Source organism: Cynocephalus volans, chromosome 1 (assembly GCF_027409185.1).
Source record: "Cynocephalus volans isolate mCynVol1 chromosome 1, mCynVol1.pri, whole genome shotgun sequence".
NCBI classification, from domain to species: domain Eukaryota; kingdom Metazoa; phylum Chordata; class Mammalia; order Dermoptera; family Cynocephalidae; genus Cynocephalus; species Cynocephalus volans.
In genome coordinates, this window is record NC_084460.1 from 167,715,074 (window position 1) to 167,787,162 (window position 72,089).

Consider the following 72,089-nt stretch of genomic DNA (forward strand, 5'->3'; position numbering starts at 1 on the left):
CACCACTTGCTTTTGGTTTTATTCCTTCCTCTCTCATTGCTGCCTCTTAGTTTCTTGGTTGCTTTTTCCTCTTCTTTCTGATTTTTTAAGATCAGATGCCCTGTTTGCTTTTTGCAGATATACTCACACCCTTATTGACTTTATTCTGCCTCATCAATAAAAGTACTAACAATACCTCTCCAAAATGTGTCTGTCAAACTGGAACCTTCCTCCTATACTCTGGATTTATATATTTGACTATGTACACACTTTATCCATCCAGGTGGCCTAGAGATGCCTCAGGTTAGACATGGCTTGGGTTACATTCCTAACTGCTTCTCCCCAATCTTTTGTACCCACTGGGTCCTCCACCACTGAGGAAGCATAATCTACCGTTTCATCTGGCAGCAGATCCCATGAGATTGGGTCTGGGATTTGTCCATTGGCTTTAGCAGTATGAAACTCACGGCTGAATTTGACAAGAAGCAGTTTTCTTATGAAAATGTGTCTGTTACAAAATCGCTGAGTTTTCATAAGTGAGTATAGAAAGATATTTAAAAGTGCTCTTAACCTCATTACCTCCACTCCTCACATACACCCTGGTCAAAGCCAATCGTCTCTCACCTAGATTCTTGCAGTGAACTTTTTCTTCTTTGTTTAGTATCCCTAGTTCCATTTTTGTCCCTCCTCTACCTACACTATTTACAATACAGTAGCTCTTGTAATCTTTTAAAATGTAAATCAGATAATCTCTCTCTTCTTGGAAAAACCCTCCAGTGGCCTGATTTTACTCAGACTCAAGATGCTACACGACCCCACCTTGTAACTCTGTGATGTCATCTCCTACAACTCTCCCTTCCTCACTCTGCTGAAGTCACACTGGCCTCTATGCTGTTCTAGAAACACACAACAGCTGCACACCCATCTCAAGTCTTTGGTACTGCCTATTTCTCTCAAGAAAATTCATCTCTGGCCATATCTTTTTTTTTTGACATCTCTCTTCTCCTTTGCTCACTTGTTGCTGTTCTCACTGGACCCTACTCTGGAATTTCTGTCTCCTTTTTTCTAGTTTTACTTTTTGTCCATATGCCTGAGATATTCCAATATACTTGATCATTTATTTATTTATCTGTTCATTTATTGGCTTTCACCCCTCCAGTATAATATGAGTTCTAAGAAAACACAGATTTTTGTCTGTTTAGTACAATGTTGCAATCCAATGCCCTATAGCAACACCTGATACAGTAGGTGAATGAATAAGTGATAAGTGCGGAAGTGGTTATATGAAAAGAAGCAGAATAATAGAGTAAAGAAGGAAAAACTAGATATTTTGTTTGGCAACTAAGCCAAACATACTGTGATGTCAAAAATAGGACAGAAGCAGATAAGAAAATTATTTGTTCATCAGTTATGTGCAGTTTTATGGACAGAGGGTGTGATAAGATGCTGGAATAAGCTACACATAATAAATAAAAGTTAAAGGCAGTGACTAAGTGAACATTAGATAAAAATTGGCATATGCATAAAAGGAAGGAGCAATGTGTTGTATTATAGTGAACTAAATGATACAATAAGTTAAAATGACAGCTTAAGAATCTAAGAAACAAAAAAAAAGTACAGATAAAAAGATAATGCGCAAATGTGCTTATTAGTGGGTATTATAATATGTGAATTTGTAATTAGTAGAGACAGACTGTCAAGCAAATGAACTGCATAACAGATAAAGATTAATAATTAAGAACAAAATATCATAAACAAGTAAACAGGTAAAAAAATAATATTTAAGAAGGCAGAAAATAGAAATGGTTATTTCATAGTTTCTTTTAAAAGAGAAAAACTAAAATTTTGTATCTGAAACTTAGAGAAGTATAATCTGAATGGGAAAGATGTCTCTGCCTATGAAGTTAATTAAAAGACACCCAAAAGACCTACAGTGCCAACAAGTACATATATTAACAATGCACCCAAAGATTATGTGAATGAATACTCTATTAAACATGACAAAAAGGCAGTGGATACAGTATACAAAGCCTTGAGGGAAAAAAGAAGTAGAATTAGAGAACATATTTAATTACCTTGGAATAAGTATTTTGTTAATAAGTAAGAATAGAGTCAAAAAGTTTATGTATCATAGGGATTGTCTGGAGGCAGTTATTGGGAGCAGAGTAAAGTGGCCTTCCTCTCACGGAGATCCTTTAAATGTCTATTTAATGATTATTTTTCTTTAAGGATAAGAAAAGTTAAGCAAATGTAGAAGCTCATAAATGGAAATTTAAGTACTAGAAATTGTTATGACTTTATTTCAAAGACCAACAGATATTAAGAATGCTTTGGCTTAAATTCACCGTAAATTATTTGATTATTGTGCATATTTTGAGACATACCTGGAAAATATTCTCAGACTTATCTTGTAAAGTAAGTGCCAAAAAATACTCATCTATCTGGGTCTTAGAAGGGAACAAGCGAATCAATGTGATAACTTCTGGTCTGTGCAAAAAGGACCAGGAAATATAACCTTGACATCATAAAGAGAAAATTAAGAAAATTCCACTATAAAATATCTGAGTGATGGTCTCAGATGGGTCCTCTGTCAATTAGCCTCGTTCATTGCTTTCTTATTTGAGTAATATCTAAAGTTTGAACAGTAACAACCTGTCTCCCATGGGAACCTTGGCAGGGATTTAGCTCAACTGTATCAAGGGCCATAAACGGCTTAAACAAAATAACATTCTTAGTAAAAGTGTGAGAAGCAGAAGACAGGGTTGGAACTTGGATGAATGTTGTTCATCATATCCATATATATTTACTTATTTTTCTCCATTTTTAGTGTTTAATATAAAAGGGTACAATTGTACAATATATTCCTAATATAAAATTGGATTAGGAAAAACTAAAATGTATTATCTCTAATTTGCTTATTTTTTAAAAAATCCACCTGAAAAATCTCCTAAAATTTGAAATAAAAATATCCCCACAGCAGTGGGTTGAATAGCGCACCTCAAAAATTTATGTCTACCAGGAACCTTAGAATGTGATCATATTTGGTAATAAGGTCTTTGCGGATGCAATTAGTTAAGATGAAGTCATACTGAATTAGGAAGGTATCTAAATCCAATGACTGACATCCTTATAAGAAGAGAAAGGGACACATACACGCAGGGAAAAAGGTCATGTGAAGATGAATACTGAGATGAAATTATGCTGCTACAAACCAAAGAACAGCAAGGAACATCGGGAGCCCTCAGAGCTGGAAGGGGCAAGGAAGGATTCTTCCCCCAAGCCTTCAGAGGAAGCATAGCCCTGCCAATACCTTGATTTCTGACTTCTAGCCTTCATAATTGTAGAGAATAAATTCCTGTTGTTTTAAGCCACCGAGTTTGTGGTAATTTGTTACAGCAGCCGTAAGAAATTAGCACACATGCAATAAATAAAATGAGGATGTATAATAGGTATAATCAGCCATCTGTAACAGTTATCTCACCAAAGGAATAATTTGTAGATAGATAGTTAAGGATATTTTGAAACATCCAATTTTTATTCTGTATGATCTAGAAGCAGAACATAATAAATAAACTCATACCTAAGCAATTACATTGTCCTGGGCTGGAAGAAAGAACAATATATAAAAAAAAGGTGATAATCAACAGAGCTTAGCAAAGCAGGGACCGAAGAGCAAATTTTTATTGGGAAATTCTCTAATTTCAAAGAGAGAAGACATACTGACTAGTTAATTTTAGCATGTATTTGACATATATTTGATAAGCTGTCAAAAACATGCCATTTTAGAGTTATGATTTTGTTGTAAATAAATTAAAGCCTGTTGGACACTAATGTATTGGGAATGTGATTAAAATAAGGTATTAGTCATTTCTGCATACATTGACTATTTCAAACTAAAAACTAGAAACTGGGGACTGGAAAATGTAGTGAAGTTACTAAGTCATCATCATGTACTTCATTAATTTTACTTAGTTATCAGCCAGACAGGCAAGTGTTTATTAAGCAGCTTCTATATTAGTCAGTGAAAGACTCTAACACTATTTCTCTGGTTTCTACAGTGACTTTCCCAAAAATTATCTCCATGTTTACTCTGTCAAATTGCATTAAACACGGATTCATTGTAGTTGCCTCCAATTCTCTTTATCTCCCATTTTTATTTGATCCTCCTTGTATCAGTCAGTGTCTAATCAAGAGACAGATACCATATTTACCTTGAACAGAAGTTTAATGTAAATACTGTTTACCATAAAACAAAGCAACTATAAAGATGTGAAGACAATTTTAAAGTACATGAGGAGGAAAGGACAAAGTTGAGAAAGGGTACCCATCCCTAAGGTTTGGATAAGGTCTCCTTTGAAGAACTGTAGTAGCAGCCCATCAGATGGCAGAAAAGTTCACTGGGATGCCCCAGCCAGAGTTGGTCCACAATTTTCGCCCAAGCTGGAAACACCTCATCCAGTGTGCTGGTGGGTGAGGCTGGCAGAAAGATGCGCAGAAAGAAGTAGGGGTTTCGGGAGACTGGGTGTCTGGTGTATTGTTGTTCAGGCTGCATAAAGCTATCCTCTTACCTTCGGAGATGCAAGCTGACTGGTGCTGGCAAGTAAGGGTATAGAGCAAGTTGGAGATTTGGGAAACTGCTGGCTTACACAGCACTGTGAGGTCTGGAGTGCACAGTACTTGTTTCAGGAGGGCTGAAAAAAGGTGGTCACCAATCCAGAGCTAGGGCTGAAAGCTTGCTGAGAAACTGTATGCTTTGGGCTTTAGCAGAGTCCCATACACAGCTGTTCACCAGCAGCAAAAAACAAAAATGGCAACAGGACAGAACTAGAAGGACCTTGCTACTGCAACGTCTCTCCATCTCCCTCTGCTGGTAAAGATTTATATTGTGTTATAAAGCTCCATTGCTGCTGAGCAGGTAAAATAAAAAAATAAATAAATAATAAATGGTGTGTTTGGAAGCAAGAGCAATCCATCGATAACTACAACGTTCTTCTGTGGTTCTCTAATTCAAATATTTCTAAAACAACTATCTCAAATTCCCATAGGAATAAACCTTTGTGTATAGGTCTTGTTTCGCACTGCCATTGCTGTTTTGAGACATCCCTTACTCTGCAAATAGTTTTTTTCAGAGGCACCATTTTGCACATTCTAGAGGCTGTCATTTGTATTGGAGCTTATATGAATGACACACACCTCTTCGAGTTGTTCATTAAACAGTTTGTGTGAATGTGCACAACGTTCTTAAATATCCATATATATTTTATCTTAGGCCATATAATTTAATTGCTTGTAGATATTCATCACTTTCCTTAAGAGCAAAGTTCTTAATATTTTATGCTAATCCTTCTCTGATCAATATTCAAGTGATATTTCAAGCCTCTTCTTTCACTACCTACCTTATGCTACAGGTACTCTAAATGCCACTTGTGCCATTTTGCCATTGGGTTTTGATATACTCTCCCAATATGAGATTGTTCTTATTATTTTGTGTTTCTGCTTATAGATATTCTACTGTATAGCCTCATGATTTGGCTCAAATAGCATCTGTTTTTTTGATCTTCTGAAATGGAAACACTCACTCCTGATGTGGACCACAACACCTTAACCGTACCTTTTTGTTAATAAATGCTTGAATTGCTATGTAATATCAACATTAAAACCTCTATCTTCACATTTATTCTTTGAGGTCAGGGACTGTGTGCATCATTTACATAATATTTTGGAAAATGTGGATGCCAATTTATTTATTTTAATCTGAATTTCTAATAAACTTAAATAGTACATTTTAAAAATATCACTCTATTTTTCATTTATTTTAAATGAAAATGGGAGGGAAAATATATTAAACATTTAAGAACTCCTCAAATATACATATATGCATTTTTATTTTTCTCAGGTGTATATTTATTGACATAATCCACCTCAACCAATATACTGTTTGGTTAGAAGCACCTTAAAAAAAATCTCACTCACTCTAAAGAATAATTTCTGAAAAGACATATCTGACATGGCAGGGAACTGCTTGGTTGGCTCAAAAGTAAAATCAGCCTCCTGAAACTTGAAAGCCACAATGGGCAGGTGGAAGTGATGGTTCAGACCCAATGTGATGTGCCCCAATGCCCCAGCACACAAACACACACTCTCACCATGTGAGTGTCTGATTTTTCCAACTACCCTCTTACTCAGAATTGAGGTGCTGGCTCAGGAAATGATGGCAGGAACATGACTTTAGTGAGATTCTATTTGTCGGACACAGAATGAAGACTTTAATGAAATCCCAGTTATAGACAAAGAACATTTGTTTTTACATATGCATTTGTGACTTGATATTTATACATCCTACATCTCCAGACTAATACTGTCTTATCATACATGTTTGATGGATGAGGAAAGCAAGGCCCAGTGTGACTTATTACCCTTCCAAGGCCACATAGCTGGAAAGTGCTGTAGCCAGAACTGAAATGCTTGTTGGCCGATTCTGGGCCCACACTTTTAAAAGATATGTCTTTTCCAGAAGAAGTACCTATCAGAGATTCATCAGTGACTATGTTCTTTTTGTTTCCCTCTTCATCTTCCTCCCATTTCCAAAATCAAATGAAGTGTGTGGGGGGGCGGGAGGTAAGTGTATGGGGGGGGTAGTGTATGGGGTATGAGAAAATACACAGGGGTGATAGAAAAATGTTTTTGTGATAAATTAGCATCTTCCAAATTTAATAATTATGCCCTCAGTTTTAATTTTTTAACACCAAAGCTAAGAACGTGATTCTTTTTGGTCAGCCTTGTCTTAGTCTGTGAATTTGGAAAGCTCAACTCCTCAAATGAGGAAAAGAAAAGGAGTGAAAAGAAACGATGAAAAGTACAATTAGGGAGCAATGGTTAATGCATAAATGGTTGTTTTCTCACTTAACATAAAATTAAAATAGAAGATGGATATAAAGCACAACAGACAGTGCCCAAAACATTGAAATGGCTTAATAAATATTAGATATTACAAACACGTAATCTTACCTCATAGAGCAAAGAATGGGGCTGCAAAATGTAACTGAACAGTACAGAAAAGTACAATTTTCTTCACACTCGTGTCTTCATTTTTTGGAATCAAAGTTCAAAACGTGAGAAATGACTACATTCTCCAATTTAAATAAAAGGTATACTTTGCATAATTACAATTAAATGTAGTAGAAATGAAACATCAAATGAAATACTGTGAAACTATAAAATAAAATAGAAAAACAGATAAAGTTGAAACTGTGGAGCTGGGGGAAGCTGAACCCAGCCGCAACCACGTAAATAGCACACCAAAAACACAATTTCCACGTGGTAGCCCACCCTAGCCACTGCAATAGCTATGGCTGCCACAAAAGTGGCTAGTCTCTATAGCAGCAGTCACCCACTGTGCAGATGGCACGCCAGATTCTCAACTGCACTGGCACAAGGAGAGGCACCAGTGGAGACCAAAAAAAAAAATAAAATAAAATAAAGAAGAGGTTCTCATTCTCCACAAAGCACACTCTAGAGTAATAGAAGAAGCACCTGATTTATGATAATAGGGAAGGACTTGATCACACCTGTCTCAGTACTGGACAGATCATCTAGGCAACAAACCAACAGAGGAACAGTTAATCTATCAAATGGAGAGAAATAATCTATGGTTATTAGAGGGAGAAGGTGGGAGGGAGAGGGGGAAGTGGAGAGATTGGATAAGGTGCATAAAGAATAAGTATGACTGGTAACAATGAATGTGCTAATACAAATAACAAAAATTCAAAAATGTGAATTTAATAGATGCTAAACTATAAGATAGAAATGAACAAAATTAAGTTGAAGGAAATTTAAAACAAGATAAAAATAAAGCCTATAAGTAGGAATGGGGAAATGTTTTTGATCAAAGAATTACCCTATTCATTAAATTATAAAATTAGAAAAAATCTCTCATTTATAAGGCATTATAGTTGTAGAAAATTCATAGTATACTATTTTAGTTTTGTAGTTAGATATGGTCACCTCCTTTGTGCTGCACTAATATTAGATTTCACTCATTGTCTAACTTTAGTATAGTTATGCAGATGAAAGCAGTTTTATTCATTATCAGTAAAATAAAAGACAGAAGAATTTTTAAACTGAAGTAGTTAACTTCAATGTTTTCAATCAGTTAAGAATCTATTTTCTTTCACTTTCTATTTTTGTTCATAAAATATTTCTCAAATGTAATGTAGTAACTAGAAGGATAAAAAAAACTGTGTGGGGGGAGGGGTGTGGCTGAGTGTGAATTTGAACATTTGGGGAACTCAAACTCTTCAGCATAAGCATTAATGCTGTCAAAAGGATTTAATTAGATTATTTATTCTTCATTCTGCTTGATAGGACTACATTTAATTGTATTGAAAGAATTCAGAAATTTATCTTATGTCTTGTTCTAAGTATTAGATAACGTGTAATTAATAAACAGCAAAATGAATCAGTTGTTTAAAAATTGAAGTCCAATAGATTATTTTAGCAAACAAATTATTTGCAGATTTTACTAATGGAAAATAGCAGACAATCAAAATATTCAAATATTATTCACTTCCTCTCTTCCTCTCTTTATAAAGCCACCAGTATACTTCCATGATAACCCACTAATTCATTAACCCATTAATCCATGAGTGAATTAATCCATTCCTAAGGACAATATCCTCACAATCCAATGACCTCTTAAAGGCCCACATTTCAAATACCATAGTCAGATTTCTCTCTCAATACTGTTACAATGGAGATTAAGTTTCAACACGTGTTTTGGAGAGGACAAACATTCAAACCACAGCACGTGAAAAAATCCCTTTCTTGCCAATTCAGACAAGATCATTTATTTCATGTGATTTTACAACTCTAAAATGATGCTAACTGGCATTAACCAATGAAAAGAAGCATAAAATTGGAGAATATATTTCCATCTTTTACGAAGACAATAGATAAAAGCCTATCATCCCTTCCCCTTTATTTTTCTGATTTCCTTCTTAGTCTTTTAAAAATAGATCATGTTTTTTTAGAGTGGTGTTAGTTAGATTCAAAACAAAACTGAGCAGAAGGTACAGAGATTTCCTGTATACCCGCCTCCCCTAAACATGCACAGCCACCCCCATTATCAACATCCCCCACTAAAGTGGTACATTTTTTACAATCCATAGACCTACACTGAGGCACAACATAATCTCCCAAAGTCCATAGTTTGCACTGAGGTTCATTCTTGTTATTGTATAATTTCCTATTTTCTTCACAGCCAAAAAATCTGAAAAGAGTTGTCCACTCATAGTATTCCTTTTTGACCTCCCATTCACTATTTTTTTGGTGATATTTCTTGATATAAATAATATTAATTAGTATTTTTATTTATAAAAGTAAGATTTTTTTGTAGAATTATATTTTTAAATAGAGGAAATTTTTTAAAAACTTTGTAAATCTGCCACTTATATATGAGCACTTCTAATATGCTGCTGTTACTTTGTTTATATGTTTTTCTGTGTAATTGGGATTGTGGTGGTCATATTGTCATGTGACATTTCAATTTTTTAATTTTTTTGTTTAATAATATAATATGACCATTTTCTACATCATTAAGTATGCTTTGTCAAATAATAGACTCTATTCTGTTCCAGTGGCCTGTGCGTGTATTACTATGTCCATGCCAGAGAGTTTTAATTATTACAGTTTTAATATGAGCTTTAATATATGGCCAGACAAGAACCACAAATTGTTTATTTTCCTCATTACATAGGTGGTCTTTAAATTACTTCAATAAAGCTTTACAACATTCTGTACTGAGTTCTTGAACATCCTTTTCAGATTTATTCTAAAATTAATTATATTTGGTGCTATTGAAAATGCCATATATTAACTATTATTTCTTAATATGTCTTACTGAAAAAAAAGAAATTTTACTAAATTTTTTCTAATCTTTAATACAACAACATGATTGCATTCATTAATTCTAAAAGTTTTCTGTAAATATCATCTACCAGTATGATATTTCTTAAATAACCTCTTCTATTTCTTAACTATTTTGCTTCATTTAAAAAAAAATTCATCTCTTTATCTTTTAACTTTATTTTGAATATTTAAACTATTTTTAATAGAGGCTTTCCTTATTACTAATAATTTTTTTACAGTAAAGTTAATTTTGTTTGATATTTGTATTTCTGCACTATATTTCACCTGGTTAGTATTTGCTAGTTGATTTTTTATTTTTTGGTATACTATTATTCTTCCTGTTCTCTTTTATGTCTGTCCTTTATAGATATTACTAGATTTTTTTAAGCCCAATCTGATAATTTTTGTATTTAATCAAAGAGTTTAATCCATTCATATTCGTTGTGATTACTAAAATGTGTGTGTGTATCCATTCTCTCATTATGCACATTCTAATTTACTTGCTTTTTATTTCCTTTTTATTTCTTCTTTCTGGTCTCCTTTTGTATTGATTGCCTTTATTGATCATATGTTTCCACTTGACTTCTTGGAAAAATATACCCTAACTTCCAATATTTTAGTTTTAATATTGAAACTTTTAACATCTGTACTGGAATTAACAGGTTATTATTTTTAGTTATACATGTTTTTAATTCTCAGTTTAGATCTGATTCTTATATTTTTGACTACTCTTCCTCCTGGCAATGTCTTCCTCTCATGACTTGTTGTATAGAAATAATTTTACCTCAGGCTCTTTACATCTTTCTGATGTCTACTAGTAATTCTGGTCATGTGTCTTAAGTATTGCTGTTCTCAGTTTTATCATTTTATTCTACATACTCTACATTTAATAGATTTAATAGCTTCCATTACTATTCTTCTTCTTGACCAAAGCCAGTCTATTTTCAGTCCCTGAGGTAATGCCTCATATTTCTCATATATTGAAGCACTCCATTTTCTGATCCTGGCCTTCAAATCCCTTGGTGTGTAGTGAAGTTTTTTGCATTTCTTGTCTGGCATTGAATGTTGAATAAGGAGGCACAGTTTGTGCTTTCTTTTCACTCCAATCTGTGTTTTAGACCCCTCCAAAGAATATGCTTTTTCATGTATTAACTAGATGAACAATCTAGTTAATATATCATATATAATCATATACTATCGTGTTACATATGTATTCATATATACATATATATATATAAAATATATATAATAATGTTACTCAATCTGGTGGAAGATTTTCTGTCTACAACTCTCTTGGCAGCAGTAGATATATTTTAACACTTTTTCTTTTTCTAAACATCTTTCACTAGTGGTTTCAGTGATACAACACTTTGATAGTTTACTTTGAACTCCCAGAATATGTTACAATCTCCCAGGGCCAACAATTTACTTTCCACGAGAATCCTGGGCTTTCCCTTTTGGCTGTCTCTGCAGAGATGGTCAAACAGCAAAATCATGGAATTTCTGACTTTTCACCCACCTGATAACGTTTGAATGAAACACTACACCATATGGCATGGGATGTGTTTCCTTGAAGGGATGCCCAAGGCACTATTTGTATTGCATTCCAAAAGTGGGGGTAAGATATTTCCTTATGGGATAAAGTTTGACCAGTAAGAAGCAGGAAATAGGAAGGAGATTGACACATAACTTCCCTTCTACTTTTCTCCAATTGACCACTTTGAGGCCTTGCAGCCTGTGCAGAGATGTTTTTTCTGTTGGCCAAACAGCGCACCTGCCGAGCCAACTGCAGAAGTGAGTCAGTTCTGGGTTCTTTGTCAAATCGTAGCCAGCAAAGTAATGCATCAATATTCATTTGTTTGCATTTTTCTTTACCTCACTTTTTCTTTGTCACAAAATGTCCTAAATTCTTATCCCCTAGAGAAATCATTAACATTTTTATTTGCCTGAGGGTCTGTTTTGTAGAGGATCCAGGCCAGGACAGTCTTTTTGTAGATCGTAGTATATCAAGTATCTAGATATGGTGTCTGGCACATAGCAAATAGTATGTCAACTTTTGTTGAATGATGACTAAATATGTGTTTGGGAGGTTATAGGAATTGGAGAAAAGTAAAAAAGAGCACCTAACTTGCCCAGGGGGTGCTTTTATGTGCTGGGAGCTAACAAGTATATTAAAATATTGTTGTAGTTAATCTTTATAACACCTCTATAAATGGGATTTTTTAAATCTCCATTTTATAGATGAGTGGTAGCTTAGAGAGGTTAGTGTGACCTATATAAGGTTACACAACTCATGATTGATAGAGTTGGGAATTGTGCACAAGAAATTTCATGTTCTTTTGCTATTTTGTGCTATTTTAGAGGCTTATCTTTATTCCTTTTGACTCTGGATTGGAAATGTATGACTGAAAATTTTTCATAGACAGTGACACAAAATACTCCCATGGCTTGGAAAAAAAATCATTTCTCCCCTTTTGCTGTTCTATACTAGTTAATATGATATATTATAAGAAGAGTCTTTGTAGAAGGGGAGAAATTGCTTGCCACTTACTTACTGTGTGACCTTGGGCAAGTAACTGAGACAACCACAGCCACTGTTTGCTTAAATCTAACAAGAAGAGAATAAAAACTACCTCAGGAATTTATTGCCAAAATTTTAATATACATTATAAATCTTCAGTAAGTGTTTCTACCCTGTTCCTTTGTAGTGCATTTCTTGGCTTTTCTGAAATAAAGGAAAATATAATTTTGCTCAATGTGAGATAATGTTAGAGCAAGTTAGAGTGTAACTTAAAAGAGTGAATATTTCAAAGGCTATCTATAAATGGCTTTAGAATTCGCCACATGATATTTTTGCTCCCAAATGTATCCTCCTAGTGAGGTTTTAATTTATTTAAAATGTCCTTGCATTCCCTAAATGAATGCATTCATTAAAATCAAATTAGGAAATTTAAGAACTACAGCGTTAAGAACTGACAATTCCAAGCTGACTAAGGTAATCCTTATTTTGTGAAGCTCAGATATGTGCTAAAAAGCTTTGCAGTAAAGTGGAAAGTTATCAGGTCAGAGAGAAATAGGAAGAGGTGCAGGTGAAGAAAATGAATCCCAAGTAGCAAATCTAACTCCTCTCAGGAATTCCTTCCTACCTTTCTCTACCTTGTTTTCTTCCCATTTTCAGTAGAACTTAAAATAAGCTGATTATGAAATACACCTGCCACTTGAGACACAATCTGCAATGTTTTTTACTACTAGGATCTTCTGTAATATACATTATTTCTTCCACTCTTCTATGTTATTTTTGGCATATTTTTAATGTATTGTTTTGCTCTTTCACTCTTAAGCTTTGATGTCTGTGTATTGTGTGCACAAAGAAATATTATGATTTAAATCAATTGTCATCACAAAACATGTATCCATTCCTTATATTACCTATACTTTCTAGTGTTCAAAAATGCATCTGATGAAATAAACACACAATTCTTTAGTTGTATGATTGGGTATGTACATTTTTTCCTTTTTTCCTTACATTTAAATCCTACTGAAAACACTGTTTTATTCTGTGATATATAGAACACATAGGAGGGTTTCAACAATGTGGCTACTAATTACTCAAAATACTTTGTTGCTTTGATGAGTAAACAAGTGTGGGAGACTTTGCAACTTATTAGGAGCTGGGAAGAGGATCATTTTTAACCCAGAGCATATACATGATTCTTATCATGAAACATGAAAACTGTGCCCCTTTTAGCTGGTAGGGATTACTTTTGAGGTACTGCAACACATTTACTCCTATTCTCTGGTCCATGTGGTCCAAATTTCTTTCAGTTCCATATGACCCAATGTTGTCTACTGTGACTTTCATCATAACATTGCAACCATGTGTGGCCTATCTTGTTCTCTCTTCTGCTTCTCTCCAAGACTTACAAATAATTTGAAACCTAGGCCTAATTCATCCTCCTTTATGAACAGTCTTAAATTTGTACCCATTGTGAACTTTAATTTTTTTTTTCCACATCAATTAATGTATCCAGTCGCATACAATGCAGCTATCAAGTTCTAGGCAATGTACATGCCCTGGAAATATAGCATTTAACAAACTAATCAAAAAATATCTGTCCTGAAGAAAATTATATTCGAATAAGGGTAGGCAAAAGATAAAATATACTATAGGTAAAATAGTAGTTTGTGCTATAGACAAAAATACAGTCAAAAAAGGGTGGTTGAAAAATTCCTGACATTGGGGAGATGTGATTTTAAATAGGGTAATCAGGGATGGCTTTATTAAGTTCTTATTGTTTACTCTGTAAAATTCACTATATCACTTAATTTTTTAATTATAATATATTTTCTCTAGCTATTGTGAGTTAACTTTAAATATAATTCATTGATCGAGCGGGCAAACATTTTCAAAAGACGACCATAAGCAGATAACTTGGAAATGTAATCCTTTTTTGTGGGGTGGAGGCAATGGTAATTTTTATTTTTACTTAATAGACCTTAAGTTTTAGAGCACTTTTAGGTTAACAGAAATGTTGAACGGGAAGTACAAAGTGTTCTCATATATTTCCTTCCTCCCTGTCCTCAGTGTTCCCTATAAACATCTTACATTGGTGTGGTACATTGTTATCACTGATTAACCGGCACCGATACGTCATTTTTGACTGAATTCCATGATTTATCTTAGGGTTCTACTCTTTCTGTTGTACGGTCATATGCATAATGTCATGTGTCCACCGTTGTAGTATCACACAGAATAGAATGATCCTATACTGTCTTAAAACACCCTGAACTCCACCTACTCATCCTTCCCCCCATCTCCAGCCCCTGCAAATTACTGACTACTGATTTTTTCACTCTCCTTATAGTTGTGCCATTTCCAGAATGTCACTTGGTTAAAATCACACAGATTTTCAGACCTAGCTTGTTTCACTTAGCAGTACATATTTAAGATTCTCATATCTTTTTCTTTTCATGTCTAGATAGATTTTTTTTTGTCATGAATAGTATTCTATTGTTGGCTGTAACACAGTTTGTTTATTCATTCCCCTATGGAAGAACATCTTAGTTACTTCCAATTTTTGGCATTTATGATAAAAACTGCTCATAAATATATATATATATATTTTTGTTTTTAAGCTAAGATTATGGTTAGTTTTGTAAAGAACTGCCAACTGTCTTCCATAGTGGCTGTATTATTTTGCAGTTCCACCAGCAATAAATGAGAATTCCTGGTGCTCCACATTCTCACGAGCACTTGGACTGCTAATGTGTTGGAGTTTTGCTGTTCTAATCAGTGTGTCATGATACTCACTGTTGCAATTCCCCTAATGACATACAATGTAGAGCATCTTTTCATGTGCTTATATGCCGCTGGTGTACCTTAGTTGAATAGGTGTCTGTTCAGACTGTTGCCCACTTATCAAACTTTTCAGTTGGGTTGTTTGTTTTCATATTGTTGAATTATGAGTTTTTTCTTTCTTTCTTTCTTTCTTTCTTTTTTTTTTTTGATATATTTTGGATACAAGTCCTTCACCTGATACATGACTTACAAACATTTTCCTCCAATCTATGGCTTCAGTTTTCATTCTTTTAACAGTGTTTTCTCAGTGCAGAAGTTTTTGGTTTTAATGAAGTTCAACCTATCGATTTGTTCTTTTATGGATTATGCTTTTGGTGTTGTATCTAAAAATTAATGGTCAAACTCAGATTCACCTAGATTTTCTCCTATGTTATTTCCTGCAAGTTTTGGAGTTTTGCATATTGAATATAGGGCTATGAGTTAATTTGTAAGTCAATTTTTAAAATTTTTGTGAAAAGTGCAAGATCAGTGTCTAAATAATTTTTTTTTAAGTTGAGGTCCAGTTTTTCTAACACCATTTGTTAAAATCTCTCTAATCAATTCTTTATTCCTTGTCAAAGATCAGTTGACTTTATTTGTGCGGATCTATTTCTGGGCTAACTATTCTGGTTCATTGATCTATTCATCTATTCTTTCACCAGTATCACACTGTCTTAACTACTGCAGCTTTCTAGTAAGACATGAAGTTGGGTCCCATTTGTTCCTTTAACTTTGTTCCTCTCTTCAATATTGTGTTAGCTATTCTGCGTCTTTTTCTTTTCCAAAGAAACGTTAGAACCCATTTGTTGTTATCACGAAGTAACTCTGAAATTTCATTTGGAATTGCACTGAATCTATAGAAGAATCTGGGAAGAACTGACATCTTAACAACATCATGTCTTCTTATTCATAAACATGTACTACCTTTCCACTTATTTAGATATTATTTGATTTCTTTCATTATAGTTTTATACTTTTCCTCATTTAGATCTTGTAAATATTTTGTCAGAATTATAATCAAATTTTTTCATGAACTTTAAATACCAATTGCTTATTGCTAATATATAGAAAAGCAATTGACTTTTGTAAATTAACATGCAGCCTTGTGATGATCACTTATTAGTTTCAGGAGATCTTTTTGTGGATTTTTTGTGATTTTGTACCTTGATAATCATATCATGTGTGAAAAAAAAGATTTTCATTTATTCCTCTCAAACTGTATTCCCTTTACTTTCTTTTCTTGATTTATTGGATTAGCACAGACTTCCAATACAATGATGAATAGAAGTGGTGGCAGGGGACATCCTTGCTTTATTTCTAATCTCAGCAGGAAAGTTTCTAGTTTCTTAGCACTAAATATGATGTTAATTGTATGGTTTTTGTAGATGTTCTTCATTATGTTGATGAAGTTTTTCTCTATTCTTATTTTGCTCAGAGTGGTTATCATAAATAATTGTTGAATTTTGTCAAACACTTTCTCTTTATCTATCAATATGATCCTATAATTTTTCTTCTTTAGCCTGTTGATGTTATGGATTACTATACATTATTTTTAAATGTAGAACTAGTCTTGCATTCTTGGAATAAATCCACATTGTATGTGGTGTATAATTGTTTTTACACACTTTTGGGTTTGATTTGCAGCTCTTGTTTTTTTTTTTTTTTTTTTTTGTCTTTTTCGTGACCGGCACTCAGACAGTGAGTGCACTGGTCATTCCTATGTAGGATCCGAACCCGCGGCAGGAGCGTCGCCGCGCTCCCAGCGCAGCACTCTACCGAGTGCGCCACGGGCTCGGCCCTGCAGCTCTTGTTTTTAAAGAATCTTTGCTTCCTTATCAATGAGAAGTGTTGATCTGTAGTTTTCCTCTGTTGTAATGTCTTTGTCTGCTTTTGGTATTGGAGTATTTCTGGCTTTATAGAATGAATTAGAAAGTGTTCCCTCTGCTTCTCAAACAGAGTGTAGAGAATTGATGTACTGTAATTTATTTCTTAAAACCTTGGTAAATTCACCAGTAAAATCATCTGGGCCCAGTCTTTAATATTTTGGGAGGTAATGAGTTATTGATTATAAATTAAATTATAGATAGGTAGATAGATGGATAGATATATAGACAGATTATCTATTTCTCCTTGTTTAAGTCTTGGTAAAATGAGGCTTCCGAGGAATTAGTCTATTTCATCTTTTATGAAATTTGTGAGCGTAGAGTTGTTCATAATATTCTCCTTTCAATGTTTCTGGGATTGGTAGTGATCACTCACTTTCATTTCTAAGCCACTAATATGTGTCTTCTCTCTACTTTCTTTACTTAGCCTGGCTAAGAGTTTATCCATTTTATTAATCTTTGCAAAGAATCAATTTTTTATTTCTTTGATTTTCTCTATGGTTTTCCTACTTTCAATTTTACTGGTGTCTACACTGATTTTATTACTTCTTTCTTCTACTTATTTGGATTTAGTTTCTCTTCTTAAGATGAATGCTAAAATTATTGATTTTAGATCTTTTTCTTTTTAAATATATGCATGCAGTGGTATAATTTTTCCTCTGAGCACTGCTTTTGCGGCATTCAACAAATTTGAGTAGATAGCATTTTCATTTTTATTTAGTTCAAAATTTTGTTTAATTTATTTTGAGGTTTCTTCTTTGACACACGTTTTACTCATTAGTGTGTTTTAATCTCCAAATATTTTGAGATTTTTCTGCTATCTTTCAGTTATTAATTTCTAGTTTAATTCCATAGTGGTATAAGAGCATACTCTGCATGATGTATGTTCTTTTAAACTTGTTAAATTTTGGTTATTACCCAAAATGTGGTATAATTTTGTAAATGTTCCATATGGAAATGCAATTATTTTTGGACACTGCAATGCATAGTGACTATGAAGGTCTTGAGATCTATCACTAGAACTGACACAACACTGAGCTGATATTAGTCCTGATATCCTTGTTGAAATGAAATGAATACATTTAAAACTAATGGGTTTGGGGACCAGATGAATCATTATGAATCCTCCTCCTCTTTCTCCTCCTCCTCCTTGTCCTCCTCTTTCTTTTTTTATTGCAACATAGTTGACTGTACATATCTGTTGTGCACAGAATTGTATATCAAAACCTCTGTGCAATATGTGATGCTCAAATCGGGATAATTATTACATTCAACATTATACAATGTAATAGTTTTTTTGTGGCCCTTTATCAATTCCCACTTACCCCTCCTCCCCCTCCACCTTTCCCACCTCTAGTAACCTCAGTTCTGTTCTCTCCTTTTGAAAGTTCAATTATTGTGATTGTTGTTTGTTTGTTTCTGTTTTTATTTTTTTTAGCTCCCACTTACAGTAAGGACATGTGGTATTTCTCTTTCTGTGCATGACCTATTTCACTTGATAGAATTTTCTCTAAGTTCAGCCATGTTGCTGTAAATGGCAGTATTTCATTCTTTCTTATGGAAGAATAGTATTCCATTGTGTAAATATATCACATTTTCCTTATCCAGTAATCCAATGATGGAGATGTAGGTTGATTCCAACTCTTGGCCATAGTAAATAGAGCTCTGATAAATATGGGACTGAAAGTATACTTCAACATGATTTCCATTCCTTCAGGTATATACCCAGCAGTAGAATTGCTGGATGATATGGCAGCTCTACCTGTAGTTGTTTGAGGAACACCCATGCTGTTTTCCATAATTGCTGCACAAATTCACAGTCCCATCAACAGTGTAGAAGGGTTCCCCTTTCTAGACATTCCACAAGCATTTGTTATTCTCTGTCTTTTTGATAATAGCCAGTCTAACTGGAGTGAGATGATACCTTGCTGCGGTTTTGATTTGCATTTCCCTGATGATGAGTGATGTTGAGCCTTTCTTCATGTGTCTGTTGGCTATTTGTATACCTTCCTTTGAGAAATGCTTATTCATCTCCTTTCCCCATTTTTTAATTAGTTTTTTAAAATTATTATTATTACTGTTAAGATGTTTGAGTTCCTTGTACATTCTGGATATTAATCCCTTGTTGGATTCATAGTTTGCAAATATTTTCACCCACCCTATATGTTGTCTTTTTGCTCTGTTAGTTTTGTTTTAGTTTATTTATTTATTTATTTATTTATTTTGCTGTGCCGAACTTTTTCTAGTTTGGTGTGATCCCATTTGTTTATTTTTCCTTTTGTGGCCTGTGCTTGAGGGTCATATTCATAAAGTCTTTTCCCAGTTCTACTTCCTGAAGTGTTTCCCCTAGGTTTTATTTTAAGAGTTTTACATTTAAGAGTCTCACATTTAAGAGTCTCACATTTAAGTCTTTGATCCACATTAAGTTGATTTTCATATATGGCAAGAGGTACAGGTCTAGTTTCACTCTTCAACTTATGGATATCCAGTTTTCCCTGCAACATTCACTGAAGAGGAAGTCTTTTCCTCAATCTATGTTCATGGTGCCCTTTGAAGATTAGTTGACTGTAAGTATGTGCATAGATTTCTGGGTTGTCTATTCTATTCCAATGATCCCAGTGTCTGTTTTCATGCCAGCACCATGCTGTTTTGGTTACTATAGCTTTGCAGTATACTCTGAAGTCAGGTAGTGTCATGCCTCCAGCTTTATATTTTTATTTTTCTAAGGATTGCTTTAGCTATTTGGGGTCTTTTGTTGTTCCATATGAATATTAGGACTGTTTTTCTGTTTTTATGAAGGATGTCATTAGTATTTTGATGGAGATTACATTGAAACTGTAGATCATTTTTGTGTAGTATGGACATTTTTGTGTAGTATGGACATTTTAAAAATTTTACCAAATCTTTAAAGAGGAATTAATACCAATACTCTTTAAACTATTCCAAAAAATTGAAACAGAGGTCTTTCAAACTGATTCTATGAAGACAGCATCACCCTCATATCAAAATCAGACAAGCTACAACAAAAAAAAGAAAATTACAGAACAATATCTTTGATAAACATAGACACAAAAATCCTCAACAAAATATTAACAAACAAAATACAGTACTGCGTCAAAAAGATTATATATCATGATCAAGTGTGATTCATCCCAGGTATGCAATGATAGTTCAACATATGCAAATCAGTAAATACGATACAACACATCATTAAAATCAAGGACAAAACCATACGATTATCTCAGTAGATGCAGAAAAAAACATTTGACTAAATTCAAAATCAATTCATGGTAAAGACTCTCAGGAAATTAGATATAGAAGACAAGTATCTCAATACAATAAAAGCCATATATGACAAACTCACTGCCCATATCATCCCGAATGGGGAAAAGCTGTAAGCTTTTCTTTTAAGAACAGGAATAAGACAAGGATGCCCACTCTCACCACTCCTATTTAACATAGTTTTAGAAGTACTAACCAGAGCAATCAGGCAAGAGAAAGAAATAAAGGACATCCAGATTCGAAAAGATGGAGTCAAACTGTTCTGGTTTGCTAATTACATGATTTTACATATAGAAAAATCTGACTCTACCAAAAAGCTCTTAGAGCTGAGCCTCTACCAAAAAGCTCTTAGAGGTGAGAAACAATTTCAGTAATGTTGCAGGATATGAAAACAACACATAAAATTCAGTAGGGGTTTTATACTCCAACAATAAACAAGCAGGAAAAGAAATCATGAAAGCAATAATCACCCAAAAAATAAATACCTGGGAATAAATTTAACCAAGGAGTTCGAATATCTCTACAAGGAGAACTACAAATCACTGTGGAAAGAAATTAAAGAGGATACAAAAAGATGGAAAGACATCCCATGTGCCTGGATTGGAAGAATTAGCATTGTCCATGTACCCAAAGTGATCTGTAAATTCAATGCAATCTCCATCAAAATAATAATAATATTCATCACAGAGACAGAAAAAAAAAATCTAACATTCATATGGAACAATGAAAGACCCTAAATTTCCAAAGTAATCCTAAGCAATAAAATAAAATAAAATAAAATAAAGCCAGAGGCATAATCCTAACTGTCTTCAAATTATACTATAAATCTATAGTAAACAAAACAGCATGGTACAGGCATAAAACGGACATTCGGACAAATGGAATAAAATAGTGAACTCAGAAATCAACCAACATACATGCAGCCAACTGATCTTTGACAAAGGCACCAAGAACGTACATTCATGATAAGACTTTCTCTTCAATAAATTTGCTTGGAAAAATGGACATCCATATGTAGAAGAATAAAATTAGACCTGTACATCTCACATATATGAAAATCAACTCAAAATGGATTAAAGACTTAAATGTAAGACCTGAAACTATAAAACACTTAAAAGAAAACATAGGGAAAATACTTCAGGAAGTAGGACTGGGCAAAGCTGTTTTGCACAAGACCCGAAAAGCACAGGCAACAAAAGTATAAACAAATGGGATTATATCAAATGTGGAAGCTTCTGCACAACAAAAGAAACAATTAACACAAGAGAACCTACAAAATGGTAGAAAATATTTGCAAATTATGCATCAGACAAGGAAGTAATGTTCAGAGTTTACAAAGAACCCAAACAACTTAACAGTAAAAAACCAGTAACCTCATTAAACTATGCACAAAGGAGCTGAATAGGCATTTCTCAAAGGAAGATATACAAATGGCTAACAGATGCATCAAGAAACGCTCAACATCACTTGGCATCAGAGAAATGCAAATCAAAACCACATTGAGATATCATCTCACCCCAGTTAGACTGACCATTATCAAAAAGAAAGAGAATAACAAATGTTGGTGATCATGTGGAGAAAGGGGAACCCTCCGAAACTGTTGTTGGGACTATAAATTTATGCAGACATTGTGGAAAACAGTATGGAGGTTCATCAGATAACTACAGATAGAACTGCTATACAATCCCGCAGTATACCAAAGAAATGGAATCATCATGCCAAAGAGATATTTGCACTCTCATGTTCATCACAGCTCTATTTGCAATAACCAAGGGTTGGAATTTACCAACATGTCCATCAACAGATGACTGATAAGGAAAATGTGGTATAAGGGAGAGAAGGAGGGAGAGAGAGAGAGGAAGGAAAAAAGAGAAAGAAAGAATGAATGAACAATCACAATAATTCATTGAACTTATACAAGGAGAGAAAAGAACTGATGCCAATAGAGGTGGGAAAGGGGGATAGGGAGGGGAGTTAGCAAGAAATTAGTAATGGGCCACAAAAAATAATTATAATGTGTCAGGTTGAATATGATTTTCCTGATTTGAGCATCACATATTGCAGACAGGTACTGACATTCAACACTGTACCTCACAGATATGTTTAATCAATCATGTTTCAATAATAATAATAATAATAATAAAATAAGAACCTTAATTCCACAGAAAAACTGAGGAAATATTGTGAAAGGGTACACCTCAAAATTTCTCTATCTGTTCTATCTGAGGCAAAGACAAGTAGAATACAATTTTTTTTTTTTTTTTATATTTTGAGTAAAACATTCTTACTGACTTTACTTCAAACAGGGTAATTTTGAAGTTTTTTCTTTTGCACTATTTCCTCAATTTTTCTGTGAAATTAAGGTTCTTGTCTTTTTTTAAAGTTTTTATAACATCCTCACATTTAATAAAATTTATCAATCTTTAACCTTTCATTTATCAATTAAAAACTTCAACATTGGAATTAATTTGATAGAAGCAATATATGTTGAACCAGTTCCTTTTAAATGCAAATTTTTTGTAAATATATGTTGAGACATCACATTAAAAGAAAAATAATATGTTTATGTTTTATACTCCATTGAAGGGAAATTTGTTCTATTAGATTGTTTTGTTAAATAATAAAATAACGTATCCTCAGCATAGTTATCATTACAATATCCTTTCAAAAAGCTCATTAGAATCTTAGGCAAAGCAAATTTATAAAGCTGGCTTTTAAGATAAGTTTTTGTTGTTTATTTAAATTAAACTCTTCAGTTATCAACACAGTCTGGGCGCAGTTTTACAAAAAGACATTTATATTGATCCTTCAAATGTCTTACAGTGCCTGATTTAATCCATACTTTTCTTTGGTCATAAACATTCTTATTAAAATAGAGACAGCTAGAGGATTCACAAAAAGTACTTTGGAAAGAAAACCAATTCTTAGATAAGAAGGGTTCCTCTATTTAAATATGCTATACACTTTTAGTATAAATTCTGTCTTTGTGAGTCACTGTGAGAAATCAGTCATAAAAGTAAATTTTTTCTTTTGCTTCAGACATGTTTATATAAAATATTCTTTCAATAGGGAAAAAGAATATCTTTGTAGGGTTATTGATAAACTCTCAAAACATCATAAAATGCAAACTAAAAGCTTAGACTTTTAATCACAACTGTAAAATGAAAAATGCTTTAATAATGAAAACTGAATTATTATTTACCAATGAATTTTGTCAGGTTATTTCATCAACCTCTCCACCCACATTAGACAGAAAGACTCCCTTTTAAAAACTGACAAAACTATTTTGAATAGTTTGACAGCATTTGGGGTATTTCAACAAAGAAAGATTAAATAATGTATTACTTAAGTTTCTATTGAGAATAATTAGTATTTTCATTTTTAAAAAAGTGACAAAAGAAGAGAAATTTCAAGTTGTTTTATGTCATGTTCCCACAGGGAAATCAAAGTTCATTTTCGCTGGTGATTTGGCTCAGATGCACATGGGATTCATTGCTATGTGTCCACCAACTGTGAAAAAAAAAGAAAAAAGAAAATGCCACGAAGGATTTTCTAGTGATATTTTCAAAGCAAATATCCAAAACAGTCATTTTTTTTCCTTGAATTGGAGATCATTGTCCCATAAACCTATAATAAAATGAATCTGAAATGGAAGAAACTATTTTCTTCAACAATTCCTCAAAACAGAAGAGTAGTAATGACTTTTTCCCCCCTTAACAGGAGAGCTTGCAAACTGTGTGTTAATAATCTGAAATATTCAAATATTCTTTGAAATGCATGAATGTGAGAATATCTGTATCTCTATCTCAAGATTACCAGCAAGACAACTACTCTTTAGTTCTCTGATTTTCACAAAAATTACATATCATTCAGGTTATCTTTTTTTTTTTAGAAATTATAACATTAAGGCTAATGCATGCAGTGTTTCAAGTTGTGCACTGCAGAAAGGCACTCACTGAGTGGCACATAGGAGCCAAAATTCAGCTTGTGCTCTTCACTAAGTCGTGAGAACAGGTATGGTGCTATTTACACCCAAAGGAAGGAAAATGTTTTTTAATTTGTTTGAGGATATATACGGTCTAATCATGTTCCTGTATAACATCATATGCAGTTTTAAAGCTGAGAGGATGCAAGTCATATATTAAATATCCTTTATTTTTATACTTTATATTAAAATTTAAGAAATACTTTTTGAGATGTTTTATAACTTTATCCTGACTTTTGATCTTGTTTCAGTTTTGATCATGTTCTCATTAGCTCCTGTTCTTGTAGAAAATATTAAAAGTAGGATGTGCATGTAACTAATACTCTACCAGTTTTAAAAGATCAACACTTCGGACCAATCGGGAAAAAGCCACTGCCGTGAGCTTCACAGGCATATACATACCCATCTGGGCACCTCCCCTCTACAAGACAGTATTGGCTTTTCCATGATCTGGCTATTAAAAGGTTCAGTAGTGAGCCTGGAGGATACTGCTAAAGAGCTAAGCATGGTATAATTCTGATTATGTTATTCTGTATGACATTCTGACTAAAAGGTTGGAAAAAATACAAAGAAAAAATGGAGAAAGTGATAGGATAGTTTCCAGAAACATTCTCACCTTTATTTGGTGTACTCCATGCATACTGGTATTCTTTTTTTGCCTACATTTTAAAAAAGTAATTATTAAATTAATCATTTTAATTGATAAATAAACATTGTCTATATTTATGGTGTATAATGTGATGTTTTGACATAGGTATACATTGTGCAATGATTAATGATTAAACCATCATCTCATATATTTACCATTTTGGGGGAAATGAAAACATTAAAATCTACTCTCTTAGCAATTTTCAAGTATTTAATACATTATTATCAACTATAATCACCATGTTGTACAATTATATCCAAAACTTATACCTCCTAATTGAAACTTTGCACCCTTTCACCAACATCTCTTTTCCCTCCAACCCAAACTCCAGCTCCTGAAGGCTTCTATGTGTTCTTTAGATGCCACATGAAAGTAAGATCATACAATATTTCTTTCTGTGCTGGCTTATTCTACATAGCATAATGTCCTCCAGTTTCATTTGTGTTGTCGCAAATGACAGGATTTCATTCTTTTCAAAGGCTGAATAGTACTCTGTCATGCATTCCACATTTCTTTTATCCCTTTGTCTGTTGATGGATGAAACAGGTTAATTCCCTGCTTTGGTTGTTGTGAGTAATGCTGCAATTAATATGGGAGTTCACATGTATCTTTGACATAGTGATTTCATTTCCTTTGGATATATATATACCCAAAAGTGGAAATGGGGAATACTGGATCATATGGTAGTTCTGTTTTGAATTTTTTGAGAAAAATCCATCCTGGTTTTTATAAAAATTCCTGCCAACAGTGTACAAGGATTCCCTTTACTCCAAACCCTCACCAACTCTTACTATCTTTTGTCTTTTTTTTTTTTTTTTTGTCTTTTTGATAACAGCTATTCTAACAGGTGTGAAGTGATATCTGATTATGGTTTTAATTTTCATTTTCCTGTTTATTAGTGATTTTGAGTATTTTTTTCATATACCTGTTGGCCATTTGTATGTCTTCTTTTAAGAAATGTCTATTCAGGTAATTTGCCCATCTTTTAATTTGGTTATTTGTTTTCTTGCTATTGAATTGTTTGAGCTCTTTGTATATTTTAGATATTAATCCCTTATCAGATACATGGGTAGCAAATATTTTTTTCTATACTGTAGTTTGTGTCTTGACTCTTGATTATTTCCTTTGCCATGCGTAAGTTTTTTAGTTTAAAGCAACCTCATTTGTCTACTTTTGCTTTATTTGCTCATGCTCTTAGGGTCATATCCAGAAAATCTTTGCCAAGACCAGTGTCAAGAAGCTTTTTTCCTACGTTTTCTTTGACTAATTTTACACTTCAGGTCTTACCTTTAACTTTAATCCATTTTGAACTTATTTTTGTAGATTGTGTAAAATAAGGGTCTAATTTTATTCTTCTGCATGTGGATACCGAGTTTTCCCAACACTGTTTATTAAAGACACTATAATTTCCCCATTGTACATTTTTGGCATAATGAAGATTAGTTGATCCTATATGCATAGGTTTATTTCTGGATTTCTAGTCTATTCATTAGTTTATATGTCTGTTTTGATGATGTTATTCTTTGATCGTGTCAAGCTCTCTCAGGCCTTAACATCTAAGTACTTTTTCTTTTTCCTAGAATTAAGCCAACTTTCTCCCCAGCCATCTCATGACTCTGCCCAAAGGTAGCCTCTTGAAATAAAACATTTCTTTTTTATTTATGTTTGAAGATAGGTTTTAAACCTCATTTTTCTTCCCACTCCCTTTTTAATTCTATTTTTAATTTTTATATTTTATTTTATTTTATTTCCCCATATCTGGACAGGATGATAAGAAAGCCTGGTGCTCTCCCTTTTGGTACCAATCAATGGGAGTTTCAATTCACACAATGCACTTTTTTATGCACAGGAACTCTTACTCAGTTCCCACCCATTTTCTACAATAAAAATCCCAAGCACTTTCCCTTTCCTTGTCTCTCAAGGCATTTTTGGTGAACTCAGGAGGCCTTCCCTGCTCTTCTCAGGAAGCCTCATTACATAAGTAATAAATATTTTTATACTCTTTTGGTGTGTGTGTGTAGCCTCCTTAGTCTTGATATTTAAACGAGATTTTCCGTGGGGTCCATCCTATTCCTAAAAGGTGGATACAACTTCTCCTCTTTTTAGTCTCATCTGAAATATTTTTCTTCTGAAAAGCATTTTATAAAAAATCTATGAAGTATTACCCACTCCCTCACTACACACTCCTGAAACTTATTCTCTACAAAATATATTTTCTAAAAAAATTCTTACAAAAAATTTGTAATTACTGTGTTTATGTTTTCTTGATTATAGCATATAAAAATCTGAAGGAACATATGAATTATAATTCTCTTATTTACTATTGTACCCCCATTGCCAAAATCAATCCATGCCATATATGTCAAATCAATTTTTGTTTATTGAATAAAAATTTAATAAAGTTGCACTTCAGAGCAATTTGTAGAAATAGTACTTTGGTGTGACAAAAGAAAAAAAAAACAGATGCTTCTCAACTTACAGTGAGGGTATGTCTTTATAAACCCATCATAAGTAAAATATATCTTAAGTTGAAAATGCATTTAATATCCCCATAAAGTTGAAAAATCCTAAATTAAAGAGTTGTAAGTTCAGATGCTCTTTGACGTATGTTGGGGTTACCTCCTGTTAAACTCTCTGTCAAGTCAAAGCATTGTGAGTTAAACCATCCTCAGGTTCTAAGTCAGAGACTGTATCCTATTTTTCCCAAAACAATGAATTCTATATAAGGCTAGAGTTATGGACACATTCACCACCCTTTGAGGAAGGTGTCTAATGGAATGACTAACTTATTGAGTGACACCACACTCTGCACAGTGATTCCTGCTCCATGCAGTGAGTCTCTCTCTCTCTCTCTCTCTCTCTTTCTCTTTCTCTCTCTTCCCAAGGGCCAAGGTGGCTCTTCCTAAAATTAACATTGATTCTAAGATTCCCAAGCAATATCTACTTTATAAATCATTAAAATTTGTGATCTAAAAGGCTGTAAAATAAAGCGTAAGCCTTCTCTTAGCACAAAGTTTAGAGAAATTGTGGAGAATTAAAAAGGGGGGTGGGAGCTAAGGATTTGTTTGTAAAATGTAGAAAAGAGTAACAAATAAGGCTTATACCAAAAACAGAATCTATGACAATGCTAAAACAAAAATGTCTAACAGTAAATGGAGTCTAAAGTCTATATAGTGTAAATGTCCATAAAGTATGTTTCTGTGCATAATTTAATAATAGAGACATGAAGCAACTTCAGATCTTCTTGGCTACACCTCTTATTGCAATCTTTGCTGTGTCTACCAGTTTCTGGCACACTTGACGATATGAGAGCAATTTGCCTCAAGTCTACATGGTGCATTTTCGCTTCTGGGTTCTCTGATGCTTGTGGTGGATGTTCACTAAATGAAGAATAATCTTTCTAAAGGTAAAGAGGCTTTTTAGGCACTTTAGTTCAATACAGCTTAGTTGGAAAAGGTATAGGGATGTGATAGAACGCTGATAAAGAAAAAAAGAAAAAAGATAAAAGCCAGGTTATGGAAGACATGGAAACTAATTTTAAAATATTTAGAACTTCCATTAAGGACATTAGGAAGTCAATGGATAGTTCAAGAAAGGGTGGTATGCGGAACTTTTCGGTTTTAAAAAATCACTGTAGTTGCAGGACAATTCTACCAAGGACAGAGTGGTCTTGAGCAAGCTATTAACAGCCCAGGTGAATATACAAAAAGTTTGATTTTCATAAAACAAAAACCTAGCTTTATAGTAGGCATCCTTTTAGGTATATTTTTACCCATTTTCCAACATAGCAAGAGCAACTTTTCATATCTATAAGTATATATCTTTATTTTTATAATTAATGACTGGATAATATTCTGTTGGACAATTTAAATGCTCACTGGACAGCTATTTTCTTAGGATAAATTCCTACAAGTAGTATTTTTAAGTGAAAATAGATGCCCACTTCTAGGCTTTTAATATTTATTGCTAAATTCCTATTGACATTATATTCAACCCAGAACAAATACACTTATTTAGACTAATAGTTAACTTTAAAAATAAATAAATAAAAGGAAAATAAAAGAAAATGAAGACTTGTATGAAAATTTATCTCTCTTTTATGAGATGTATGCTTTGAGATTTAAAACAACAACAAGAACAACAAAATAAACAAAACTTTCAGAGCTTTATGTTTCTCATCTGATTGTTGTGAAGATGAAATGAGACAGACATGACTTGTGCAAATCATACACCATAATGTTCCTACAGACTTTCTGTAAACTTCCCAATCTAAAATAGGTCCTCACCCCACCAGCCTTCACTCTTATGAAACCCTTCTTTATTTTCTTCACATTGGAAATTCTGTCTAAAAGGGTCTTTATTCTAAATATTTTTAAAATATTTATCCTAAGATGTCCAAATGCATCTGTCTCAACCAGTAGATGATAAGCGTCATAAGAATAGGGACTATATCTTAACAAATGTACAGTCCTACTCCTAAAAATTGAATAGTATATAGCAGAATTCCAATATATAGATTTGGATGAAAGATTAATATTTGAGCTCGAAATCTTAGATCCTGTTAAGAAACCCTCAAAGAAATAAGAAGTCTTTAATTTTCTCACCAAATTGTATGTGTCAGTATACTTTTTATTTAAAATTACTCAATCTCCAGGTGTGTTTTCAAAGGCACTAATACCAAGACTCATACTTTTTGAATTGCAACATTTGCTTTTGTTTGGCTTTTTCAACTTGGAAAAATTGTTTTCATTCTGTAATGTTTATATTTTAAGATGTGCTACAACTATTGACTGGCATAATGTGAGATTTTGCTATTCATACTACCTTGTAGGTTTGACAATCCCCTTTCCAACCTTAGTGAACAGAAAAATTGCATCATGGAGACCTGCAAATCTTACAGTGTTTATTCTTAAATATTAAATGTTTTTATTAAATTTTAATGCAAGTGAAATTTTGATACCTAATAATTTTTTTTCTCAGCAAGAACATAATAGCATGGTTCCAAGAGATTCTGAGCTCTATCACCGTGCTCATTCTCTTTAGATACAGTAGTCCCTCCTTATTCACAGTTTCAGTTACCCATGGTCCACAGCCCTCTGAAAATTTTAAATGGAAAATTCCAGAAATAAACAATTCATATGTTGCATGCCACTATGAGCAACATGATGAAATCTACAGCATTCCTTCTGCATCCCACCCAGGAAGTGAATTGTCCCTTTGTCCAGCGTGTCCACACTATCTATACTCCTGCTGGTGAGTCACTTAGCAGTACTCCTTTTGGTTATCACATCAGCTGTCACAGTTTTGCAGTGCTTGTGTTTAAGTCACCCTTATTTTACTTCATAATGGCCCCCAAGCACAAGAGTAGTCATGCTGGCAATTCAGATATGCCAAAGAGAAAATGTAAAATGCTTCCTTTACGTCAAAAGGTGAAAATGCTTGACTTAACAAGTAAAAGAAAAATCATAAGCTGAGGATGCTAAGATCTACAGTAAGTATGAATCTTCTATTAGTAACATTGTGAACAAGGAAAAAGAAATCCATGCTAGTTTTGTTATTTATTGCACCTAAAACTGCAGAATTATGGCCATAGGGCGTGCTAAGTGCTTAGTTAACACGGAATTTGTGGGTGGAAGACATGGACACAAACGTGTCCCAATTGAAGGCAATCAGATTTGGTACTACCTGTGGTATCAGGCATGTAATGGGGGTCTGGGAACATATCCCATGTGGATTAGGGGGGACTACTGTAACCTAATGATAATATGTTTGATATGCATTTAATGTACATATGCATATTTTAAAAACCTTCCACCTATGATTATTTGAGGATGAGAAACTGATAGAAATTATGTAAACATGTTTTTAAATGCATAAAACCATTAGACATATTTCAGATATTACATTATCCTTATTAAAGCTATCGTGTGATGTCACAGAGAAAAGCAAGAAAATGGTATTTTTATCTGCTACCTCATCTAAATAAATTCGGTCATCTAAATGAATTGTTGCACCTTTGTGAGTCTATACCTCTTTTGAAAAATACAAAAATTAAATAAATCACAATTACTATAAGGATTGAATGAAACACTATTTGTAAATATAGTTTTTACATTGAAAAGAACCATAAAAATGAAATTTATACATGCATATATGCATATATGTGAGACATATACTTATGTCATTCACACATATATATATATATGAGTTTATATACGTATATTTTAAGCTGAATCAGTGGCTGATTCCAGAAATTTATTTGTGTGGAAAATTCAGTACATTATTGCTTTGGTTTAAAGCCATTTGAAAACTTTAAAAAACAAACAAGAGCTACGTATTAGTCCATTCTGTGTTACTATAACAGAAATACCTTAAACTGGGTAATTTACAAAGAAGAGAGGTTTATGTGGTTTATGATTCTGGGACAGCTGCATCTGGCATGGGCCTCAGGCTGCTTCTACTCATGGTGGAAAGTGGCAGGCAGCTGGCGGGTACATACAGGCAGATCGCATGGTGAGAAAGAGACAGAAGGAGAGAGGAGGTGCCAGGGTCCTATAAACAAGCAGCTCTCACAGGAACTAATAGAGTGAGAACTCACTCATTAATTCCCCCTCCCCCAGGGAGAACATTAATCTATTCATGAGGGATCCGCCCCCATGACTCAGTCAGTTTCCAACACTGCCACACTGGGGATCAGATTTCCACATTAGTTTTGGTGGGGACAACACATCCAAACTCTACCAAGCTACAAAGTATTTTTTAGATTTTGACATGTGAGGAATTTGATTTAGCTCATCCAAGCAGATGCTGAAAACATTGAAAATATATTAAGATTCCTCCCAACTATGTAATCAGAGGCTGAGCTTAAATAAAGGGAATTTTGATTATGATTTATGACAAATTTCAAAAACTTTTGGAAATTATAAATAATACATAAACTTTAAAAATATCCATTCCAGTAGAAAAATGGTCCCCTTCAGGAATTATGAGATTTGTGCATCAATTCTTAGGTTGAAACCATAAGCTGTGGTGCTGTCCATAAGGTAGGAAACTAAATGATTAAAGAACAAAGTATCACCAAGGGATACATGACTACAAATTTTCATTTTAAAAAAGAAAGCATTACCATATGCATGTTAATAGTTAATTTTATATTTACTCTGTTCTGTTACCATCACCATCATTATCTCAGATACTCAAGAAAAGTGAAATGAAACTAAAAGTTCTTTGCTTTCTTGATGCTACCATAAGAGCCATAACACTTAGTTTTCTAATAAAATTTGCAAATGCATTTAAGCACCTTTGTCACTTTTTTCATATATAACACATGACCATCAATTTATTGATATGATAACTGTGATTGAAATATTAGGCTGCTGAAAAATATCTCACTAAAAAATGTCTTATATAGCACAGGAGTTCATTGCTCAATCAGATTATATTCCTAATATTAGTAGCTAAGAGCTAGAATCACAGCTCTCTGGCATTAAGAATTAAGGGTCTTTCTTTTGTTTATCTTTGGTATTCATAGGTTTTGCCTTTTTTTTTTTTTTTTCATTGTCCAAGCAGCTTGTCACCATATGTACATTCCTGCCAGCAGAAATGGGATAAAGAGAAAAATAAAGCCATGGTGATTTTTTTGTTTTTTGTTTTTTTTTAGTTTTCTTTCCTTTTAAGGGTCAGACAACACATTTCCCTACACCACCTCTACTTTGTCTCACTGGCAATATTCTAGTCACATGATCTAGTGGAAAGACAGTCTTTACTTGGATATTCATATGTCCAGCATCAGCTAGTATTTCTACTGCAATAAAAGAAGGACAAAGAAATGTCACAACATAACTTGCCATCTTAGCCAAAACATTGAACACAATCCAAAATTTGGGATTGCTTTGACTTTATTACAGTCTTAGTGTTGACAGTTTTATTACTGTCTCAGTAAAAATGGAATCTCTGTGTGTTTCCATTCCCAGAATTGTTTCATGCTTATAAGTTGAGGAAAAGAGAAACTTTACAGTTATTCTCCTTTACTTAAGATACTTTAGCACAAAAATGTATGTGTATGTTTATGTGAGTATTAGTCCGTTTTTGTGTTGCTTATAATGGAATACGTGAAACTGGATAATGTATAAAGAGCTTTATTTGGCTCATGATTCTGGGACAATTGTATTTGGCACAGGCCTCAGGATGCTTCTACTCATGGTAGTAAGCAGCAGGCAGCCATTGGTGCAAGATCAAATGGCGAGAGGAAGCAAGAGAGAGACAGATGGTTGGTGTCAGAGTCCTTTAAACAACCAGCTCTCATGGGAACTAATAGACTGAGAACTCACTCACTGCTGGCACTCCAGGGTGAGCTTTAATCCATTCATAAGGGATCGGCCCCCATGATCCAAACCACTCTCAATACTGCCAAGTTGGGGATCAGATTTTGACATTAGCTTGGAGGGTACAACACATCCAAACTCTATCAATGTATACATGTATGACCTTCAGTATGTATTACATATGCAGACATATATGAACATAATTAATGTGCCCAAATTAAATAAAAATTCCATGTTGGATGTCTGCTGTCATATAAAGTGATATAGTTCAAGAAGAACTCTTAGAAAAATAAAATGCTCTTTCAATCTAATCTACCACAAAATAATGAATCATGTTAGGAGGTAATAAAGTCTATTCTAGTATACATTTTCAGTCATTGCAGCATTATAATGTGTTAAATATTTATTTTAAATTTACTTTTTATATTTTCTACCTGGGAATCTAATGCCTCCTTTCAAAAGATGCATCGATCCTATTGAACATGTGTTGCCGTAGGAAGGATGTTCAAACAAACATAATGCAACAAAAAGACCTCCACAGAAAGCTCTGATAAAACATTTCAGGTAACATTTGGCTTATTGGATACTTATGTTAGATTTTCAAATATCCTATGTGCATGAATCCAGTAGGAAACAGAAATGAACCATTATCAAGTAGAATGAGAAAGAAATCATGAGAATAATCAATGATAATCTTTGGTTGTATTTTCAAAGATCCCAACATTTACAAATGAAACTATATGTGTAGACATTACTAAGAATTAAAGTAGTGTATTATGAGGTAACTAGAATAAGTACTGCTATTTCACTTCATTTTGTTCTTTTTAATTTTGCTCCTGACTGATTCTCATTTCATGCTAACTGACTAACTAAATGTTTAGATAGTTAAAGAAATCCTTTAAAAGATTCTTCACAAGATTGCTTAGAATACTTAAGAAGAAAATAATAGAAAATGTAATACATACATTCATTAAAATGATTTTCTTATATGAGGACGGAAGCACATACTAAAGAAAGAGAGCAGACGTTGGCTGACATTCCACTTAACAAGAGTATTACTCTCTATTTCTACTCATATATAAATAAGGAAATTTGTGGTTGTAAAGAAACAAAAAATCTCTCAAGCCATCTCAAGTCATCTAAATTCAGGGCATTTTTTTAAGGATGCTAATGAATCTTGGGAATCTTCTTGCTCAAAGTATAACTGGACTATTTAGCAAATGAAACAATATCAGACAGCTTTTCTCTTTTTCTCTTCCCTCTACTTTGGGGGCTTTTTTGTTTGTTTGTTTGTTTGTTTGTTTTCCTTTCAATCTAACATCTACTTACCACTTTCCTCTTCAAAATTCTTAGTTTCTGCCAGGTTAACATGGTTTGTATGTGGCTTAGGTAGGGAGAGATCTTATTGTCTTAGAGGTGCTCCATAACTTCACTGTGTTTCTTAACTTAGTTAAGGAATTCCCATGTCATTTGTTCAGATACTGTGAGTTGGCTCATTCAGAATACAGTCTCAATTCCTTTCTCAATACCCTTTCTCTATCATACAGGTTGGAAAGCCAAAAATGAAATTTTCTACTTTCTTTTATATAAGGGTCCCCATGTAACATATTTCTGCCCAATTAAATACAAGTGAAATTTAACAGGAATTTTCGAGGAAAATCTGGCTTTGGAAAAATGCATTTGTAATAGTTAATTTTATCTGTCAGCTTGACTGGGATAAGAGATGCCTAGAGAGCTGGTAAAACATTATTTCTGAGGGTGCCTATGAAGGTGTTTCTAGAAGAGAATAACATCTGAATTGTCAGATAGAAGATCATCCTCAACAGTGTGGGAGGGAATCGTCCAATTGGTTGAGGGCTGGAATAAAAGAAAAAAGCAGAGAATGGGTAAATTCATTTTTTCTTCCTGAGTTAGGACATCGTCTTATCCTGCCCTCAGGCATCACAGCTCCTGGTTCTTGGCCCTTTAGACACTGGGGATTTGCAATAGTTCCCCACCGTCCCACGCCCCCACCTCAGCCCCAGCTATCAGGCCTTCAAACTCTGTCTGGGAATTCCATCATGGTCTTCCTGGTTCTACAGCCTTTGGACTCCAACTGAATTATACCACTGGCTTGCCTGCCTGGTTCTCCAGTCTGAAAATGGCAGATTGTGGGTTTTCTCAGTCTCCATAATCAGGTGAACCAAATCCCATAATAAATCGTGTGTGTGTGTGTGTGTGTGTGTGTGTGTGTGTGTGTGTGTGTGTGTGTGTGTGTGTGTGTGTGTGTGTGTGTGTGTGTGTGTGCGCGTGCGCGCGCGCGCATAGATATGCATTATGTGTAGCTCCTATTGGTTCTGTTTCTCTGGACAGAACTAATACAGCATCATTACTTACTCTTTTCTTCTTTTTTCCTGAAATGCAAACATGATGCTAGAGGCAGAGCAGCTGCACATGTTTCTAAGGAATGCATCCTCCCGTTTCGAGATAAGAGTTCAACCATGATGTGATCATTTTTGGCTACAGAATAGGGCTGACATACCACAGAGGACTTCTTAATTTGCGCTCTGAGTAGAAAAGAAATGGCTGGGAGTAGAAAAGAAATGATGACTAACGCTATTAAGTCTTGAAGTTCATGATCATTTTTCTTTGATCCTTGAAGACATTATTGATAGTTTACCAGTTTACAAACAATAACAATATCCTAACAACCATGTAAGATTTCAAATGTTATATTACTAGAAAAAAAGTCTTATTTTGAAACAGAAAGCATGATAAAATGCAAATAAGGAAGAGTTTGATAATGAGGAAATTAAATACTTTGTGTTTTTAAAAACATATTTCAATGTAAACATTGAGTATTGCAAAGCATTAATCCTCCAGGCACAAAAAGAAAGTCACTACCATGCATAATACATTGAAAATTGTCTTGGACAAATATAATTTATTAGACTCTAGGAAAACATAATCCTTTCATATATTTAACATTTATTGAGAACTGATAATAGTCAATTCACTGTGCTTGTTGGCTTGGCCCCTTACTTGAAGGAGCTTAATTTATTAACAAAAACAAAAAATGTATTACTATTATGAAAATATATTATAAATGGTATACTAAAAATATAGTTATTCACTGTAATTTAGTCAATATTCATATCAAAAAAGTGTCCACAGAGAAGATACATTTAGATTGATTTCCAAAGAGGTTAGGAATTCTCATATGTAGAAGTGTTGGAGACGAGGGCAAGCAAAGACGTCCTAGGCAAACGCAATAACGTGAACAAGGTTTAGTGACCTGAAGTCACTCCATGTGTTAAAAACAGGTATTTAGTGTATGTACCTCTGTGGCTGAAAGTTAGGGAGTGGCAGACCAATATGGAAAATTAGGTTGGTGCTAAACTTAACAATGGTTCAGTTCATGGTTTTTCAACTTTGCGATGGTGTAAAAGTGATATGTATTCAGCAGAAATCACACTATGAGTATCCATACAACCATTGTTTTTGACATTCAGTACAGTATTCAATAAATTACAAGAGACATTCAACACTTTATTATAAAATAGGCTTTGCATTAGATGACTTTGCCAAATGGTTGACTAATGTAAGTGTTCTAGGCACATTTAAGATAGGCTAGGCTAAACTATGATGTTTGGAGATTAGGTGTATTAACTGGATTTTCAACCTAACAATACTTTCAATTTACAATGGATTCATCAGATGTGACCCCATTGTAAGTTGAGGAGCATCTGTACTTGAAAGTCAAGCTGAGGATTAATTAACTTTACCATTGGCAGTGGGGAGCATTACTTTAAAATCTGGAGGAGGTATAAGTAGATCAAAGCTTGTAGAAGAGGATGACGGTAGTCCTTTGCTTACTTGCTCTCGGATCCATTTCTGCCCACTCTGCTCTGCCTGGCATAACACCTGGGGGTACACACATTTCCCAGGCTCTGGTTCTGGCTAGGATTAGCCAACAGGAGGCACTAGAAGGAGATCTGGGGATAGAAGGAAAATTAAATATTAGCTGTTTCTCACTCATTCCTTCCTCAGTAGCATCTTGGCAGAAGCTGCATCTCCCCTACATCTCCAGCTCCCAGCCCACCACACCACCCACATTTCCATGGTACCAGCTCCCGTCAAGCAGTTCTGCCACAATCACACCATTCTCTAGGAACTCCATGAAGTCTGTACCACCACCTTCTCCCTGTATTCCTTCAGTGCTAAGAGTGGTAGTAGCCTCCTGTAATAGTTGAAATTGAAATTTTTTTTCATTTTCCCCTTTTCCTTTTATAGAGATTTGGAATTAACTTCCCATATTAAACCCCCTTTATTAAATTACCTGGTTTGTTTACCTGCTTCTAACCTGACAAGTAGAAAATTCAGATAACTTTGAAAGAATACAGATTTAAAATTATTTTCCCACCCTTTGTATGCTTTTGAGTGAATAGTGTAATAACCAACTTCTTATTTAAAATTGCCAGTATGGGAACGACCTCAAAGCTAAACTGGAGCATTTATTCATCCGAAGTTAAAAACATTTTCTTTCTCTTTTTGCCAATCTCTCCATTAAAGCCTCTGCACAGCCTGACTTACTATTTTAATATCACCTTGCACTATTTGGGAAATGTCAGTATAAACAACCAAAATAAGACTACCTTATTTTCCTTTCTTCTTTGTCTTTCTTTTTTATATCAATCCTCTTTTTTCAGATATTAAGAAAATAAAAAAACTTGAGAGTGTTGTTTATAATTTAAAACTTTAAAGTCATTAAAAATTTAATGGCTCAATGGTTAAAACAGACAGGTATTTAAAGCTCACCTGGCTTTGTTTTTGAGACAGAAATGTTTGTCCCAGTTGCAGTGCAGGTGTAATATAAACACATCAGTAGTGACAACATATTTTATGCTTAACTTTTAAGTCATTGTTGTCACCACTATATTTATAAAGTGAATTTAGTAACTTTCCCACAGAGAAAACAGGTGAAGTTGATAGACAGCAGGAAGAAAGCAACTTGTTTAAAGTTAGATAAAGCAATTTAAAAATAGAATTTGTACTAATCGTTTTTTCTTTTAACTTTTAAAAAATTAAGTATAAGCTCATTCATAAACATTTCAGAAGAATTAATATTAAATCTTATCTTTGAAAAATTGTATTTAACTTCTCTAAAATTTAGCAATTTTTGCTTAGAAAAACCTTAGAAATAGATATAAGTTCTCTTTTCAGATAATAACATGCCTCCCTTAATATTATGTAAGTAAAGAGGTTTAAATGCAAGAATAACGTAGAGAGTTTGGATGCACAGACAGATGAGTAAATAGGTAAATTTATCTTTATTAAACTTTTTATAATTTTTGATGTGATGGTATAATTTAAAAAGTATCCCAGTAACTCATTTCATTTCCTAAAATAATATTAATCCCAGAGACCACAATAGAATATTGTAAATTTTATAAGATGTCCTTTAGATTTCTGAATCCGTCAGTTGTTCAAAAGCTAACTTTAAAAACAAAAGTTTGCATTTCAATCATTCTCAAACATTTTCTTGATACATATCCACCAAAAATGATTGTGATCCTTGGTTTCAAAGTGTCTCAAGCACAGAACACCTCGTTTATTCTCTGATATTTGGACTTGATTGATAGTGTTGACTAACCCTCGGAGTTATTTACATTTTAAATTTTTTTTCATTATTTATAATAAAAAAGTTGAGTTTTTCACATATAATAATTATGTTCCAAGTTTCATGGCTTGTAAAAATATATGAACAGAGAAAGGAGTAAAGTTTGGGTCATAGAATTTATCTATAAAAGTCAGAGATGTTATTGCCTTCAGGTTTAAGTAATCCTAGTAAATTGTCCACCAGTAAAATAAAATAAAAAATAATTGACATTTTATAAATCACCATAAGCTCTATAAATATAAAAACTTATTGTAAATTTTGTACTCACACATTTGTGTTTCTGTTGTTCTTTTGCATGTGACTGTGTGCATGTGTGCCATTTACAGGATGTTTAGTTTCCCTTTCCAGATCAGTTTACTCTCTTTTTATATTTTAAATTCAAAATACAGGCAGCGAGTCCTTTTACCTTTCATAAAGACTGTGAGGATAAGGTGTGCTTCTTAATCCCATCTATAGTAGTCCATTCTATTTAGAACATTTTATGATAGTAAGAAATACCAACACTAACTCAGTCATTAATATTTTCAATATTAATACTTGTCATAGACTATTTCAACGATAGAATATAGTTGCCTTGAAATTTCCTTTCCTCCACTGATTTAAAAATGACAGCCATATTTTTACCACACAAATATTTAAAATCAATGGATGATTTTGTTTAAATATAAGAATTTTTCTAAGGGTCATTAGAGGAATCTGAGTAGACCAATAGAGGTATGCACCAAAACAAGCAGCTGTCCGCACGCTGTGATTGATAAGGCACCGTCAGTTATTACCAGCCAGAGATGGTGGGCCATGGTCATTCTGTTCTCTGCTTGCTCCATGGCTGCAATTAACACAGTACCTAATATAACATAGATGCTCAATCAATACTTTTTTAATTGATGTGTGAGATATCTCCCCAATTCCTGTCTAATAATAAAATTTATTATTGACACTAGTCACGATAGTGAGGTCAGGGAGCCATAACTCCAATCCATTTGTGCTTGCTCATCTAATGGGCTCTAAGTGAGGAGAAAATACCTCTCAAAGATACCTAGTGATTTGTTTGAGAACACATAAGTGTTAAGAGAATAATCATTTTTTTTTAGTCTAGTGTTTTTTATATAACAGAAATCCAATGTCCTCTCGCCCTTTCCAATCATAACATTAGAAAATGGAGTCTCATATAGTCATAATTCTCTGAAGAGCTTCAGAACCAAGATGAAAGTTTTTACTTCAAAAATACCAATTTTCTGTGTAAAAACAGGAATTTGTTCTGATGTAGTGCTTTTCTTTCAGAAACATGTCTGCTCTCTAGCAAAAACAGCCAATCCTCATTATTGGCAATTTCATATTTGTGAATTTGCCCACTCACTAAAATTTATTTGTAACCCTAAAATCAATACTCACAGCATTTTGTGGTCATTGACAGACATATACAAAATGGTGAAAAATTTGAGTCATTTGACTCTCACGTTCCCTGCTGAGGTACAAGGCAATGCTCTACATACTTGTTTCAGTTTTCATACTGTAAAAGTCTCTGTTTTACAGAATATCAAGTGCCACCATTTTCACATTTTAGTTCTTTTTGTTGGTTATTCCCATCATTTAAAATAGCCCCAAACAGCGCTGGAGTGCCATGAAGTTTTCCGAAACACAGGAAGGCTGTGATGTGCCTCACAGAGAAAAACATGTGTGTTTAGTAAGCTTTATTTAGGCACGAGCTAAAGTGTTGGCTGTGAGTTCAATGTTAATAAGTCAACAATATATATTAAGTAAGGTGTCTTTAAAAAGGAACAAACTTAAGAGAGGTTAAGTATTGACGGGTTGATGATATGTTGTGATTGGAGGCCTCAGGAATCCCTTAGGAACGATGATTCAATATTCACTTATTCAGTGTTCACACTGACTTTATAGGACATAACTACCATGAATAATGGGTATATATTCACTATAAGAAGATTAATAGATACATCTGGATTATTTTAACAAATTGCCTTTGATAAAGTTGTTACCTTTGTCATAGTTACGCCACAGCATTTTACGGACCACACCTAATCAATTGCAAATGATTAATGCTACAGGGAAAGGTGGAGTATAATGAATTATTCTATCTTACTTATTACAGAGAACTTTTGAGGTTTCCAATAGCCTCAGCTACAAGAGATCTTAGAGCAAATCAATAATGTGATAATTTCCAATCATGTAAAGCAATCATACAGTTGTCTAGTCAGTCAGGATGATGCTTTCAATCACTGTGACTTCTCAGCAAAAAAAAACCTCCCCCAATTCAGATTCTATTCAAATAATTACTTTATAGATTTACTTTATGTTATTGTATTTTTAGTAAACTGCCTGATTTCCTATTTGCACATTATGTTCTCTAAACCAAACTGATAAAACCAGCAAATTTAGTAATACAAATTTTTTATAGAAATTCCATTATTCATATATATAATTATTTTGAATATTTTACTTCATATTAATTAATGTAGATAATAGTGTCCTGTAAACATAGCCTCAGATAAAAGAGTTCTAATGTCATTTTAGATTTAATTTATTTGTTCCCATTAACATTTCCAAATTCCATATTTTGTTGCTAATCGCTACCTAGCATTCAACATTCAGTATCTTCGGATTTAAGCTCATACGGCCTTTTGAATATCTCCCGGAACTTATTGTTTTGACGTATTGATGTCAGCCCATTACCTGATTCATCAAAGTGACACTACATTTTAATAGAGTGCTAAAGTATTAATGCCATCTTTCATGTAGAGATAAAAATCCAGAAAACAATCTAGTTAGGAAAATTGAAAAAATGCAGATGGAAGCTTCCTGTGTAAAGTTTCGTGTCTGTCAATCTGTCATTTTCTAAAAGCACTTCATAGTAAATGAAATTGAGCAGGGGCAGACAAAAGGATTTTTGAAGCTGTGTTACTCCACTATACTCAATTAAATATAGCCAGAAAAAGTATACAAGATTTTATAAACCAGACACCCTTTTACTTGTTTTTTGTTCAAGTTTCTAAACCATGTGAAAAATTATCTGCTAGTTTATGAAATGTATTATTTATTTTTTAATACAGGATGGATACCAAATACACCTAACTCATATCTGAACCAAAACATTTTTGAAAAGGGTCAGTAACTGGTAAATATTTCCTTCCATCCTCTAAAGTATAGACCTTTCCTTTTCTGTGTAGTATTTGAGGAAATGGAATTGCAAATTCCACTGAGAACATGCTTTCCATATAATTTACTGTGATGAATCCAACTGCTCTTTATTTACACTGTGGCCACTCTGGCTGTAACTATTGTTGGGAAAATATAGGAAAATTGTCAAAGCCCCTCAGAAGTTCAGAAACTTGCTGAGCATTTGCTGCGAATAGGTCATGTGTGGGCGGAGTTAGTGCTCCTGCACAGCGCGGCCACCTTGGCTGGAGTCTACTGCCCTGGGCGTCTGCTCCGCACAGCCATGCTTTCCAACCTGCAGCTTCCAAGGACCTTTTTGCCAGTTTCCTAGCTCATAGACCTGCGTGTAAAAGGTCTGGTGATCCAGACTGGCATGTGAGGGGTCTGGTGACCCAGCCTGGCTATGAAGGGTCTGGTGACCTAGTCTGGAATGGGCTTGAGGGGTTTGTGAGCTCCAGAGCCAACCCTAGCCTGACAATTGGCCCAGTTGGTGCAGTATTATGGGCAGGTAAAACAGCCCGACAACTGAAGTGGTCGTGTAGTTTTACAATTGGCATCACAAACAGGATTAAGAGCTCTACAATTGGCGACATTGGCAGGATGCCGACATTAGCCTAGCTTGACAGCTATCTTCCTCTCCTGTCTGGAGAATTACAAAATCATCTTGTTATCCAAGGTTCCATTCTAGCTGATCATCAACCATTGTTAGCTCAGAGGCAAGAATGGTCCATACAAAATAAATCAAAGAAGCTCACGTCCTTGCTTAAACATTCCAGTGACTTCTCATTGTCTTCAGATGAAAATCTAAAACCACTTTTCTAGAAGGTGCTACAGGAGTTGTCTCCTGGTATAACTCAAACATCAGTTTTTAGCATCTTGTCACTCTATTCTTCTGTTACTGGGTTCCAGAAACACTCAACTTCATTCTTTTAATTTAACAGTCAAGCACATCTAAGTCTTCGGTGTTTATACAACTTCGTTTTTTGGCAAGCTGTTCTCTCTACAGTCCTCACAACATCTGGTCATCACCTCCTTTCACAGGCATCACTGCAACATCCTCTCTAAACTACGTAACCATGTCATTCCCAGTTAATCTTACCTTACACTGCTAACTTCCTTAGAAGCAGAACATGTCCATTTATTTAACTTCTTGCTAAAATAAAGCCTTCATGAAGTCAGGAAATGTTCCTTGCTTTTTTTTTTTTTTTTTTTTTTTTTTTTTTTTTTTTTTTTTGCTTTTTTCTCTTGAAATATTCCAGAAAGGTCACTTATAAAAAAATCCAGAGTTTAAATGAACACACATGCTCCCTGTATTAGTGAAGACAAAACTAGTATCTTTAAAAAATAGCTCCCCAAATTTCAACAAAAATGTATTGCTTCTGGTACATGACTTATTTTACTTAGAATAGTAGCCACAAGGTTCATGTAGTTGTCACATAAGGTAGATTTCCTTCTTTTTTAAAGCTGAATAATATTACATTGCATGTACTTGTATACAAGGGTACTTCAAAAAGCTCATGGAAAAATAGAATTAAAAGATAATACCAAACTTCCATGAACTTTTTGCAGTACCTGCATATACAATGTTTTCTTTATCCATTCATGCTGCATTACACACTTAAAAATTTCTGATGAGTGTAGGTCTCATTTTAACTGTTGTTACCATAATTTTGAAAACAAAAGTTCATTCCTCACTCACATAACATAGGTGAATTTCTTCTAAACAATGATTGTTTTTTCATCTTGTAGCTTATACATTAAGTAACTGTGCTGCCCAATGAAAAACAGAATTTCCATGGACTACATGCTGTTCCTAGCACAGACTTTCATGCCTTATTTAGCTTATTTGTATAACTTAGACATTATAAGACCTTTGTACTCCCTGTGTTTATTGCAGCACTATTCATACTAGCAAAGATTTAGAGTCAACCTAAGTGTCCATCAAAAGATGAATGGACAAAAAATATATAGAATATATACACAATGGAATATTACTCAGTCATGGAAAAGAATGAAATCCTGTCATTCCCAGCAACAATTTGCCTCTAATGATTCTGTGTATTTATGTGGTATTGGTTGTAATGTCTCCCTTTTCATTTCTGATTTTTGTTGTGTCTTCTCTCTTCTTCTTCTTCTTCTTTTTTTTTTGTGTGTGTGTTAACCTAGCTAATGGCTTATCCACTTTATTTATCTTCTTGAAAAATGAACTTTTTGTTTAGTTGATCTTTTCTATTGTTTGGGGGTCTCTATTTCATTAAGTTCTGCTCTGATCTTAATTATTTCTTTCCATCTACTACCTTTAGGTTGCAGAAGACATGATACTATATACAGAAAAACCTAAAGACTCTATCAAAAACCTCCTGGAGCTGGTTAATAACTTCAGTAACATTGCAAGATACAAAATAAATGCCCCCAAATCAGTTCCATTTATATATTCAAATAATGAACTAAAAAAAAGAGAAATAAAGTAAGTAAGCCCATTTACATTGTCACACACACAAAAAAAAAGACATAGGGACCAATTTAACCAAGGAGGTTAAAGACCTCTACAATGAGAACTACAAACCACCTCTGAAAGAAATTTTAAAAGATGCAAAAAGATGGAAAGATATTCTATGTTCTTGGATTGGAAGAACTAACATTGTGAAAATATCTATACTACACAAAGCAATATACAGATTCAATGCAATCCCCATCAAAATACCAATGACATTTTTCACAGAAATGGAAAAAATAATCTTACCCTTCATATGGAACAATAAAAGACCCCAAATAGCCAAAATAATCCTGAGCAAAATAATAATAATAATAATAAAGCTGGGGGCATAACACTACCTGACTTCAAATTATACTACAAAGCTATTGTAACCAAAACAGCATGGTAAAAATATAGATATTCAGACCAGTGGAGTAGAATTGAGAACCCAGAAATCACACTTCAGGCTTACAGCCATCTGATATTGGACAAAGGCAATAAAAAATCAACATTGAGGAAAAGATTGCCTCTTCAGCAAGTGGTGCTGGGAAACCTGGATATCCATATGCAGAAGAATGAAACTAGATATACACCTCTCACCATACACTAAAATCAACTCAAAATGGATTAAAGACTTAAGTATAAGACCTGAAACTGTAACATAACTAAGGGAAAATGTAGGTGAAACACTTCACCAACTAGGTCTGGGCACAGTCTTTATGAACACGAGCCTGAAAGCACAAGCAGTAAAAGAAAAAATAAATAAATGGGACTATATCAAACTAAAAAGCTTCTGCACAACAAAGGAAACAATCAACAGAGTGAAATGACAACCTACAGAATGGGAGAAAATTTTTGCCAACTATGCATTTGACAAGGAGTTAATATCCATAATATACAAGGAGCTCAAGCAATTATACATTAGAAAAACAAATAACCCAATTAAAAAATGGGCAAAGGAGCTGAATAGACATATTTCAAAGGAAGACATACAAATTGCCAACAGGCATATGAAAAAGTGCTCAACATCACTAGTCATCAGGGAAGTGCAAATTAAAACTACAGTGAGATACCACCTCACTCCAGTTAGACTGACTATCATCAAAAAGACAGTGAATATCAAATGCTGGTGAGGGTTTGGAGAGAAGGGAACACTCCTCCACTATTGGTGGGACTGTAAGTTAGTACAACCACTATGGAAAACAGTATGGAGGCTTCTCAAACAACTACAGATAGATTTTCCATATGATGCAGCAATCCCACTTCTGGTTATATACCCAGAGGAAGGGAAATGATCATGTCAAAGGGATACCTACACTCCCACATTCACAGCTCTGTTTACAATAGCCAAGACATGGGACCAACCTAAATATCCATTGATGGATGATTGGATAGGGAAACTATGGTACATATACACCACAGAGTATTACTCTGCCATAAAAAAGAATGAAATACTCCCATTTGCAACAACCTGGATGAGCTTGGAGAAACTTATGTTGAGTGAAATAAGCAAAGCACAGAGGGATAAATACCACATGTACTCACTCATATGTGGTAGCTAAGAGAGAGAGAAGAAAGGAAAGACAGACCACAGTAATGTGTTGGCCTTGTAGAGGGAGAGAACATTCCTTGGGCTACAAAGTGGAGTGTGGGGGGGGAACAGCGAGGGAGAGGGAGGTTGGAGATAATTTGGTGGGGGACATGGGGTACAAATGCAATTTGTTGCCAATATGAATCTGGCCCTTACATCATGGGCATGAGGGGTGACAATCAGCTTTGAATCTCATGAATATTAATATCCAATAAAAAATAAAATAAAATAAATAATTTTTTTTAATTTTTATTTTTTACAAAACAACAAAAATTAATTTAAAGGAATCTGGGACACTGGATAATTTAGTGCAATTAACCAATTCTTTATGTCCTTTTAGATACTGGTCATGTGAAGTTAGATGTGCATAAAGGAAGCTAGAGGAAAAATCATGTATTTGTGTGCCCATTACAATTTTAGACGTTTTCAGAGAGAATTTTTTTTTAATTCTTATGCTTTGTGGACAAGGGTGACTGAACAATGATTGAAAACTGGGACTCATCCCCATTCTTTAAAAAGCAGTTAGGAAATAGTAAAAAGGAGAAGCTGAGGTTGTCAGGAACACTTTAAACTAGATGGTGACTGGATGATTCAACTAGATCACTCTTTATGACAATCTGAATATGGAATATTTTGAATGCTAAAGAGCAGAGTGGTCAAAAATTGGAGATGCATACAATGCCGACTGAGTAAGCAGAGACCAGGAAGATTTATTATCATGAGCCATGAAATGTGAAGAAATAGAAAGAGGAGTTGCCTTGTAACACAGTAAAATAGCAAGGAGAAAGTAAGGAGAGAGAGGAAAAGAATGGGACAGAAAGAGAAGCCAGTGTGGCCACTAATAGGGCTATTGGAATAACTCTTCAGAATCATTGCTGCTGCAAAATACTAGAGTTGCATTGCATCTCAGTGGTGACTATTTAAATTTTCTGTGAGCTCTAGTTATGCATCAACTGGTATTATTTCCTGTCCTTACCTCATGATATATGCATGATGAATCGCTATTAACAAAAGTAACCAGAGCCAGTCCCTCTTCACTGAAATCATAAAAAGAATGCCTAATATAGTTGCATACCTGACTGATTCATGGGTTAACATTTTTAAAAAACTAGTAGTCTCTTTTTCTTCCATTCTAATTTTACTAACTCATCCTTCTCTTCTTACATTATTTCACAGTTCTTCAATCTTAACTTTACCATGTATTCTGAGCATCATTTTATCAAAGATTTTCAGTTCTCAAGACTTGGCACACATTTGGATGAAAATGTTGTAAAGCAAATGCAATTTTTATATATCACACATTGAAACCATATCTAAACCACATCTAAAGTTTGATGTTTCTTCTCTAAAGATATCTAGCCATTTCTGATAAACAAATTGTCATTAAAATCTATATGCTATACTTCATTTTTCATAAGTTATGCTCATAGCTCAAATTCACATATTGATGGTATTGGCTCTAAAGCAAAAAGCAGAAGAAATGGGTACTTAAGGTTGAGTGATAAAAACTAGAAAAACTTTCTTTTTTTCATGGTGTCCAGTGTAAAATTTTCTAGGACTCCTAATCATATAAACAACCCCTCAAATTATATTTAATGCCTTTGATCCATTTTATAAAAAGAACTGAAAACCAGATGAACACTGTATTTTATTCTTAGGAATGTAGTAAGCATTTCCATATAAGAAAAAGGAAGAGTTTCTTAAGTTATCACTAATAGCAGCAGCTAATTCATTAAACAGGTTTAAGTCTCTCACCTCAAAACACTTGAAACTTAAGTTTTGGAGGAGTACAACTTAAAATCAGTGCCTGCCTTACAAATTTTAGTATCTCCTAACCTTACAAAGGTAGTCCACTTTACTGATTCACTGACACCAGGTTTCACAATAATATTTCTTCCTTTTACTCAGTATCAGGGTATTAGTCTTGATGCTGGAAAATGGACTTTACATTTTCATTTTCTTGTAAATTTCTATAAAGAAGACTTGGGATAAAAATGGACATTCTTTTAATCTTCTCACCATGTTGCCTCTTCTGACAATGAAATCACAGATAGGGTATAATAATTATGGGATGCAGTTTGATGATCTTAACTCTTCCAGGGAACAAGCCAAGGGCTTTTTAAAGGGCAGTAATAGCAAGCAGTAACAATCATAAAGGAGTGACTATGGTTGTCCAGAGGGCCCAAGTCATGCATTGGAATGTGTCATCATTAATAACCCTTTAATTTGTTCAGAGAAGAGAAATCGATCTGCAAAAAGAGGGTATATTTTTCTATTTTCCAAAAGGCTGCTAGAGATAAGCATAATGACATTGCAAACTTGTCATTGCAAAGATTAGTTTGCATGCCTATACAAAACAACTAAGACAAAAAAATTGCATGGATATATAATTGGTTATTTTCATACCTAAAAAGTGTTTTAAAATAATAAACTTATTTTCTTTACTTGCCACTCTCCAGGAACTGGTGGGAATTTTTGTGAGAATGGCAAATTTGTTTGTTTTGTTCTTAAAAGTATTTTACTGCCCACCTCAATAATAATATCTGAATAGAAAAAGGAAAATAGTAGGCACTTAACGTTTAATGAAATAGAAATAGAAACATTTAGTACATATTCTTTCTTTAGGTCATTTCAAACAACTCTGTACTAAATTAATTCTTTCAGAAATGTGGAAAAGATAAAATCTAGATTCTTAAACTTTGTGATTTATATATCCTTTGTAAAATCTTTTCGAATGATCCTACTATAAGCATGTTTCACTGGCAATGAAAATTATGTGATTATACATGAATGTACTTGAATTCAGTAAGCAGGCTTTGCAACAAATCAAAAAATTGCATTTTAATTTGCAGTTTCTTCTTGATCTACTACTAATGAAAGTTTCACTGAATTATTTGCTTAATGTCAAGATGTTAATTAGGAGTTTCTCATCAGTGATAATTCAGATATGTGCAAAAATGATGGCTTTAGCTTTTTGTCTTCTTGAGTTAACTTATTTTGTACTCCTTCCTTTCAAAGTTCTGATAACAATTAAGACAGTTCATAATATTTATTACTTCCCATTTCAATGCAATATATACATTCTCTTTGAAAGAAACACATTATATAGATTTCAGCACAATTCCCTCCTAATCTGACTTAATAATACACACTTTAATAAGCTAAATTTTACAGACCACTTTTAAACTACAAATAGAATATTGAATATATTGTAGTATCTGCAACAGTTAGAACATGTGTTACATTTAAAAATTCTTGATTTTACAATTTGACATTTCTAGATCTAGGGAGAATGAATCACATCACATAGTCTGTTCTATTATATGTGCTATATAATTTCAAAACTCACGGCATATAAGATTTTGTTTTCTGGAAAGCTCATGGAACATGGAAATTAATCATTCAAGTGGATACCACCCTATAAAATCATAGCTGTTTCCTACAAAATGAAAATACATTTTAGAGGATCCTGGTTATCTGATTTAAGTCACAAACATGTAAGTATATTTACTAATAGTAGAGACTCTGTGTCTGTGTATGTGTGTTTGTTTCTGTGTGTAATCAAATCCACATTGTCTTAAAATAACACTATGACTGAAAACACATATACAATGACGTGGTCATAGGGTTAAAGTCATGGCATATTCTAAAGACATAATTTAAGAGATTTAAATTGAGAACCAATTCCAAAGCTTTTGGCAGACTTAAGGAAAATCAGTGAAGTATAGTGGATATTGTTTCCAGTTATAAGCCTGAAGGAGAACAGCCCAGAAAGAGCTTTAATAGCGGAAGAAGTTTGTCCAATAGACAGCCTTTGCTTTTGGTAAAGAAACTTAGCCACTGCCAAATCACAGACCAAAGGAGAGTGGGGAAAATATTTCACCTTCTAATTTTCTTTTCTCTGATCTCCTACAGTTGAACCCATTGGCCAAAGCCAACTGGTAGCCAGAGGAGGAGAAAGCCCTTGATGAAATTTATGGAACTCAATGTCTTGAATTACAAAGCAGGACACAAAAGAGAAAAACTTGGAACAGGAGGGAGAAATGGAAAGCATCTAGTTTGTATTGTCAGAACATAATATATCCATGATTTAGAAGACTCAGAATAGGAAAGATGTCAGTTTTCTAATTTATCTATACATCAAGGACAAATTAAAAATAAATCCTAGGAAAAATGTTTGCATAAAACTATAGCTTTAATTCTAAAATTTACAAGAAAAGTAAACTGGAATAGCCAAAAACACTCTGAAAAATAAGAAAGTTAAAATACCTGCACTACTTGATATCAAGACTTACATAAAAATATACATGTTTTTAATGAGAGAAATTAAAGAGGACACAAGAAGATGGAAAGATATCCAATGCTCTTGGATTGGAAGAAACAACATTGTGAAAATGTCCATACTACCCACAGTGATACACAAATTCAGTGCAATCCTCATCAAAATTCCAATGTCATTTTTCTCAGAAATGGAAAAAAATATCCAGACATTTATATGGAATAACAAAAGACCATGCATAGCCAAAGCAATGCCGAGCAAAAAAATAAATAAATAAAGCAAGAAGCATAACACTACCTGACTTTAAACTACACAACAAAGCTATAATAACGAAAACAGTATGGTACTGGCATAAAAACAGACACACTGATCAATGGAATAGAATAGAGTATCCAGAAATCAACCCACACACCTACAGCCATCGGATCTTTGACAAAGGCACCAAGCCTATACACTGGGGAAGAGACTGCCTCTTCAGCAAATGGTGCTGGGATAACTGGATAACCATATGCAGGAGAATGAAACTAGACCCATACCTTTCACCATACACTAAAGCCAACTCAAAATGGATTAAAGAATTAAATATACACCCTGAAACAATAAAACTTCTCAAAGAAAACATAGGAGAAACACTTCAGGAAGTAGGACTGGGCACAGACTTCATGGATACGACCCCTATCAATTGCAGATAGATCTACCATATGACCCAGCTATCCCAACGCTGGGAATATAGCCAGAGGAATGGAAATCATCAAGTCGAAGGTATACCTGCTCCCCAATGTTCATCGCAGCACTCTTTACAATAGCCAAGAGTTGGAACCAGCCCAAATGTCCACCATCGGATGAGTGGATATGGAAAATGTGGTATATCTACACAATTGAATACTACTCAGCTATAAAAACGAATGAAATACTGCCATTTGCACCAAAATGGATGGACCTTGAGAGAATTATATTAAGTGAAACAAGTCAGGCACAGAAAGAAAAATACCACATGTTCTCACCTATTGGTGGGAGCTAAAAATAAATAAATAAATTCACACACACACACACACACACACAGACACACACACACACACACACACACAAAACTGGGAGGGGGGAAGAAGACATAACAACTGCAGTTCCTTGAAGTTAACATGACAAGCAAACAGAAAGGACATTGTTGGGTGGGAGGGAGGAGAGGGAGGAGGGAGGGAGGTTTCGGTAATGGGCCACAATAATCAACCACATTGTATATCGACAAAATTTTTTAAAAAATGAATATGACCTCAAAAGCATGGACAACCAAAGGAAAAATAAACAAATGGTATTGTATCAAACTAAAAAGCTTTTGCACAACAAAAGAAACAATTAGCAGGGTTAAAAGACAACCAACAGAGTGGGAGAAAATATTTGCTAAATATACATCTGTCAAAGGATTAATATGCAGAATATACAAGGAACCAGAACAACTTTACAAGAAAAAAACAAGCAACCCAATTAAGAAATGGGTAAAAGAGCTAAATAGGTATATCTCAAAGGAAGATATACAAATGGCCAACAGACACATGAAAAAATGTTCAACATCACTCAGCATTCAGGAAATGCAAATCAAAACCACACTGAGCTACCATCTCACCCCAGTTAGGATGGCTAATATCCAAAAGACTGTGAATGATAAATGCTGGCGAGGTTGTGGAGAAAAAGGAACTCTCATACATTGTTGGTGGGACTGCAAAATGGTGCAGCCTTTATGGAAAACGGTAGGGAGGTTCCTCAAACAAATGCAGATAGATCTACCATATGACCCAGCTATTCCACTGCTGGGAATATACCCAGAGGAATGGAAACCATCAAGTCAATTGTATACCTGTTCTCCAATGTTCATTGCAGCACTCTTTACAATAGCTAAGAGTTGGAACCAGACTAAATGTCCATCATCCGATGAATGGATACAGAAAATGTGGTACATCTACACAATGGAATACTACTCTGCTATAAAAAAGAATGAAATACTGCCATTTGCAACAGCATGGATGGACCTAGAGAGAATTATATTAAGTGAAACAAGTCAGGCACAGAAAGAAAAATATCACATGTTTTCACTTATTTGTGGGAGCTAAAAATAAATAAATAAATACACAAACAACCTGGAGGTGGCGGGGAGGGAAGAAGACAGAACAATTACAATTCCTTGAAGCTGATACAACAAGCAAACAGAAAGGACATTGTTGGGAGGGAGGGGGAAGAGGGAGAAGGGAGGGAGGTTTCGGTAATGGCCTACAATAATCAACCACATTGTACAGGGACAAAATAAAATTAAATAAATTTTAAAAAATAAAATATCTACAATTCATTTAAAAAAAAAAAGACAGCATACTACTGGTGAAAGGACAATGCAACAGAAGAAAGCATAGCAATAGACCCCCATGTGTAACTCCATCTTAGTAGAACTGTAGTCTTTTTGATGTGAAGAAATTATTGTGAAATAGCACACAACTGCCAAAAACTAAATTAACATTTTATAGGTTCTTATCTTTATTACATCTTAAATTAAAATATTTTATTGGAAATACAGCTTTTAATAGAATGGAAAGATATGTTGTTTTTCCTATCTGTACATGTATCCATAGATATACACTATTTATATTCAGAATGAGATATGATTTGAGTATGAATTCTACTACCCATTATTTTCTTAACAACTATAAGCACTGAATAAGTTATATCTCCATAAACAAGTAGAAGGAAATGGAATAAATTTTACAGTAACACAACTTGTTTCATCAAAGCTTTTTTTTTTCAATTATATCCAAAATTTGATTTATTATAAAAGTGTTTACTTATAAGTGATTAACTAGATGAAGTTGAAAGGGGATTTATTATTCAGGAATTTGATTTATTCAATTCTTCCTTGTTAATATATTGTTTACTGGAATTATCACATTGCCCAGGATTTTACACTGCATGGCAAAATATACATAATAGAATCTTGGTAAAATATGATACACCTTTGAATATCCAAAAGTCCCTTTGTGAAGGACTCCTGAGTGAGGGAAGCTGGCATAACCATAGGCTATAGATTTTTTCTGATGCAAATCAACTTTAGGAAATCAGACACTTGGACCTTTAAAATATGGCTTTTGCAGCTTTTGATTTTTTTATATTCTGAGGGGTATGGATGCCCCAGTTTGGAGACCACTCTTTTAAAGCAATGTAGGAGGAGAAATCCTCTATCTACTCAGCATGTAATTCTTTGATTTCTCCTGCTTATAAAATTCAAACTATACTCACAAAGCTATAGTAACAAAAGCAGCATGGTGCTGGCATAAAAACAGGCACATGGATCAATGGAACATAATAGAAAACCCAGATATCAATCCAGGTACTTACAGCCACCTGATCTTTGACAAAGGCACCAAAAACATACATTGAGGAAAGGAGAACCTCTTCAGTAAATGGTGCTGGGAAAACTGGAAATCTGTGTGTAGAAGAATGAAACTAGACCCATACCTATAGCCATATACCAAAATCAACTCAAAATGGATTAAAGAATTAAGTATAAGACCTGAAACTATAAAATTCCTAGAAGAAAACATAGGGGAAACACTTCAGGAAGTATGACTGGGTAAAGACTTTAAAAATAAGACCCCCAAAGTGTAAGGAACAAAAGAAAAAAATAAACAAAATGGGATTATGTCAAACTAAAAAGTTTCTGCACAGCAAAGAAAACAGTCATTAGAATGAAAAGACAACCTACAGAATGGGAGAAAATATTTGAAAACTGTACATTCAATAAGGGGTTAATATCCAAAATATACAAGTAACTCAATCTCTACTGTAAAAAGAAACTAAATAATCCAATTAAAAAATGGGCAAATGAGCTGAATAGACATTTTTCAAAGGAAGACACACAAATGACCAACAGATACATGGAAAAATGCTCAACATCATTAATCAGTGAAATGCAAATCAAAACTACATTGAGATATCATCTCACTCTATCTAGATGGGTTACTATCAAAAATACCGAGAATAAAATATGCTGATGAGGATGTGGGGTAAAGGGACTCTTCTACACTGTTGGTGGGACTGTAAATTAGTACAGTAATTATGGAAAACAGTATGGAGGTTTCTCAAACAACTACAGATAGAACTACCATACAATCCAGAAATCCCTTTTCTGGGTATATACCCAAGGAATGGAAACAATCATGTTGAAGGGATACTTGCACTCCCATGTTCATTGCAGCTCCATTTACAATAGCTAAGATAGGGAACCAACCTAAATGTCCATTGATGAATGGCTGAATAAGGAAAATGTGGCATGTATTACACAATGGAATACTACTCAGCCATAAAAAATAAAATAAAATTCTGCCACTCACAGCAACATGGATGAGCTTGGAGAAAATTATGTTAGGTGAAATAAGCCAGGCACAGAAAGAGAAATACTGTTTTTTCTCCCTAACAAGTGGTAGCTAAGAAAGAAAGAAAGAAAATAAAGAAAGATAGGAAGGAGGAAGGGAAGGGAAGGGAAGGAAGAGAAAGGAAGGAAGAGAAAGACCACAATAAAACATTGAACTTTCAGAAGGAGAGTACAGACCTATAGTTACTAGAGGTGGCAAAGAAGGAGGGGAGTAATTAGGTAAGGGACACAGAATAATTATGATTTGTAATGATGAACATGCTAATAATATTGACTTGATTATCATATACTGTACATAAATACTGATAGTTATCTCTGTACCCCATAAATATGTACAACCAATAAATTTATTCAAAACATAAATTAAATAAATAAATAAATAAAAACAAAAATATCCTAAGAGAACCCATTCATCAGTCACACATATGCTGAAGTTCTAGAATTTTAGTCCATTATTACACTCAAGGTTATAATTAAAAACAAATTATAAAACCAAGATAGTTACAAAGCCTACTTTTAACAGCATATTATAATTAATACAAAAAATAGATTTCAATTTGCCAAGAACCAATTAATATTAAATAAGGCATTTTTTTCCTAATACTGAAATTTTAATATGAAAAAATAGGAGAATAAGGACTGTGAAAACATTACATTTTTGTCTCTTTTCTTTATTATCTCCTTTTTTTTTTTTTAACCAAAGGGGGAAAATAAATGTGTGAGTGTTTCTGTGTAGGTATACATAGACACACACAGACATATATGTGCCTACATATATTTGTAAACTTACAAAGACATATGAAAGCATATACACATACATACAAATACACATATGCATAAGTTCAATTTAAATTATGCCCAAGTCAGTTTTAATGTCACGAATAACGAGGAAGAAAAATCACAAGGAACATATAAATTGGAGGCGATTTTTCTACCAGAGAGACTCATGCCATCCCCTCCTCTTTCTTTCTCCTTCTTCACTATGTTTTGGAGGATCAGAGAAATGAAAGTGCCAGGATTTTTACTTATAATTTTTGTTGCTGCTGTTCTTTTATGGAGTTTTTTAAAAAATTTTATTTTTATAAACATTTTTATATCTGTGATTATCAGCTTGGAAAACATCCTTATTATCTTAACTAAGTCTTCCATATATATAAACCTGGTCTGATTTCCTGTACAACATCCAGGAGGATTCTACCAGCAGCAAATTTGAATCCTGGATTCCAGTGAAAGTTATGGATGAAGGAAATGCCCCTAGGAGAAACTATTAAGTGCATGGAAGAAGCAAGAAAGAAAACAGAAAGAAACTAAACTAGAGTGGGAATTTAGAAAGAGTCCCACCTTCAGTCTGATCTAACAGGGAGACTTAAAGTAAAAATAACACCTAACTGTCCTTCTTTGAGTTAAAGGAGTGGATTTCATAATCCCCCATGAATCGGTCATTAGTTAGAAGCTACAAGGGTTGGAGTGTTTTACGTAAATCTAGCTAGTGTATGATATGTGGCTATGGAGTGAGACAGTTCCTGTGCCAAGGGCCAATTGTCTAAGAATCACAGGTGCAACTCTGAGCAGCAAAGATACAGAGATAAGTACACGAGATAAGTACACAAGACCTATGAGATAAATACATACAGTTAGTAAAGAGATCTGAAGGGATTTGGGTGGGTTACAATTGTGTTGGATCCAGGGCCTGATATAACTGATTTAATTTTTGTACAAGTCAAATGGTTCTATTTTATACATAAAGGTAAAAATCACTCCTTTTGGATGGTTGCAAAATAAATGTTCTAGATAATCAAATGTTCTGGTTCCTTATTAAATTTCAAAGGTCTTAAAAAGTACAAATAAACTGACACTATAAAGTATTGGGAAGTGCCACAGAGCTATTATATTTCCAATTATTATAGAGTTGCTGCTGTAAATAGTGCAAGGGAATAGTTCTCTCATATTTAAAACAGTGAGAAGTCAAAATGAACTTTAAATCTGCCAGCATATATATTTTGAAGAGTCATTCTACTAGTATATATTTTAATGTTATAGCAGAGAAATATTACTTTTTACCTGGTATGGTTCTACAAGTTAAAAAGTAAAATGTAGTAACAGAGTTTAAAATTTCAAAATCTGTCTCATATAGGGCTGGCCCCATGATTTACTCAAGAGAGTGCAGCGCTGGTAGCGCGGAGGCCAGGGGTTCAGATCCTATATAAGGATGGCCAGTGCGCTCACTGGCTGAGCGTGGTGTGGATGACACCGTGCCGAGGGTTGAGATCCCCTTACTGGTCAAAAAGAAAGAAAGAAAGAAAAAAAAAAACTATCTCATCTAACAGTCATGGAAATAGCATAGTGGTTAAAATGGTAGGAAGCCAGATCTCTTGGTTTCAAACACTGAGCTGCCACTTACTAGTTAATTGTGTGACTTTAGACAAGTTAATTAACCTCTATGCAAGTATGCTTCAGTCTTGTCATCTTTAATATTGGGACAACCTAGTTTCTGGAAACAAACTAAAATTCAAAATTGTTCTCATAGAAGAGTCAGCAAACTTTTTCTGTAAAAGGCCAAAAAATAAATACATCTTGGCTTTGTGGACCACATGGGCTTCTTCACAATCGTTCAGCTTCGCTCTTGTAGCCCCCAAACAGCCATAGATAATATGTAAATGAATAGGTGTGGCTGTGTCCCAATAAAACATTACATACAAAAATAGGCAGCAGCCCAGACTAGGTCCAGGAGCTGTAGGAACCCTGTTGTAAAGTAACAACTCGAAATTCCTTTTATTTTTTTTTTAACAAAAATAAAACTAATGTGATTCTGTTGCTTTTTATAAATGTAACAAATATTTTATGAGTATGCCAAAAACAAGCTACTTGATGAATGTTGAATGTCAGCCCTATCTATTTGCTAATAACAATCAAGGTAGAGCAATTTGAGATTTGACTGAGAGGGAAAATGAATTACAAACCTCAGAAAGGACATACTGGACCTGGTTCAGGAGCAGCAAGGGCATAAAATATCAGGGACACCAAAAATGAATGTTTTTATTAATCTGGCACATGGCCCATACTTAGGCTGTATGCCAAAAGTAGCCAACAATAAAACAATCTTCTCCCAATTACAGTATTGAATTGACATTACCCTACTTGGGTTAATTGAAAGTCCAATATGATGAGCAATATTACTTTTCTTGGATGTTCTTATTGCAATAGATGAATTACCCAATCTTAAAGATTTCTAAAGTAACAGAGGAGAACATTCAAATAATCTAAATAAGTTAGAAAAAAAAAAAGAATCAAGAAAACCAGAGCTACATTGATCCTTGTATACAGTGCATTTGTTACATAGTATATCATGTGAAACACCAAATGTAAATAAGACTTTTTAAAGACATTTTTGTAATTATTTAAAATTCATCAAATAAAAATGTTTATGTACAACTGTACTTGTATGGTTTATTTTTCATAGCACTCTATATAACAGACACAAATGTGTACACACACACACTAACACACTTACAAAGAGAAAGATTTAGCACAACTGTACAACTGAATATAAAATATGTTCAGTCTACATTTTATGTCATATATACAATAAAATCTAAATGACATGAAGTTACCTCTGATAACAATTTTATTCTCTATTCACCATTAAATATCAAATCTCTTATCCAAAAGTGACAAACCAAAATGCCTTCCTAAATTTGTATTTTTATCTTTGTTTTCATTTTCTGAACATATTTGGTTACCCAAACAAGAATTTTTAAAGAGTATTGGACATGTACTTAAATTGCAGCAAATTCTTTGTCTCTCTCTCTCTCTGTCTCTGTCTCTGTCTCTGTCTCTCTCTTCAATTTTTAAAAATATAGCCTTTTAAAAACTTTATTTCTGTAACTCTCTACACTGGTGTTAAAAAAAAGATTTGAAGAGATATGGTCAAAATTGAGTTTGGGAGATTTATTGTGCAACACGCTAAATGCACAACAATTTTTGTAACTGCCTTTTAGCTCAGAAATGGTTTTCGTTTTTTTTTTTGTTTGTTTGTTTTGTTTTTTTCTGAGCTGTGCTATGTTCCATTTCTAAGTTTCTGCTGAGATTTCTCTTGATCCAGGCTCTCTGCTTTGTTGGGTTTAACGGGGTCAATCTTTGCACCCCCAGATCTTAGCACAGTGTTTGGCATGTAATAGGCACTCAGTACATTTTTTGCTGAATAAATGAACATCTGTCAGTGTCAAGTATGCCCACCGTTTTTCGATCTCACAGGAAAATTCACAACTTGTTCTGTTCAGTTTCACCTTGATTGGTCATGGAGTGAGTTTTTACCATCCATCAAGCACGCCTCATCATTATATCCTGTTTTCAGCATGACAACTAAGCTAAACAATGATCAGAACTTGGGCAGACAGAGGTAGGGAGTGGAACGGGGGATGTCAGTATCCCACACTCACAGACAGTTTGACATTGAGTATTATATACAGCCTGCCCGAGTCTAAAGAAAATACCCAGTGCCACTAGACAAAACTCCTCGAATCTCCTCTCCTTACCTCTCTGGTGTTTCTTTTGAAGACTCAATTCGTCTTTGGAGGCAGAAAACGCACTTTATTAGCAAGCATTTCAATCTTTCGACTTTGCAGTTTTGCCCAGAGCTTCTTTTCCATTGCAAGCTGAGGGAAAGGGCAGTGGGGGAAGATAAAGAAGACAGACCTGGGGTACCCAAGAAAATAAGAGAGGAAAAGATAAAACAAAGAGATCAGAAATTCTGAAATATAATTCTGAAAAAAAATACAGAATTATTAAATTTGATATTTTAAAGGTGCTAAATAATTAATTATGACCTAATAACTAACATTTCTTGAGTACTAGTAGGACGTAGTTACAATTCTCAGTGCTTTATATGTGCTAGGCTCATAATTATCACAACAACCACATGAGATATAGAAATGCACTTTTCTAATTATTCACATATTTCAGAAGAAGAAAATAAATTTCATTGAGTTTAAACAACATGCCCCAGGTTACTCAATAAGCATAGGAGAACAAATTTGAACCCAGGTAGACTGGCCCAAGGACCTGTTTTCTTAATCCTAACAATAAGGTGTTTCAAACTTATGGGTGTTCTCTAGTCTAGCAGTAGTCAATAAATCAATTAAAATACAAAATCATCTTTCTGTTGATTTAATGACGACAAGTGAATATAAGAAAAAAATAATCGTAATCATAATAATTATTTTCTAAACAAGGTTACTCTAAGAAGATATCATCTAATTTCACTAATATAGTCTAAAGACATAAATGCTTCCATATTGCAAAAGTACAGTCAATTATATTAAAAGTTTATTTATTTTGCTTGTTAATGGAAGGGAGTCATACAATTTTACAACTGGGACGCTAGCTTACTTAACAAACTGAATAAAAAAAAATTAAAAATTGCCTGTTTCCTTGATTTGATAAGATGACTTATTTTTTTTCCCTTATTTTAAAAATTACTGAAAAGACCAAAAGAGGTAAGGGGGACTGTCCAATTAGCATTTGGAAAAAGTGACATGATTTTAAGAAATCCTGCTTTTCCACCAATGGTCTCTCCTCCCATGTATGAGTGCTTAGGGAAAGAAACCAGGTCACTTCACTCTCTGGGTACATGAAAACAGGGTCTTGAGGACAGAAGGCTGTTTTTCCTTATCCAAGGTAATTTCAAAGCACTATTACTGACAATTCAATTTTGATATTTCTTTTAAATTAAAAACACAGTTTGAGTTTTCAAAATTAGATGATGCTTAGAATAACAAGTGAAACTATACACAGATCTACAAGGAACAGATCCTAAATAAACATATATATGCTTCCTATATCTTTCTTCTTCTCCTTAATATTTATATGTGTGTATGTTTATATATATATGTGTGTGTGTGTGTGTGTGTGTGTGTGTATAATCATATATCAGAAAAGAGAATAGTGCAAATATTTCAATTCTCCCCACATTGATTTATATACATGTTAAGTACAAAATGTAAAATATCAACAGCATTTTATATAAATTGGCAAAATGATCTAAAGATTTATAGAGAAATGCAAAAGTCCAAGAACAGCCAAGATAACCTCAACAACTAACGAAGTTTTCAGAATTATAGGACCAAGTACTAGTAGTATATTTCCACAGTAATTAACACAGAATGATATTGTTTCAAGGTAATTTAAATCAGCAAGCAAACCCGTTTTGCCAGAATACTGGCAACTTTGTGCAAGTAGAAGGGGAGAGTTACTAGAGCAGGACATGAAGAGAGAATCTGGACTTCTGGTAATGTTCAATTTCATGATTTAGATGATGCTTATGCCAATTTGTTCCATTTGTGAAAATGTGTTAAGCCATGTACTTTGCTATATTTGTGCCATGATTCATTAAAAATATTTATTTGGAATAAAAAGTGATTAGCAAAAGGATATGGTGAAAATATTTTCAACTTTATGAAATACTGGGTTGTAGCAGCTGTCTTGGTACCATGAGGGGAGCCTGCCTAAGAGGACAAGTCAGTATGAGGATGGCAGAGACAAGATGTACCAAAACTTCATCCTTGTTGATATTACTGAGATGTAAAATTAATCCTCTGTGGATTTGTTTTATTCCAGACTTTTTATCAAGTGATAATAAAAAAAATCCTTTACTATTTATCAGTAAAAATCATATATAGTTGTGATTGATAGTTAATTTTAGGTGTCACCTTGACTGGGCTAAGGAATACCCAGCTAACTTATAAAGCATCATTTCTAGGTATGTCTGTGAGGGTGCTTCAGGAAGAGACTAGCATTTGAATTAGTGGACTGAAAAAAGAGGATGCACCCTCATCAAAGTGGGCAGGCACCATCCAGTCAGTTCAGGGCTCAAATCAAGAAGAAAAAAAAAAAAGTCAGTATAAGTGTAAATTTGCTCTCTCTTCTGGAGGTGGGACACTCAATGTCTTCTGCCCTTGCACATCAGAACCCTGAGTTCTACAGCCTTCAGATTCTGGGACTTGTACCGGTTGCCCCACAGGTTCTCAGGGATTCAGAATTGAATTGAGCTATGCCACTGGCTTCCCTGGTTCTCCAGCTTGCAGATGATATATCACGATACTTCTTGGCCTCCATAATTATGTGAGCCAATTTCCATAATAAATTCCCTTTCATATGTGTATACCTCTATCTAGCTGTCTATCTATCCATGTATCTATCTATCCTATTGTTTGTGTTTCTCTAGAAAACCCTGATGAATAAACAACTAAACACTGCAACTTAATGTTTCACTTAATATATTATGGGAAAATCTACATTTCAATACATTAAAAACCTTTGGATTTATCTTTTTTCTATTTATTTTATCCACATATATATTCAATAAATAAAAATAAATCACACAAATATATTTTTTCTTTTGCTTTTTTTTATTAAAACATGAATGATCATACACATTTGTGGGATACAGAGTTGACTATAAGCATTTATGGATAATATGTGATGATCAAATCAGGATAATTAGCAAATTCATCATTAAAAAAAATCATTCTTTGTGTCCATTAACCAATTTTTTTTTTTTTTTTCTTTTTCGTGACTGGCACTCAGCCAGTGAGTGCACCAGCCATTCCCATATAGGATCCGAACCCACGGCGGGAGCGTCGCTGCGCTCCCAGCGACGCACTCTCCCAAGTGTGCCACGGGCTCGGCCCCCATTAACCAATTTCTAACCAACCCCCCTCCATCTCCCCCTTTCCTATCTCTAGTAACCACAGCTCTGTTCTCTCCTTCTGAAAGTTCAATGTATTATTAATTCACAATGTTTTTAAGGTGAGTTTTTTCTTTGTTTCCATTCTCTCTCTCTCTCTCTCTCTCCTTCTGTCACATGCATATGCACAAACACACACTAACACATACACATATCTCAATACTTCATGTCAATAACCATATATATGAATAGGTGTGTATATAAGAGTGTATATCTATAATCTAGAGATTATATGTGTTTAAAAAGTTGTTGCCACATTGCTCTCCAAAATTCTTCTAATAACCAATATATTCTCAGGTTCTATTACCAGCATTTAATGGCAATAAAACATCATATCATATTATATATCCAAATATTTGCTCTACTTATACAACAAATTTTATTTTTTGTTGTTGTCCCCCCCCCCAAATATTGCTGATTATTTCCAATGGTTATTTTTATATGCACTGATCTTCCCTTAATTGTCTATTGCTTGGCCTGTCCCCTACCCACCATATCCCTACCTGCATAAGAGCCACTACAGGGAGGCCCAGTGTAGGGAAGTGTCCTGGTTCTGGACCTGACCTTCCCTAGCCTTGCCTATACAGAAGGCAGGAAGAGCCCCAGTGCTACAACAGGGAGGACCTGAACTGCTTATGCAGAGGAGGACTACAACAGCAGCCACCACAGCTTCTACCAGAACAAGGTTGGCTTGCCACCACAGTAGCAGCCATGACCAATGTGCAGGTGGCTTACCATGTATTTCACTGCACACAAGGAGAGTCACCAGAGGAACCTGGGAAAAGAAGAAGTCATTCTTATCAAAGTCCACTCCAAAATAATAAAAGAAGCAACTAATCTATAAGATGACTAGAAATCAATGCAGAGATAATAGAAATACAAACAAACAAACAAACAAACAAGAAAATATGACAGTGCCAAAGGAATATAATAATTCTCAGTAACAGACCCTAAAGAACAGAAAACCCTTGAAATGATCGAAAAGGAATTCCAACTAACAATCTTAAAGAAACTCAATGAGATAAAAGAAGACTCAGTGCAACAACAAAATTAAACAAAGAAAAATATCCTGTCGGGTCCACCACCAGCTGACCCTAACAGCCCTTGCCTTGCTATCAGTCTCTCCCTTGGTGTCCCTTCTGGTGGGTGGGCAGATTGCCCAAATTCCCCTTTCCCTGGTACCTGTTGAGAGGAGATGGAGGAAGAGAGCCTTGAAGAGAGGTGAGCACAGCTGCCGGCCCCAACCAGCCCATTAAAGAACACTCAGACACGGGCGGGGGGGGGGGGGGGGGGGGGGGGGGGGGGGGGGGAGGGTTCTGTCGAGCACTTCCGTTTATTATCATACAAGCACTTGCTTTTATAGGTGGATGGGGAGGGGAGGTTTTAACATAATCCTATCAGCTTAAAGGTCAAGGGCATGCATCCTGTCTCAATGCCTAGCTATTGCAATCATGCAGTGTTCACGAGCTCGGAAGCGCGTATTTGGCCAATAAGGGCTAAGGCAAGGTTCGTGTAGACACTCCCACCCTACTTCCTCCCAGCACCATCTTAGGCTGCCACGTTAATACGCCCTTGTGGGCCCATAATGGCGCTGCTTGTAATGTCACTTAAGGTGGCGTTAGTTTTTAAGGCCCAACAATATCCGAGACATAAAGGAGGAAATTTACAGAAATTAGTACCTTAAAAAAGAATGTAGCAGAATTACTGGAACTGAAGAATTCATTCAACAAAATAAAAAACACAACCAAGAGCTTAAGCAGCAGATTTGAGCAAGCTGAAGAAAGAATTTCTTATCTCAAAGATGGTCTTTATGAAATAATCCAGGTGGACAAAAAAAAAAAAAAGGAAAGAGAAAAAAGATCTAAGAAAAAGGAAGAAACTCTAAGAATGATGGCAGACAACCTTAAGTGCACAAACATCTGAATCATGGGTGTTCCAGAAGGAGGAGAAAGGTAAAGGCATTGAAAATCTATTCAATGAAATAATAACTGAAAACTTATCTGGAACAGGGAGAGACAGAACTTCAGATCCAGGAAGCTCAAAGATCTCCAAACAGATTCAATTCAGAAAGACCCTTTCTGAGACACATTTAAGTCAAACTGGAAAAGTGCAAAGACAAATAGCGAATACTTAAAGCAGCATGAGAAAAGCATCAAATCACTTATAAGGGAGCCCCTATCAGACTAACACCAGATTTTTCAACTGAAACTCTACAGGTGAAGAAGAGAAGAAAATGGGATAACATATTCAAAATGCTAAAAGAAAATAACTGCCAGCCAGAAATACTATACTCAGCAATGCTTCAGAAATGAGGGAGAAATAGTGTATTTCACAGACAAATAAAAGCTGCAGGAGTTCACCACCATAAGACCAGCCCTGAAAGAAATTATCAAGGGAATCCTATATCTAGAATCTGAAAAACAATAATCACTACCATGAATACACAATAAATAAATAAATAAATAAATAAAAACCCAACTGGTAAAACACAAATGCAAAGGAGAAAGAAAAAAGAAACAAAATCTTACTACCTCAAAAAAAAAAAATCAAGTATTAAGGATGAATAAAAAAAGTGAAAGAAAGGAACAAAAGATATTTAAAACATGTAAAAAAGAAGCAATAAAATGACAGGAGCAAAGGAACACCTCTCAATAACAACCCTAAATGTAAATGGATTAAACTCCCGAATTAAAGACACAGGCTTACTGACTGCATTAAAAAGCTAGACCTAACTATATGTTTTCTTCAAGATACACAACTCACCTGTCAAGACACACTCCAAGTAAAAGTTAAGATGGAAAACGTATTGCATGGAAACCAAATGGGAACCAAAAATGAGCAGGAATAGCTATTCTTACATCAAAAAGAAAAAAACAGACTTTAAACCAAAAACCATAAAAAGAGACAAAGAAGGCCACTATATAACAATAAAGAGATCTATCCAGTAAGAAGACATAACAACCATAAATATGTATGCACCCAACACTGGATCACCCAGATATATAAAGGACACACTATTAGACCTTAAGAATGAGATAGACTCCAGTATAATAATGGAGGATATGAACACTCTTCTTTCAGCAATGGATAGGTCATACAGGCAACAAATCAACAGAGAAACAAAGGATTTAAACTACACCTTAGACCTTTTGGACCTGTCAGACATCTACAGAACATTTCATCCAATGATTACAGAAAATATATTCTTCTTATCAGCACATGGAACATTCTCCAGGAGAGACCACATGGTAGGTCACAAATCAAGCCTCAACAAACTTAAAATAATTGAAATCATTTCAAGTATCCTTTTAGACTGTAAAAGATTAAAAGTGGAAATCAACAACAAGCAAATCTCTAGAAACTATATAAATACACGGAAACTAAACAACAGGTTCCTAAATGACCTATGGGTCCAAGAAAAAATTAAAAAGGAAATAATTCTTGAAACAAACAAAACTAACAACACATCATGCCAAAACCTGTAGGATACTGCAAAAACAGTACTAAGAGGGAAGTTTATTGCAATGAACCCTTACATCAAAAGAATAGAAAGAATTAAAATAAATGACCTAACAATACACTTCAAAGAACTAGGAAAACAAAAATAATCCAATCCCAAAAGTAGTAGATGGAAAGAAATAATTAAATTTAGAGAAGAACTAAATAAATAGAAACTCCAAGAACAATACAAAACATCAATGAAACAAAAGGTTGTTTTTTTTTAAAATAAGATAAATAAAATAGACTAACCATTAGCTAGGTTAACAAAAAGGAGGAAGAGAGAAGATCCAAACAACAAAAATTGGAAATGAAAAAGGAGACATTACAGCCAATACCAAAGAAATACAAAGAATCACTGCACTATTATAGAAACTATATTCCAACAAATATTAAAACATGAAGGAAATGGATAAATTTCTGGACACTTACAAACTACCTAGACTGAACCTAGAAGAAATAGAAAACTTGAACAGACCAATAACAGACAATGAGATTGAGGCAGTAATTAGTAGCTTCCCCCCAAAAAAGCCCAAAGACTGAATGGCTTTAGTGCTGAATTCTACAACACCCTTAAAGAGGAATTAATTACAATTCTATTCAAACTATTCCAAAAAACTGAAACAGAGGCCATTCTCTCAAATTCATTCTATGAGGCCAGCATCACACAGATAGCAAAACCAGACAAAGATCCAACAACAAAAATGAAAATTACAGGCCAATATCATTGATAAATATAGACACAAAAATTCTGAACAAAGTACTAGCAATCAGAATACAGCAACATATCAAAAAAATTATAACACCAGTATCAAGTAAGATTCATCACAGGCATGCAAGGATGGTTCAACATATGCAAGTCATTAAATGTGATACACCACATTAGTACAATCAAGGGTAAAAAACATATGATTATGTCAATAGATGCAGAAAAAGCATTTGACAAAATTCAGCATCCCTCATGATAAAGTATTTCAGGAAATTAGGTATAGAAGGAAAGTTTCTCAACACAATAAAAGCAATATACGACAAGCCAATAGCCAATATCATCCTGAATGATGATATTATCATCAGAGCAGGAACAAGGCAAGGATGCCCACTCTCACCACTCCTATTTAACATAGTATGGAGGTAGTAGCCAGAGCAGACAGGCAAGAGAAGGAAATAAAAGGCATACAGATTGGAAAGGATGAAGTAAAACTCTCCCTCTTTGCAGATGAAATGATCCTATATAGAGAAATATGTAAAGACTCTACCAGAAAACTATTAGACATAATGATTTCAGTCATGTTTCACGAGACAAAATCAACATGCAAAAATCAGTAACAATTTCATACTCTAATAACAAACTAGCAGAAAAAGAAATCAAGAAAGCAAAAACATTTATAATAGTCAACAAAAAAATAAAAATAAATAAAATACATAGGAATAAACTTAACCTAGGAGATAAAAGATGTCTACAATGAGAACTACAAAACACTACTGAAAGAAATTAGAGAGGACACAAAAAGATGGAAAGGCATTCCATGCTCTTGGATTGGAAGACTTAGCATTGTAAAAATGTCCATACTACTCAAAACCATCCACAGATTCAACGCAATCCTCATCAAAATACCAGTGATACTCTTCACAGAAATAGAACAAAAAATCCCAACATTTATACAAGCAACAAAGTACCCTGAACAGGCAAAGAAATCCCAAGTAAACAAAATAAATTTAAAAAAGTAAAGCCAGAGGTATGACATTACCTGACTTCAAATTATACTATAAAGCCAATGTAACCAAAACAGCATTATATGGTTAATAGAGCACTCTTCAGCCATAAAAAAGAATGAAATTCTGCCATTCGCTGCAACATGGATGAGCTCAGAGAAAATAATGCTAAGTGAAATAAGCCACAAACAGAAAGAAATACTACATGTCCTCAGTCATAAGTGGGTGGAAAGAAAGAAGGAAAGAAGGAAGGAAGGAAGGGAGGGAGGGAAGAATGAACCACAATAATATGTTGAACTTTCAGGAAAGAACAAATCTATATTTACTAGAGGTGCAGGGTTGGGGGGCTAGAATGGGGGAGATTGGGAGAGTGGGGAAAGGTCACAAAGTTATAATTTGCAATAATGAATATGCTAATAATATTAATTGGATCATCACATGTTATATACAGGTGATGACATTCAATGCTGGACCCCCTAAATATGTATAATTACTTATGCTTCAATTATATATATATATATATATATATATATATATATAAAAGTTAAAAAATAAAATAAAATCAGAATCTCAGTAAGGTAGATGAGAGATGCACTTTCAGCTGCTCCATATCAGTGAAATAAACAAAATTTTGAACTAAAGAAAAGAATAGCGCTTTATTTTTAATCATTTTATATCTTTTTTTTTTTTTTTTTTTTTTTTTTTTGTCTTTTTCGTGACCGGCACTCAGCCAGTGAGTGCACTGACCATTCCTATATAGGATCCGAACCCGTGGCGGGAGCGTCGCCGCACTCCCAGGGCCCCACTCTCCCGAGTGCGCCACGGGCTCAGCCCCATTTTATATCTTAATAAGAGTGGTAAATGAAAAACGATAGCACACAGGTTTAGTATTTAACCTAAAATAAGGGTATCAATAATTTCATAGGAGAATTCAGTTTGTTCATGTTAATTGCAGTTGATTTTTTTTTTTTAATGTTCTTATTGATTTTTCCCCTTTTTCTTTCCTTAAATATTTTCTTAGACTATCAGGTTGCTTTTAAATATCCTCCCCCCCTTTTTGCATATTTATGGAGATTTTCTTTAATTATTATTCTGTTAAAGTTTACTTTTCCTTTCCTAGTATTCATTCATTTTTCTCTACTATTATATGAAGACAAGGTAATTAATCCCTTCACTAAGGAACTCTATTCTTTTAATGGTTTCTGTACAATAACATCAGTTCCAAACATCTCTTCCATCCTCATAAGATTATGCCTCTCCTCAATCCTACTATTACGTTGTATTATAATAATTAGCATTTTGCGTTCTAGTTTACTATAGGGATTTGCTTTGAAATATGTCCACTTTTGCATTTATTTTAATGATTCATACTAGTCTCTTGAAATCTACCTGTTTTTTTTATATTGAAATATCTCTGTGTCTACATATGTAACAATGTCTGTGTTCATCACTGTTTTCTTTCCTCTTAATTTTTCCTATTTCACATTTGTAGTTCTGATTCATTTGCAACTTCCTTATGGCTTCTTAGTTATTGCCCCATTCAAAGGCTGTAGTCGATCCTTGTAGATGTCTTTCTCTTACTTTAAAGATGACAAATTTCTTAGTTTTTATGAGATTCTTGGGTTGTACTCCTTTTTAAGCAAACTGTTAATATTATTTTTAGCATGTTCTGGCTTTCAAATATTCAATTGAATATTTAATGTAAACCTGAGTATACCTTTGATAATTCCCATTACTTATTCTTTTGTCTGGAAGATTATGTGTTTTCACTTTTTTCTTGCAGCTTTCAAATTCACGAGGGTTTGCTTTTTTTAATTATATCTTTCTTCATCACTCTTGCCTAGAATTTTGTGACCTCTTTTCAATCTGTTAAAATTTTGTCCAACTCAGGGAACTTTTTCCCCTCTAAACCTTTCAGTTGATGCATATTAGGGATTATTGATATATTACTGAAGATCCTTATTGTTTTTCTTCTGATTTGTATCTCTTTCTAACATTGTTTTTTTTTTTTTTTTTTTTTGAGGGAAGTTTTGAGGAAGATTTTTCACATGATCTTTTTTTTTTAAAGAAATTTATTTTTTTAATTGAAACATATTTATGGAGTACAGAGTTGTATTTCAATACATGTCAGCACCACGCTCAGCTAGTGAGCAAACCGGCCATCCCTATATAGGATCCGAACCCGTGGCCTTGGTGTTATCAGCACTGCACTCTCCCGAGTGAGCCACGGGCCAGCCCTTTCTATTTCAATACATGTATACAATTGTGACGGTCAAATCAAGGTAGTTAGCATATTCATCCTCACAAAAGTTTATCATTTCTTTGTGATGAGAACACCACATTATCTTTCATAAAAATACATTTCTTATTTTGGAAAATCTTTAAATTCACATGAAATTGTAAGAAATAATACAGAGATCCCTTGTGCCCTTTTCCTTCATTAGTAATAACATCTTACACACTCTAGTACCATATCCCAACTAAAAAACTGACATTGGTAAAATACACTCATTTTTTTTTGGATTGCCCTGGTTTTACTTCTATGTGAGTGTGTGTGTGAGCATGTGTGTGTGAGCATGTGTGCATGTGTATTTAGTTTAATAAAATTTTTATCACATGTATAGGTTTGTGTATCCATGACAACCATTGGGATTCCACCATCAATGTATGATTGATCCTCTTTCCCCACATCTTCAACAGCATTTGTCCTTGTCACTGTGTTTTGTGTTCAACAGTCTAAAAGGTGGGTAGTGATCTCTCACTGTGGTTTTAATTTGAATTTCTCTACAGGCTAATGATGTTGAACATTTTTCACGTGCTTATTAGCCATTTGTATATATTCTTTGGTGAAATGTTTGTTCATATCTTTTGCTCATTTTCTAATTGGATTGCATGTTGGTTCTTTTTCTTTTTATTGCTGGGTTTTTAGTGTACTTTACATATTCTAGATACTAGCCTTCTGTCATATACATGGTTTGGAAATATTTTCTCTCAGTCTGTAGCACATATTTCCATCTTCTTCACATAGTCATTTACAGAGCCTCACAGTGCAGATTTTTGTTTTGTTCCATTTCTATTAGTGGTCCAATTTAGCATTTTCTTCTTTTCTGGATTGTGCTTTAATATCAAATCACAGAACTCTGGGCCTAGTTCTAGATTCTGAAGATTTTCTCTCGTGTGTTTGTTTCTAATATGTTTCTGTTTTACTTTCACATTTGTGATTTTGAGTACATTTTTGTACAAGGTTTTGGGTTTGGGTTGAAGTTCTCCATTCTCCTTTAAAAAAGAAAAAGAAAAGAAAAGAAAAGAAAAAATCTATCAAGTCTGATTTCACTTTACCATTTGTTGAAAGTCTGTCTTTTCTAACTAAATTGCTTGAACCAAAAATCAGTTCGGTATATATGTGTGGATCTATTTCTGAGTTCTTTATTCTGTTCCATTGATCTATATGTCTGTCCTTCTGCCAAATGCCACACAGTCTTTAAGACTAAGTCTTATATTAAATCTTACCACTAAGTCTTACATTAAGTCTTACTGCTGTAGACATGTAGTAAGTCTTAATATCACATGGTATGATTTATCCCACTTCATTCTTCTTTTTCAAGATTGTTTTAGAAGCTCTTGGTCATGGATCTTTCCACATAAATTTTAAAATAAACTTGTGTATGTCTACAAAAAAAAAATTGGTAGAAATTGCAGTACATGAAACCTATAGATTAATTTGAAAAAAATGATATCTTTACTATGAGTCTTTAAATCCATGAATATGGAATGACTCTCCATGCATGTATTTCATCAGTATGTAATTTTCAGCATACAATTCTGTGCACATGTTGCTAAATGCACAACTACGTACTTTTATTTTGTTTTCTTTGAAGTGATTACAAATGGCAATGAGTTTTTAATTTTTGTTTTCACATGTTCATTGTTAACACATCAAAATGTGGTACTTTGCGGGGGGGTTGCTTTTATATCACCCTACATTACAAAATCATTTATTAGCTTTAGGAGATTTTTTTGTGGCTTTTCTTTTATTTTCTGCATAGATTGATCATGGTATCTGAAAATAGTTTTAGTTTTATTTGTCTTTTTCTAGTGTCATATCTTTTCTTTTTCCTTGCCTTACTGCAAGGCTAGAGTTTCCAGTACTGTATTGAAGACAAGTGGTGAGAGTGGACATCATTTACTTGCTCCTGAT